Source organism: Sorghum bicolor, chromosome 10, assembly GCF_000003195.3.
Source record: "Sorghum bicolor cultivar BTx623 chromosome 10, Sorghum_bicolor_NCBIv3, whole genome shotgun sequence".
Classification (NCBI taxonomy): domain Eukaryota; kingdom Viridiplantae; phylum Streptophyta; class Magnoliopsida; order Poales; family Poaceae; genus Sorghum; species Sorghum bicolor.
This window is the reverse complement of record NC_012879.2, coordinates 12956275-13028071: the sequence shown is the minus strand read 5'-3', so window position 1 is coordinate 13028071 and position 71797 is coordinate 12956275. Positions and strand designations below refer to the sequence as shown.

The following is a 71797-nucleotide window of genomic DNA, read 5'->3' as shown; positions in this document are numbered from 1 at the left end:
TTCGTAAAGGAGGATAACTTACGCAAATGCAATTCACATGGCAGTAAAATGTGTTGCTTTTACTAAAAAAAAAAGATAATTAAGCACCTTTTCTTCATATCGTTTTGTCCATGCGATATTGGGGCTGCATAAACATTTCATTAAGTCTTTCACAACCTCATAGTATTTCTCATATGTTGGGAGATGGGAGGAGGGGGTGAGTTTAAACGTTTAGTTCTTCTGGAGCGACGACTACTTGGTCGTTTTAATTATGTAGAAATAATTTTTTTTGAAAAAAAATTCTTATTCTCTTTTGCAGGTGATATCTTCATTATCCATCGCCTCCATACCCAGGCTATCCTCGAGAACCATACTTCACATGTTATGATTGTTGTTGCATTGCAATTATTGATGCAAATGGTCACAGTGTTTTTCTTGCGAGCACATGGATAAATCATTAGCAGTGTTAGACAAATTCTTTATTTTTATGGTTTAGGTTATGTGTGTTTTTTTGCAGAGGTCTAAAGTGGATAATTATTATATCAACTCGATGTAATGACTATAAACTAATAAAATTCTTTCTTTATTTTTTAAACAGTTATTTAGTATTCTCAAAAGGAAAGTAACTCGATCTGTTCATCAGTCTCCGGCCGATTACTAGCATTTGACCGTCCCCTCCATACTAGAAATACATGACGTTTAGGACATGATTGTACTTACTAAGGAGTCATTAATTAGAGGGTAATCTTTCGGTTTTACCTTTATTAAATAGAGGCGCGGGTGTGTCCTATAGACATAAAAGATTCTCTGCTCTACTGGTTACCAGGGTTGGTTTCAAGGCGCTCGTGGACGAGGGCGGGTGTTTGATTCCCATGACCTGCGCTTTTTATACTTGGAAGTGATTTTTACATGGGCTTTTTATACTTGGAAGTGATTTTTACATGGGCTGGTTTCAAGACGTCCGTTAGTGTGCCGTTCGCGTCCGTTAGCATGAGAGACGAGCAGAAGACGCCTGGCCGTTAGCGTGATTGATGTGGGCGGAAGACCAAAAGGCAAAGATAGTCCGGTCCATCGGACCCCTTTGGAGACTACGGCGTTATTCTTTGCGAAAGCACGGAGAAAGCCCAGAACGTCATCTAATCTAGGTACGAAGAGAGTACAAATCATTAATAATCAAGTATTCATGTTAACTATTACCAGTGTATGTACTTAATTTGTCTGTGCGCGTAGCGTCGCTGGCTCTACATGGAAGAAGCATATACAGGAGTACGTACCTACCTGGTAGAGCCGTGTAGAGCAAAGCAAGGATGGCAATGGCACGAAACCGATAGATGGACCACCGATCGATGGTCGTCAGTCTGATGGAGCTGGAAGCGACGGATCGGACACTCATCCGGCCGGCCAGCCCGAGGTTTTTCCGTTCCATGCTTCTTCCGACACCGTTGCGCGCGTAGCCGGCCGTGCACGTCGCCGTCGACGATGGGATCCCCGGCCGCAACTCGATCGGCCACGGGCCACGTCGTTTTCTGGCGTGCGCTTTTGCATCTTTATTTTCCTCGATGGTCGCCGTCGATCTTTAGCCGTTATTCCAGTGTAGCGCTGTCGCTAAAAGGTGCAGGCACTGCACATATATTGTACTGTGTACTGTAGAGTGAACAAGCGAGAACAAATAAAGAAGCTTTGGAAAAGAGTACTGTAGTAAGGGCACCTCCAGTGTTTGATATGCTCACGCCTAGGGATAGCGTGAGACAAGTCGTTGTGGCCCGATCTTCTCGTAGGATTCGCGAACTTGATAACTTGTCGCTGCGTGACCTGGTGAAGAGGCAGTGCACCGCGAGGCTGTCCACGCGACGAACTACCGAGACAATCACCCTTCCACGTACCGACGAACAGCCCACGCAATCACGCCGTATAGACGTGAAGGCACAAACTGGATGAACCGCAGTTCGGCGTTCTACAACTCCCTCAGGAATCGAAAGAACAAGTTTTGCAAGCCTCTCAAGACTCACGCATAAACAAAACTCCACGAGTTTGTGTATTCTGAATTTTAACCAAGCAAGATGTGTCCTTTCATTGTCTAGTACAAGAGATATATATAGATAGGGGCGTTCAGCTTTGAATACATGACAGCATGCACATCCACTAGTGGATTTCGTGGCTGGTTCGCGCGTCTTCTCAGCTTCTGGCAGCAGTTACTAAAATGAGCATAACTCTTTATTGGGAAGTCTAAATAATGAACCGTTTGATGGGCTGCAACATAGACTTAAAGATGCTTTCATCCATCTGTAGAATGCCACGTAACTCCTTGTATTCTGTCCGTGGTGATGCTTGGAATTTATACCATGGGTCAGCCATCTAGCTTCTGGTTGCCTTCTCATGCAGAAGTAATGAACCACCATTTTATTTATGCACACGATAGGCTTCTTGGTTCAGATGTCCAAAGGCTTGAATCCATCTTCATCCCATGCTGGTTCATACCCTCCATCATTCCTAAGGACATTGAAACAAGAACTCAAAAGTATAGGATCATTCAACATAAACTGATTATTAAACATAAGGTTAGCGTTCACCTGAGAATGAATTTCCTTCTCCAATTGTTTAGCTCTACTTCTTGTAATTGGACCACTTATATCAAGTGGAGTTTCATTTGAAGATGAATGAATGCTAGGGATGTCCTCATCAGCCTCCCCCTCTTGAGAAGGAGTCGTCCTCGACTCAGGCTCACCAACAAATGGATGCAAGTCTTTGACATTGAATGTTGGACTAACATTGGAATATTCAGGTGGCAGCTCAATTTTGTATGCATTATCATTTATCTTTTTTAGAACCTTGAATGGACCATCACCTCTAGGTGATAACTTACTCTTACGTTGTTGGGGAAATCGATCCTTGCGTAGATGCAACCACACGAGGTCACCGGGCTGAAATGTAACCTTCTTCTTACCTTTGTTCGCTTGCTTTGCATATTGTGCTGATTTCTTCTCAATATTTCTTCTTGTCTCATCATGTAGCTTCTTGATAAAGTTGGATCTCTTCGCTGCATCCAAGTTAACTTGTTCCTGTAATGGTAAAGGCAAAAGATCCATGGGAGTATGTGGCTTAAAACCATAAACAATTTCAAATGGACAAAGTGGAATGTAGTGCCCTATTATAAGCAAATTCGACATGTGGAAGACATTCTTCCCACTGCTTCAAATTCTTTTTTAGCACGGCACGCAGCATGGTGGACAGGGTACGGTTGACAACTTCAGTTTGCCCATCCGTTTGTGGGTGACAAGTGGTGGAAAATAACAACTTCGTGCCAAGTTTAGCCCATAATGTCTTCCAAAAATAGCTCAGGAATTTTGTATCTCGGTCTGAAACAATAGTCTTTGGCACTCCATGTAAACGAACAATCTCTCTGAAAAACAAATCAGCAACGTGTGAAGCATCATCGCTCTTGTGACATGGAATAAAATGTGCCATTTTTTAGAAGCGATCAACAATAACGAAGATAGAGTCCCTCCCCCTCTGAGACCTTGGTAATCCCAGAATAAAATCCATGGATATATCTTCCCAAGGTACAGTTGGGATTGGTAATGGAGTATAGAGACCATGGGGATTAAGGCGGGACTTAGCTTTCAAGCAGATTATGCAGCGCTCGACATGTCGTTGAACATCACGTCGCATATGTGGCCAAAAGAAATGATCAGAGAGCATGTCCAATGTCTTTTTGATGCCAAAATGACCAGCTAAGCCACCAGCATGTGCTTCCTGTAAAAGAACTTGACGAATCGAGCAGGCTGGAATGCATAGTTTGTTAGTTCGAAATAAAAAATCATCATGTACATAATACTTGTCCCAGCCTTTTCCAGCAATGCAATGAGAGAAAGGTTCTTTAAAATCAGAATCAGTTGCATAGAGTGTTTTAATGGATTCCAAACCAAGCACTTTTGTATCTAATTGTGTAACCAAACCACACCTTCTTGACAAAGCATCTGCAACAATGTTATCTTTACCACGCTTATGTTTAACAACATACGGAAATGTTTCTATGAACTCGATCCATTTAGCATGTCTACGATTCAGTTTGCCTTGACTTTTTAAATATTTCAAAGCTTCATGATCAGAATGGATGACAAATTCTTTAGGTAACAAATAATGTTGCCAAACTTCCAAAACTCGAACTAAGGCATAAAGCTCTTTATCATAGACAGAATAATTCAGATGTGGACCATTTAACTTTTCAGAAAAGTAGGCAATAGGTTTACCTTCTTGAAGTAGCACACCTCCAATGCCAATACCACTTGCATCACATTCAATCTCAAAAGTCTTACCGAAGTTAGGTAGCTGCAGCAGTGGTGCTTCACAAAGCTTTCTTTTTAACTCTACAAAGGCTTGCTCTTGGTCATCTCCCCATTTGAATGGAACATCCTTCTTTGTCAAGTTGTTAAGTGGTGCAGCGATCGTGCTGAAATCTTTAACAAATCGTCGATAGAAACCTGCAAGACCATGGAAACTTCGAATTTGGCTCACATTTGTAGGAGTAGGCCAATCCTTTATTGCCTTAACCTTCTCTTCATCAACCTGGATGCCATCTGCAGTCACAACAAAACCAAGAAAAACAACACGATCTGTGCAAAATGTGCACTTAGCAATGTTGGCATACAATTTCTCTTCCCTCAAAACAGCAAGTACTTGATGGATATGATCAAGATGTTCATCAAATGATTTGCTATAGATCAGAATATCATCAAAATAAACAACTACAAACTTGCCAATGAAAGCTCGTAAAACATGATTCATTAAGCGCATAAAAGTTGAAGGAGCATTTGTCAAGCCAAAGGGCATCACAAGCCATTCATACAAGCCAAATTTGGTTGTAAATGCTGTCTTCCATTCATCACCAATTTTCATGCGAATTTGGTGATAGCCACTGCGTAAATCAATCTTGGTGAAAATAGTTGAGCCGCTCAATTCATCTAACATGTCATCAAGCCTAGGAATGGGATGGCGATATCGTACAGTTATAGCATTAATGGCACGACAATCGACACACATGCGCCAAGATCCATCTTTCTTAGGGACCAAAAGTACTGGAACAGCACAAGGTGATAGAGATTCACGAACATACCCTTTGTCCAAAAGCTCTTTTACCTGTCGCTGAATTTCTTTGGTTTCTCCAGGATTAGCACGGTAGGCTGGACGATTGGGAGGAGAAGCTCCAGGTACCAAATCGATTTGATGCTCAATACCACGGAGTGGAGGAAGGCCAGCTGGTACCTCATCAGGAAAAACATCTTCAAAGTCCTGTAAGAGATCAAGAACAGCACTAGGCAGCGATGAAGGTAAATCGTTAGTTGAAAGTAGGACCTCCTTGTGCAAGAGCACAAAGAATGGGGCTGTGGTGTTCCTCACTTCTCTCAAATCACTCCTGCTCACAAATAAGCACTCATTTTGGTGGTGTTGTTTTGTAGTGGAAAGAGGCTTTATGTGGCTAGATTGGTTAGAAGTCTCTCCCTTACTAGTGTTGGCAGCCTCACTCAATTTTCTTTTGTCAGATTCTTCTTTTTTCATGCGAGCCACATCTGAAGCATAGATCTCTTCTGGAGATAATGGAACAAGAACCACCTTCTTGTCGTTGTGGATGAAAGTATACTTGTTAGACCGCCCAAAGTGCACCGAATCCACATCAAACTGCCATGGACGACCCAACAGCAAATGGCATGCTTGCATGGGTACAATATCACAATCAACCTCACCATGATAGTCACCAATGGAGAAAGACAAACGAACCATGGATGAGACCTTCACTGTCCCTGAATTATTCAGCCACTGCATATGGTAAGGGTGTGGATGGCGGCGTGTTGGTAGGCCAAGCTTCTCAACAAGCAAGGCACTAACAATATTATTGCAGCTCCCACCATCTATGATGAAACGACACACTTGACCTTTCACTTTGCATCGGGACTGAAACAAATTATGACGTTGTCCTTGTTCAGCAGCAACAAACTGAGTGGAAAGAACTCTTCTAACCACCAAATAAGGAGATGATCTATTCATTTTAGAAGGCTCCAAATCAGGAAAATCAGCAAGCAACTCATCAAAATCAGCACTAGTAATCTCATTAGAATATGGAGAAATAACATCTTCTATCATGTCACTGGGAGCAAAAGTTAGAATAGGTTGAATAGCTAAACAATTCAGACCTAGCTCAAAAGTACCATCCTCAGCTGAATACTCACAAGTGTCAAGAGTATGATCTGCAAAGACATTGTGAAACTCGTCCTCCTCTTCACTTTGTGAATCATATGAACCATCAGCAAGGGCAATAATCGTACGACGATTGGGACATTCAGCTTGCTTATGCCCATGACCACCACACTTAAAACACTCAATCTTGCTTGTATGCCTTGGGGCTGCAGTAGCAGAGGAGCTGGACTGAGTAGAGCTTACAGCTTTGCCTTTGGAATCAAAATGTTTGGAAGAAGTTGCACGAGATGTAGGTGTGTGCACCCCTGACCCGTGCTGCTGTGACTGGCGCCATGAAGTAGCACTATTATGAGCTGAAAATGAAGCACGATCTTTATAAGATCCAGCAAGTTGTCGTTCTGCCCTTTTTGCAAAATGTACCAACTCAGTGAGACATGTGTAGTTTGTCATATCCACTTTATCAGCAATGGGCTTATTGAGGCCAACCAGAAATCGAGCCATTGTGGATTCCTCATCTTCAGTTATCCCTGTACGAAGTAAACACATTTCTAATTCTTGAAAATATTCATCAACAGTACGAGTACCTTGCACAAGACGTTTTAGCTTCAAATGTAGATCACGAGAGTAATATGCAGGAACAAAACGACGTCGCATTTCCCTCTTCATGTCTTCCCAAGTAATACGATCATGTCCAGCGCGTCGGAGTTCAGTACACACTTGATTCCACCAAGTGATTGCATAGCCTGAAAACTCAATTGCAGCAAGCTTTGCTTTCTTGACAGGAGGATAAGGATACAAATCAAAGATCTGTTCAACCTTAGTCTCCCACTCAAAATAATCATCAGCACTTTCTTTTCCATTAAATTTTGGAATAGACACTTTCACTTTGCTTAAACCATCATCATCAAGGCGACGATGGCGGTCACGATAACCACGATGGCCACCATGGCGATGATCATCCATGTCAGACAACATATCATCATCACCATCATAATCTCGTCCACCTCGAACAGGAATGAGCTGAGCACGACCAAAATTAAGAAGACCATGACCACGCCCGCCACGTCCACGACCAGCGGGACGACGCGGTGGCTCATCCTCCTCGTCAATATCATCATCCTCATTTGGTGGCGGTTCTCGACGTGGTATGTTCAATTGGAGAGTTTGGAGCTGCTGCACCAAATCATTCATTTGTGTACGCAACTCCTGAAATTCCTCCACCGAAACAGCGGCACCATCTCCACGTCCTGCCATGTTAGTAGAGGAAAAAAAAGGACAATATATATGTGGAATCACTCCCTCACCACTTACAAAACAAGTTCTTTCTCTCCCTGAAAAGAGCAAGAACCGGGGCTGCGATCTGTAGGGAAGAGTGATTGTAACAGCGACGACGGTGCAACAACTCACGGTGCTTTAAGTGGAGCTTGGTGGGGTAATATGTTAGTGGAATGCACTGAAATGTAGTGATGCAAAACCAAATAATAATCCAAGAACAGAAGTCTAAGTTGCTGAATATAAAGGAAAGGATGCACAAAGAAAGGAATGAGATGTAGTAAGTGGATAGATGATCACCAATTTGCACCAACCGAAAACTTGTTGCTGCCCAAACCCCTTTTTGGTGTGCTGCACACAGTTCTCTTTTTGTTTTTCTTTTTTTTTTCTTGCTTTTCTTTTTTTTTCTCTTTTTTTTTGGAACAAAAACTCGTTTTCAGTCCTTCTTTTGACCCATAGACATCTTTTCTTTTAACCTCTGTGTCAAACGCAGCATAACTTTCAACTAAAGGGGATCACTAAGATGGATGGTGCAGCACAAAAACAAGAAACTGCGGTGGAGAATATGTGGCGGTTAGAAAACAAAGGTGGGATGGGTGGGTATTTTTTTTGTTTATATATACGCAGCAAGCAATGATGATCAGATCAAGGGTGGGATGGATGGGTACATGCAGCAAGCAATTTGATGATTAGAACAAAGATAATAACTAGAACAATGTGGAAAAGAAAAATTCAGCAACTAGACAAATATTAAAGGATTAAAACTCGATAAAGCAAACTACAAAATCAGTAGCACATATGAATTTGGGCTGTAGGTTTTCTTTTTGGCTCTCAGTGGACAGTAGGTATTTAAACTCTATCCTACCAAAATCAAGAACAATCCTACCGAGGAAACGAAGGCTTTGGTACCAGATGATATGCTCACGCCTAGGGATAGCGTGAGACAAGTCGTTGTGGCCCGATCTTCTCGTAGGATTCGCGAACTTGATAACTTGTCGCTGCGTGACCTGGTGAAGAGGCAGTGCACCGCGAGGCTGTCCACGCGACGAACTACCGAGACAATCACCCTTCCACGTACCGACGAACAGCCCACGCAATCACGCCGTATAGACGTGAAGGCACAAACTGGATGAACCGCAGTTCGGCGTTCTACAACTCCCTCAGGAATCGAAAGAACAAGTTTTGCAAGCCTCTCAAGACTCACGCATAAACAAAACTCCACGAGTTTGTGTATTCTGAATTTTAACCAAGCAAGATGTGTCCTTTCATTGTCTAGTACAAGAGATATATATAGATAGGAGCGTTCAGCTTTGAATACATGACAGCATGCACATCCACTAGTGGATTTCGTGGCTGGTTCGCGCGTCTTCTCAGCTTCTGGCAGCAGTTACTAAAATGAGCATAACTCTTTATTGGGAAGTCTAAATAATGAACCGTTTGATGGGCTGCAACATAGACTTAAAGATGCTTTCATCCATCTGTAGAATGCCACGTAACTCCTTGTATTCTGTCCGTGGTGATGCTTGGAATTTGTACCATGGGTCAGCCATCTAGCTTCTGGTTGCCTTCTCATGCAGAAGTAATGAACCACCATTTTATTTATGCACACGATAGGCTTCTTGGTTCAGATGTCCAAAGGCTTGAATCCATCTTCATCCCATGCTGGTTCATACCCTCCATCATTCCTAAGGACATTGAAACAAGAACTCAAAAGTATAGGATCATTCAACATAAACTGATTATTAAACATAAGGTTAGCGTTCACCTGAGAATGAATTTCCTTCTCCAATTGTTTAGCTCTACTTCTTGTAATTGGACCACTTATATCAAGTGGAGTTTCATTTGAAGATGAATGAATGCTAGGGATGTCCTCATCAGTGTTCAGGTAGAATCGAACAGAGGGTCGTGGCAAGCGAACCGAGACACTGGAGACGTCGAACCTAGGCTGTCACAACTCGAAAACGAACCTTGCCCAGAATGCGAACCGAGGCGATTAAAATATTCGATACGTCCGCTGCGTTTACAGAGAACCGAGCCCTACAGAGAACCGAGCCCAACATATGTTCATCTATGCCACCTGCTCATTCATACATTTTTTATTGTTCTATGTGGGCCCGCAAATCATGTTGTAATACCCGATTTTAAGAACAAAACCAGATATGTACCATATGTGAGTCTTAGAAGTCAAATCTCACATATAGCTACAAATAAGGGGTAATATCAAAAGACAATGCATAAATATATAACGTACTTAGTATAAAAGAGATAACCTTATGCAGCAAACAGCGGATAGATAACTCCAACTTCGGGTATTAACTTCACTCTACAGGATCCAACTGACTGGTTGATCACAAGCCTAAACTTCTCCTGAGATTTGGGGAAATAGCAAGAGTGAGTCCATGTCGAACTCCACAAGTATAGCAACTAGATCGTATAGCTCCCACAATCTCATGATCAATGTGACATAAATAATGTAAAGCATTAAATAATAAATAATGAGCAGATTTAACACACAGGAATCATCATCGTCGCACCAAGAATCCCCAAGGCCGCTCCTGACCGTGAGCTCGGCTAGTATACTAGTTTTTAACCCTCTGCAGAGGTTGTACATCTTTACCCATGAATCATGATTTACCCTTTCGCCCGAGGTAGCTAGTCTCTTAACCCCCTTCCTAGGGAGGTCGGCAGGGATCACTATGAAGTCTTTCAAAGGTTCGTCTAACAAGTTAGGGCCGCTTGGTTTCATTAGTCAGTCCATGTGATTCACCCGCAGGAATCCACGGTCTGCTATTCCCCAATTGCGCCACAACGGGTAACCGCTAACGAGCTAGAAAAGTTACTCATACTTAACTAAAGCCAGAGCCATTATAGCCCTCATGGTTGCACTGTTGTCCCGGTTATCACGTACAGATAAATCATCAAGTGGCTAAAAAGTCATTTTTATCATTTATTACTTAACATTAATCTAGTCACAGGATCATGGTCACAGAAATAAAATCCAAATGTTATACTTGCCTTAATCCAAATGCTCTTGCTTATGCTTTTGGTCCTGCTGGTCTCACTTGTCCAAGGCTCTGATCTTGATCACCAAAAACTGCTTTCCGACTAAACTCGATCATCGATCATCAACACACAAACAATCGGACACAACATACACGAAGCAAACAAGGCTATAATTAGAACAGTACACCAATCATATAAAAACAGTATGAAAAGTTTATAAAATGATTCTGCGTAGCGCTACGATTTCACAGAGGTAAAGATCGCGAAAATCGGAGCTAAAACGGAGAAGATATGAATTTTCTAAAATTTTCTATAGCAAAGAAATTAATTAATTAAGGTCACGAAATTAAAAGTTTCAAACTGAGTAAATAATTTTACTAACATGTAGAGATCATGATTATGAACCTAACGCAATTTGAATGGGTCAAAACGGAATTAAAATAAATATTTTATGGACAAAACTGTTTCAGTGGCAAACTTGTAATTTATGAAAACATACTTGTAAACTGAACCGAGCTGCTTACGTTTTCGGAAAAAGAAAACGTATTTTGGAAATACGCTTTAGGACCGCGGGTTAGTACTCAAAATTTACAGGGTCTCTTTAGCAAATGTGCCAGGCGAAGGGGTATGGGCTAATCTTAGCCGTTGGATCAAGTTTCAAAGGCTATGATTAGATCCAGGGGAAGAAAGTGGGTTCCCTGGCCGGAACAGCGCCTCCGGCGCGGCGGCTCCATGGCGACGTTGAGCACCTCGTCGGAGCTCATAGAAAAGGCGCCACAGACCACTATCCGCTAAGCCAATAGCATGGGGAGACAGAGGGGGAGTTGGCGATCTCACCTGGGTCGAGAACGAAAGCAGAGAGGACGCGGGGGCGGTGCGGTGCTCGGTATGGCGGCTCGGGTGTTCCGCCCCAACTTCGGCGGCGATTTGGGCTCCACAAAAACCGATAGGGAGCAAAGCAAAGGGCTCAGCGTCTTCGTAGGATCGATGCGAAACTCGGCCAAGTCTCGAATTCGCCAGAACGGTTGTGAGTTGTAGCTTCCACGGCAGCGGTTGAGCAGAGCTCGACGGCGAGATCTAAATCGGCTCCAGAGGCGGCTTTCGGTGATGGAAAGATGAGAAAAGCACGCTGGGTGGTTATAAGCTTCTATATGATTCGGTAGAGCGCGTTAGGAAGGAAAAATCCCGGAGAAAACGGGATCGGGGCGCCGATTTTTGGCCTGGACAGGAGTCCGGCTCGCTCACGCCCAAGGAAGAAGAAAAGGGAGGTGATTGACGGGTGGGGTCACGGTGTCAGCCAAAGAGGAGAGAAAACAGAGGGAGAGGGAGGTGCGCCCGATAAGGCCAGGATTTGGGCCGGCCTGCTTGCTCTGCTGGGCCACCAGGCCGAGAGAGGGGAAAAGGAAAGGGAGTGACGCGCTGGGTTGGGCCGAGGCCGAGGGAAGGGAGGGGCCAGGCCTTCGGGCCAAAGATGGAGAGGGGGAAGGTTTTTTTCCTTTTTCTTTTGTTTGTTTCCTTTTTTTATTTCAAAGTCTTTTCAAAGCAGTTTCAAAACAATTCAAAAATATTTTGACTTTGCTCAAAATCACACAATAAAATGAAAATAAATGCTCCAACATGAATGCTCAAACAAGTTGCTAAATCCTATAATAAATTTTATTTTAATGAAAAATATATTTTTTCCTATGTTTCATGAGCACAAAATTCATAAATAAATCATTTTAACTCTATTTTACAAGGTAACAATTTTTAGGGTGTTACACATGTACACACTATAGCTATCGAACTTTAAGCTGTGTTCGTTTTATAACTGCTTGCATGGTTCGCCTGCACCCTGGAGGTGCCCTAAGGAGTACTATTTATTTGGTTTAGTATTAAGGCCTTGTTTAGATTCAAATTTTTTTGGGTCTAGATATCGTAGCACTTTTGTTTATATTTGATAATTATTGTCCAATCATAGACTAACTAGGCTCAAAAGATTCGTTTTTCAAATTACAGACAAACTGTGTAATTAATTATTTTTTTTAAACTATATTTATTGCTCTATGCATGTGCTGTAAGATTTGATGTGTAATAAAAAATCTTAAAAAGTTTTTGGATTTTACCGTGAACGCCTACTTTGCATGCAAGCCTGTGTGCGAAAGTGCAGGAAGTGTATCACGCCAGCCGGCTTTGCTCTCCAACGTGTGCTGCCTACCATTTGGCATGCGTGCAGACAAAAACGGCATCCTGAACATCATTGCTAGCTCATGCGTCCTGACCTGAGTGAATCACACACATAGGTACGCGCACTAGTAGCATATATATAAGCCGGAAAAGAAAAGGTAATCAGACAGAAGGTCGACATCACAAACAAAACCGAAGCTAACATGCAGCGATTCACGGCAAGAAAAGGAGCATATTAAAGACGAAACAAACCAACAGAAAAGAAGCTAACTTTGTCACAAACTTACAACAAAAATTCGCAAGGTACGTGTATATATATATATATATATATATATATATATATGTCACACCAGGAGCGTTGCACGCACGTTTTCACTCGCACTAATTTGCTGCCGTGAACGTACCAAATTGAAGGATGGAGAAACTAGCCCAGACCACATCATGAGCCATATTAGTTTACTTTCAAAAAAGTTTACAAAATAGGAACAGTAGCATTTTCGTTTGTATTCAACAAATATTATCCAATCATGGACTAACTAGGCTCAAAAGATTTATCTCACAAATTACACTGTATAATTAATTATTTTTTTTTATCTATATTTAGTGCTCCATACATGTGCCGTAAAGATTCGATGCGATAAAAAATATAAAAAAAATTTACAAAATATTTTGGGAACTAAACAAGGCCCTCTTGTTGTTATCCCTTGATCAGGAGGAAACCGCCCGGCATGGGTTGGACACGCTTGACGTGGAGCTAGCACCAAATGCATGCTGAAACGCCGCCGGGACACCGGCCGGTACACGGTTCCCCTGACGACTTCCTGTGTGCAGGGAACCTGGTTTTTGCTTGGGAGAGCCAAGAGCCAAACGCTACTGCGTGCTGCATGGATGATGCTAGCTCCGCTAGCCTGTCACGATGAGTACACAACAAAACCAGTCCATGCTATGGCAGCATGCATATGTCTAGAGCAGGGCTGCAGGGGTGTGAAGCTTCACGCTCTTTCCCGGCCAGTGTCACGAGTATGACATGTGCTTCCGTGTTCGGCGAAGAGAAGTATATAGCAGCCATATAACTGATTGAGTTGTGCATATATATCGTCTAGCGAAACTGTACGTATCTTTACACGTAATGTTTAGATAGATATAGACAGATGATCATGACACGCTGTACTAAATAAAGACAAATAAACTAACTATACTACGTATTTACACGTCGTCACAAACTGTGCCTCTTTTTCCCTTGGGTTATGCAAAGCTCCAACACACCAAAACAACCTCGCTTAAAGCCGAAGAAAAACCAGGTTTAGATTCTTACTCAAACAACCCTGGGGCCTAATTTTAGATGGACCCAAAATAAATGGTAAATTAGAGTATCTCCAATAGTTTTAAAAAAACAACTTATAAATCAATGAGTTTTCTTAAAGTGGCTAAAAATGTTATAAGCATTTTTGTGTGGGTAACTGTTTCCAAAATCTCACAACAAATGCAATTTGCACCGGGAGTCCTAGGCTATATTCAAATCATATTAACTACATCTATACTTTCTTTCTCTTATACATTTACATTGAAAACCCTATCCTTAATCCTTATTATTCCCTACGTCCTTCAACCTCTAGATTGATCGTGCGCACATATATTTCTGCGCAATTGGATCGGTTTCTCCAAGTGCACTAAGATTAGGATTTGTTGGAGTGCGTGTTCTTAATCTTGTCAAAAAGTCAAGATTGGAACTGTGTTTTGGAAACTCTTAGAGATGTTGTTAGCACATTGAGCCTACCTTTCATGAAGAACCTTATAAGTTATATGCTTATAATAAGGTCCTTGCAACTTTATGAAATATCAACACATCACATCAATTTTGTGTTGACAATATGAGACAACGATAGAATTGGACCATGAGTGAAACAATAATCTAGTGTGGGCCAATGTGTTTAACATTCAGAAAATATGCACCTCCATCTTTTTTTCAATTAGGCTAGCAACCTTGGCCGATCCGCTAGTAGATTCATCTCAAGGTACAATAATAGAAAATCAAGCTTCTTCCCTTCTAGTTTATCGAATCTATCCTTAAGTTTACTAAATTCATGTTGGAACTCCATGACTTTCTTCTTATGTTCAAGCAACTTAGCATAAGCACCATGCGTAAGAGGGGGATAAGAAGGGTTTATGTTAGCTTTTACCTCAGATGTAAATGTAGGAGTGGTTAAAACAATATCTTTGAAATGCTTGATGGTACCCCCACATATATATATATATATATATATATATATATATATAGAGTAGCTAAAAAGAATACAATTCAAATCAACATTGTACCTCTCATCTGATAGTTTGCAAAGATCCTATTGGTGTTGGTCAATCTTCGAAGACATGACGTTGTTGTCAAGATTATTTGGATCAGTTTAGTCATCATTCTTTTGTTCGGCCATCATAGTAGATTTCTTTGATTATGTCCCTAGTGGAGTCCTCAAAAAGTATGTTTATGTAGCATGGGTCACATAACGAGAGAACTTGAATGCTCAGGACATGTAATGCAGCAACCAACATCAAACTTTGTGAAAATAGCTTAGTCAGTTTCAGCATTAGCCGGTTTCAGCAAGAAGCACTATGAAGTTCCTCGAAAGCCTCTAGGAAAGACCCATCACACAGGTGCACTTAGAGTTGACTTTGGGCAAGGCCACCTAAATTGACCAAAATCTCATCGAGAGATGCATAGAACATCAAGTAATTGGGGTCAAAAGAGATTAGGGTTTGAAGGAGTAAAAAGTAGGATAGATTGGTTTTCTAGTCGATGGGATATCTTAGTCGGCCATGATCTCCTTGTATTTATGAGGAGAGGTTAGTATTGTCCATCAAGGGAAAGAAGATATTTTGCAAATCATATCAAAATACAACTCAATCTCTGATTGGGCTGCCCTTCGTAGGGTGAATCCTTCCATGAGCATAATTTCTTAATCCAGACTCCAAATTGGTCGTTCTATATATTTTTTTTCAATCATCTCAACAAGAACGAAATGGTGAAGTCTATTATCCAATTTGGAGAAATTTACAAAAACCAGTTCGAGCCAAATTATGCTCTATGGATCTTCCCAAAGTTGTATTTTCTTCATATGGACTCCAAATTAGATGTTCCATGTATGTTTCTCGATTGTATTGATGAGATGAACACAACGGTGGAGTCCATTATGAATTTCTACTAAGTCACTAAAACTAGCTAATAAGCCAGTTTCTGCCAGGAGATATAGGATAGCCTCTTTTTGACAATTTGGTTTTCAACAGTAGTGTAAATTAATTGCTCTCAGTTGAGTACCTAACAGTGGGGTCAACTAAGCACTTAGATTAGCATCATTATAGCGCATTTAACTGCCTAGCTGATTCCCTTAATCACTCAAGGGCCACACCCTGTTGTGCGCTTGCATGCCCACACCAGAATGCAAGGATAGCCCATTGGGCCTAAGACAACCCACTTCCTATGTGACAGCGATGCCTCGGAGAATGCCTTGAGGCAGGCCTATAATCAAGCCGTACACCTAGGGCTTGGAAGTTCCCCAGCGTCCTTGGCCTCGAACGGTCGTGGCTGACCAAGGAAGGTTAGGAATCGTGGGCTCCCATGATGCCATAGCGAATCTTCAAACATGCTCCGACAAAGGCTTAGAGCTCGATAGAGCCATGGGCTTTAGGCCTTACTAGTAGGCCTAAGCAAAAAAGCCCGAGATCAAAGTCTAAACACAATTGAGATCGAACAAACCAAAAAATCAATCATTGGTCCTTTGTTCAGTTGTGAGCTGCTGATAATTGATCAGTATATCAGTGTATTTGGTCTTGTAGTTTGGATAACCAATATACCCAAAGAGGCACCAGTCTAGTAGAATTAGCCGCCCAACCAAAGCCCATAAGCCAAATGCTAGCTCTTATATTTAAGCACACATTGGTTCACTTGAGAGTCAAATATTGTTTTTTTGGTAAAGGCAACACTGACAAAAAAGGAATGGCTACATGGCACGAAACGGAAAGAGAATCAATAATTTACTATTTTGTTTGGTTCAGGTGTGGCAATTGAAAAGCAACTTTCTTTCAATGTTCACGCAAGCATGGGTGGTTACCGTCCACGATCGGGGCATGATCAACATGCTAAAGGTCTATATCTACTCTCATGTGATCTAACTACAACACACGTGAAGCAAACAATAACTAATGTAATCAAGTAGCAGTGGGATTGGATCACGCTACAAAATAAGCCAACCAAATATGAGACACACGCCTCGTGCTAGTAGAGCTATCAGACAAGCGGTCAAGCGTTATCATTGGTCAACAGGGGATCACAGTTGTCAACCCCAAAACTCTATCTGGGTGGCATGATGGTGTTGCGTGCTGCATACTTGTGAATGGAGGCAGACATCGATGATGACAGTAACCATATGAGCCTTCAACCACCACCTACCATGCATGCATCCTAACTGCTGGATCTAGAAAAAGGTATAGGGAAAAGTACGACTAGAAGGAGTTTCATTTCTGGGTACTCTCGATAGGGTCTAGGGTGTGACACAATGTAACAAAGGGAGGAACATGCCTTTGTATGAGGAAGAAGATGGGCATGCAAGTCCCTCTATTAGTCACTCCTACACCCACCCAACTCTTTTGGCGTACGACGGATGCCATGGAAGAGGATGAACTCAGGTGAGACACAATGGCTTCTTTCGGCTCTGACAATTGACTCTAGGCTCCTGTAGGTAGTGTTAGGGACGGGGATGGAGACAGTGTTAGGTACCTCCAACAACCCAAAGGGATGCAAAACCCTAGCGCTCCCTTGCTAACCAAAGGGAGCTTTCTAGAACCCATGCTCCTTGTATTCCTCTCGCCTTCCGAAATATAAGGCATGACACTGGCTCTCATAGAGGAGGACGAATCCTAGAAAACCCTAGATCAGGACTAGCTAGCGTTCTGCTATCGCCTTTCTTCCATTGCAATACCTCGTTTGAGTATTTTAACATAAAGAACTCACTGATGGACTTAGGGCTTAGATGCTAGAACTAGAGTAGATCCTTTTGTGTCTTGAGTGCTAAACCTCCGAAGTCTCACGCATGGACCCATCGACCGATCTATTAATCACTTACCTTGTTACAAATCCACGGCACTCTCCGAATCAAGGAAGCAAACAACACCTAAGGAAAACATTTCTAATGTTTACACATTTGACAAATTTCATGTAACTATAGTAACCAACTTAAGGTCCTCTAAGCAAATATATGGTTCCTCCTTAGATAGTTATTAGACCTTGTTTACTTCCACCCAAAATCCAAAAACTTTTTAAGATTCTCCGTCACGTCGAATCTTTAGACGCATGCATGGAGTATTAAATAAAAACTAATTGCACAGTTTGGTCGAAATTTACGAGACGAATCTTTTGAGTCTAGTTAGTCTATGATTGGACAATAATTACCACAAACAAACGAAAGTGCTACAGTGTCGCGAAAAAATTTCGGGAAGGAACTCAACAAGGCCTTAGGTGATCTAACTTTTTTTTATTTCCAGGACTAGAAAATGCTGCAGCACTACGGAGACCTGAATGAAAATATAGGGAATTTAGATGGTGGCAAGTGCAAAAGGAGAAAGTAGAGACGGCCGTTACCTCGACCAATCCCCTCACGCCGAACTCACCTCTCTCCTTAACCATGGTTATTTGTTAACCCGCCTCTCTTAACCCCTCTCTAACCCATCCTTCACCCCTACTTGAGGCGCATCATCCCTGCGCACGAACACACAGACACTGCCCAGACGCCAGCAACGATTGAAGAAGTGTGGGTGGGAGCTGGGAAGCAGAGGCGGCCAGTGGGGGCGCCGGGAGGTGGGGCTGTGCTGCCAGCAACCGAAAGTTGGTGGCGCGGCGCCCGGCCGTCGGACAGGGACTGGTGGTGCTGCCTTCTCGGAGTGCGGCAGCGGCGGCGCCGGAGCAGTGCCAGATCTGCGACTCCGGCGGCGCAATCCACCAATCCCTGGGCTCAGCATTGGATCAGGTACGGCTGGGGATCCCCTTCTCGACTTTCCTGGGGTTGTCCGTTTTTGCTGGTGTTCATTTCACCAATTCTGCCGAGTCTATGTATTTTTCTTCCCATTTTTGGTTTGTTTTTAATAGCCGGGAGAGCAAAAGGTTGCATTTTTTTTTGAAAGGAAAAGGTGGTATATTTAGCAGGAAATAAATAAATATTCTTTCTTGCACATAGATGCAGCACTGCTCCATTTCTAGTAGTTTCCGCAACAATTCCACTAAGTTCTCTCAACTTGGATGCCCGATTGCACAGCATGGTGAATCAATGGTAGCTTAGTCATTCTGGTGCTAGTCTTCTACCTCTTGACGCTATACCATTAGGCGTTTGCTTCTTCATCTGCTTTTTACAGAAGCGGATCTGTGTCGATCGAGCTCTGGAGCAGAATTTGTGCCTGTGCAGAGCTGCCGCCGTAGTGAGATTTAGCTCGTTCCTGTAGTAAAAGGACCACCTTTGACAATTGCTTACTAACCCTTCTGGATGAGATGCGATGAGGTGGCTGATGCATTCATCTACCAGGAAGAACTGAGATGTGGGGTTTCCAGATTGCTTGGTTTTGGTTGCCTTGTGGAATTTAGTGGCATGCCCGGATCTCAGCAGTTGACAGAGGTTCGGGGTAGTAAGCCAACATAGGTGCTACACTGCTTTTGGTGGAAGAGTGAAGAGGGGACAGCTCGAATCTGAAATGATACACCTGTAGAAGATGCATCTTTCTTCCATATTATAGCTTCAACATGTACATTTAAAAAACCACCTAATGGTCAACAATTATATGGAAAGTGGTAGTCCACTCCTTGTGTGTGTCAACTTTTCCTTAACAAATGTGGATGCTTACTTTAACCATGTGAAGTGTTGGGGTTTATTGATTGCATGACTGCTTGAGTGTATCACGAGGAAGCTTCCTTATCTTTCACAGTCCATGTAGAACAGGAATGGTGCTAGAGTGGATTGTGTGTCATGGGGAGAATCATTGTTGTCTTGTTTTGATGCTTGTTAGTTGTTAGTTTCTTCTCTCTTTGGATTATGATGATAACCTCCTCTAATTCTTTCTGTTCTTGCAGGATCTAACAATCCACAAGCAAGCTTGCCCAGTCTCATAAGTAACAGCTACCTGCTGTAGGAGGGTTGCTGCTATCTGCCCGTCTTCACCTTGTGGTGCTGTCTAGCAAGTTGTACAAGATGTCTGTCATCGCCTGATGATCTCTGCTGTGACATCTCTCTCTCACTCCTGCTGAATTCGGCGGGTGTAGAAGGAAACAAGAGAGGAGCAAGAAAGGCCGGATTCTGGCAGTTTCCTCTACTACATCAGCCTCAACTCCTCTTTCACTTTCCACCATGCCTCGCAACTTGGAGAGCCCAGTGCAGACCCAGATGGCAGTCTCAGCCTTGGATCGAGCTCTTAGCAGTGAGTACCCTACCAAAAGCAGAAGCGAGACCAAGGTTGGCGGATGGAAACGTGTTTTTGTTCAAACTGACACTGGTTGTGTCCTGGCTATTCAATTGGATCGTGGTGACAATGCACACACGGTCAAAAGAAGGCTGCAGGTAGCCCTAAACTTTCCCACTGATGAGAGGTCACTGACATTAGGCGATCGTGTTCTGAAAAATGATCTCAGCACCATTAGAAATGATTCCCCGTTGCTTCTCACCAAGACTTTCATGCATCGAAGTTCCTCCACACCATGCTTGTCTCCTAGAGGCAAGGATCTCCAACAGCAAAAAGATAAGGGTTGTCCAATTGAGCTGTTAGTATGCCCGAGCCGCTGTTCTCGAACAAGGCAGCTCGTGAAGGATGTTGCTAGGGCAATCAGGAAAGGTGTGGATCCAGTACCTATCAAAAGTGGGCTTGGTGGTGCCTACTATTTCAAGAACAGCAAAGGTGAGAATGCAGCAATTGTGAAGCCAAATGATGAGGAGCCTTTTGCACCCAACAACCCAAAAGGTTTTATAGGGAAATCCCTTGGACAGCCAGGCCTCAAAAGATCGGTTCGAATTGGTGAGACTGGTTTCAGAGAGGTTGCTGCTTACCTTCTGGACCATGATAACTCTGCTAATGTCCCTCCGACGCTACTTGTTAAGATTTCTCATCCTGTGTTTCATATGAATGAAGGCGCCAACTGTGCTAACAAAAATATTGCTGATGGTAGCACTCAAGCTGTTAGCAAGATTGCATCATTTCAGCAGTTCATTCCTCATGATTTTGATGCCAGTGATCATGGCACCTCAAGCTTTCCTGTTTCTGCTGTCCATAGGATTGGTATTCTTGACATCAGGATCTTCAACACTGATAGACATGCTGGAAATCTTCTGGTAAGGAAGCAAACTGGAGCAGGAAAATTTGGGAATCAGACTGAACTTATTCCTATTGATCATGGTCTCTGCCTTCCAGAGTGTTTGGAGGATCCTTATTTTGAATGGATCCACTGGCCTCAGGCATCAGTCCCATTCTCTGAGGATGAGCTCGAGTACATAGCAAATCTTGATCCAGTAAAAGATGCTGACATGCTGCGGATGGAGTTGCCTATGATCCGTGAAGCATGCCTCAGAGTACTAATACTCTCAACCATATTTCTGAAAGAAGCCACAGCATTTGGTCTGTGCCTTGCAGAGATTGGGGAGATGATGAGCAGGGAATTTACTGGGATGGAAGATCAGCCAAGTGAGTTAGAGTTTGTCTGCATGGAGGCAAGGAGGCTAGCAGCAGAGCAAGAAGACAGTTCCACAGAACATGACTCTGGTGAGGAGGATTTAACTCAGTTTGAACTTGACAGCGAAGATCATGAAATGCTAAAAGAACCATCAGCCCACCAGTTTGAATTTAAGACAAGAAACTCCAGAAACCAACTGTCCAAATTGGATGAAGCCGATGAAGAAGAGGAGGAAGAAGAGGAAGATGATACTGAGGAGGTAGAAAGCAATGCCGGAAAGTTAGCTCGCCCTAAGCCTGTCAATAAGTGGCTTGCTAACATTTCAAAGCTGTCGACCTCACTGAAGGGTGTCAATCTAACAGACAAAACCCAGCGTCAACTGTCTGCTGGTCCTAAGTTTGTGGATCCTGCGAATACTTCTAAGAGCAACAGCAACGATACGGGCTCTCAACTTTGTAACTGGGGAAGTGCAAATGATATGCTCCCTACAAGTGTGAGCTTCGTCAAGCTGGCTGACATGAAACCTGAGACATGGGGCCTGTTCCTCGAGAAGTTCCAGGAGCTCCTGCCTGAGACATTCCGCTCCCGAAAGTGCAGTGTCACAGCACAAAGGGCAAAGCAGAGGCTTGGCACTTCTTGCCAGTTTTGAGTTAGCACAGGACAGGAGTAGAGAGGTGAGCACCTGTTCGGCTGTTGCTGTTTGATGTGGCTTTCATGCAGGTTTTGAGGTCTGCAGTTCTCGAATAAAGCCATCCTTCACAGGATTGCAGTTTGCAACAGGATTTGAGTGATTGAGCGCCTGAACCTGAGGTCCATGCTGATATGATGGCCTCGCTCTGTAAATATTTTTTCCCTTTTTTCTTCCCCTTTTCTAGCTAGGCTGCTAGACATGAGTTGCTTGAAAGAAGTTGGGATGCAATGTCTGCCTGTTTCTGGCCACCCGACTCTTCCACTCATGATATGCATTCAAAAGTTTCATTCAAATAAACATTTAGCAGAAGTTTCTAATGTCGTAATTAAACATTGTGGCAGATGAACGATAAAGGTCAACTTACAATCATTTTGTTGTGTTGCGATTGGCATGTTCAGTATAAATCTTCCTTTGTGGAGGCATTTAACCTTTCGACCTGTTGTGACTGAGCATTCATTTTTTTTTGTTCACATGGCCATGGTTAAAATTCAGTGTCTGCATCTCAAATTAAAGCCATCCTGCAGTTTAATGTGCTCAGTCTATCTTGCAGTCTTTAGGTGTGAAATCAATTCTCATACCCCCTCCATACCTAAAGGCGTTTTGCAAGATTTGAGTCAAATATTGAGAATATAAATCATGGAAACTTTTAATTTGTTGAATTTGAAAATGTGAAAACCATATGAATAGATTTATCTTAAAAACCATATAACTTTTTGATAAATATTTTATAGAAATAAGAGTTAAGTTAGACTTTAAAGACCATATCGTTGTCCTAAACGACTTTCTTTACGGGTATAGAGAAAGTACTGCTATATATACTAGGACCAGAATAAATCCGACAGAAGTCCAGAAAATTGTTGGTAAAACATGGTAGTATGTACTGATATATTCCAGCGGTAACTTATGGTAGTATTCCGAGGTAACTTGCTATCGCACAACTGACTGAAATGTAAGAAAGAACAGCCCAAGAATAACAGCGACTGATGGAATGGTAACGAAATTGACAGTAGATTCTTTCAGTGGTTTAAAGCATTCCTTTCTTTCGGTGTTTTTTTTTGGAAACACCTGAACTACAGTTGTTCTATAAACAATTTTTTTTCTTGTTGATTTACTGTGAATCTGCAATGTATCCATGGATGCCATTGTCTTGTCAAATGCTACTATTACTGTTGATTTTTTACAACGATTTCAAACCTCAGGTCAGTACAGAACTCTTGGTAACGAGATCTCTCATGGCAACCAAGACAAGAGATCTTTAACGATCTAGTAACTACCTGATGCTTTCATCAAACAGCTACAGCAAGGTCGAACCAAGATCAACCCTCTTTACATTTTCATACGGGTTTCTTTATCAAGTTAAAATCTAACTCTATCAAGCAACCTACATACTAGAACAAGCTCATCATAAGTTCATGATGCCCTTATCGGCGTAAGTTCTCTCATGCTGGTGAGGTCAGCAAGCTCCACATGCTGGTATTCTATCCTCCTAAGTACGGTCCTGGTCTCACTCCTCGGCAGTGTTAGCGCATCATGCTTTCTCAGCTGGCGCTGCCTGAGTCTTGAGATGGCCTGCGTGACCTCTGATATCAAGGGGCGCTTCCTCGGACTCTTGTTAACGCATCGGTAGGCAACATCAGCAAGTGTCCGGACCTCTTCAGGGATGTTCCCTACTAGGAGGTCCTTATCCAGTATCTCGTCCCAATCAACCCTTCCCTCCCCTCCAATTGCTGCCTGAAAGGAGTCATGCATAGTATAAGTATGCCACAGCACTATCGATGACACTTTTGCTCACAGACTGGTTCTATGAGGCATCTTTATCTCACAGCTATATGATAATAACAACGTTGTGACCTAACATCATGCTTCACACTGCAGTAGAGCGCTAATTGGATTGTAGTAGTGTGCATAGCTCGTGCGTGTGTTCCAGTACAGAGCTCATGTGAGACTGATGTGTGATGTCTCAGCTGGTGCACTGGTCTGATGTGCATGACTCAAAAGTGGAGCTCTAACTTGTGAGCAAGCAAAACAGGTAGTCAAATATACAATATAAGTGACCAACCTGCTAGCATTGAATAATAATGCCTATTGAATAAGTGGGAAAAAGGGCTTTTTTCCCCTTCTAATTCTGTATGGAGTTTCAATAAAGTTAAAATAACTTACCAGATTAATGTACTCCATTAGACCTTGTTGCGGATTTATGGCAGTTATCAGTTCAAAAAGTATTATGCCGAAACTATACACATCACTCTTCTTTGTTAACTTATTTGTGGACATGTAATCAGGATCCATATATCCATAGGTACCCTTGAGGCCAGACTTCCTTCCATCATACACTTCCTCCTTTGATAGACCAAAGTCTGCAACCTGCACCCACCAAGAAAAAAGATGGATTACAATTTACTAGTGGATTAGTCTCAGGCTAAGTATTTTGTCGCATCAACAAAATACTGCTTTTAGTTGCATATATCCAGACTGAGTTGATCAATGAACTTTACACTCATCATGAGCTAGTATTGGTTTAGTTGAAACAACTGACAGCTGCACAATAATACCTAAAAAGTGCATATGGAGCAGTTACAATGATCAATACGAAGTATGTCATGTCTAACCTTGGCCCTCATTGAATGGTCCAAAAGTATATTATCAGACTTTAGGTCCCTGTGAATAACAGATGGAACAGCCTGCACTCATGAAACATAACCATAGCTTTCATCAATTCCCATTATTTGCAAAATACACACCTTAATAATTATCAGCTGATAGCGTACCCCTTCATGCAGATACTCAATTCCATGAGAGATGTCGTGAGCAATTTGCAGCCTTTCTTGCCAGCTCAAATTTCGTTTATTGTCACCTGATTTGACATGATATGAAAGTAATTAAGGGCATGCCTTCCAAATGATGAAACAATTTGTTTAGAACCTTTGAAGTGCACTGACACACTATGTGCTCTGTGCATAACTAATATGCAAATCATTTTCCCTCAAAAAAAATGCAAATCACTTCATCATGTTCCTTTATTTTATGCTTCGCCTCGGAAAAAAAGAGAAATGGTCTCTCGTACCATATAAAAGTCTTGCCAAACTCCCATTGCTCATGTACTCATAAATCAGAATACGCTGCCCTTTTTCCACACAATACCCAACCAAATTAACAAGATTCCTATGATGCAGCCTGCTAAGCAATGCTACCTGCAAACAAGATGTAGCCATGATTGAACTTTGATCAGTTTATTAGAGTCAAATGTCCATAGCAAACTACTTCACATAGGCTAAAGGTATTGCAGGTTGAGCTTACTTTACCCACAGCAATTTTTTTTCTTCCTTTCTTTCTTTTTCCTTTTGATGTTTCATACTTTTTCCAGGCAAAGTGTGCCCCATCATTGAATAACTCTTTTTTTTGTTAGGCCATCATTCAAGAACATAATTACTTTGTGTCTAAGAAAAAAGTAACAGTCAAAACAAACACCAGGATACCCGTCTTCTTGTATTTCTGCTTCTCTCTAGACTCACAAAACTTAATTTTTTGTAACTAACATGAATGTGCTCATTTCTCATCTGCCATTTTGCACCATACTATGTGACTAGAGTGCAGTAGCAGCAATATGCAGACATGATCACAGGGGCTACTACCTCCATCCCGAAAAGAGTGCAATTCTAGATGCATTCTCAGTTATAGTGCCTAGAGTTTAACCAAATATATGGCTTAAAATATTAATGTTTAAGACGCCAAATAAGTATATTATTATGAAAGTATATTTCGTGAAAAATCTAATGGTGCCTATTTAGTTCCCACAAATGTTAGTAATTTTTTATATAAATTTAGTCAAACTTAACATAGTTTAACATACTATTGTTCTAGAATTGCATTTTTTAGGACAGACGGAGTAATTTCCAGGAATAGTTGTTCCCTAAGGTGCAAATAATATATAGGATCGCTGAATAAAGTGCAGGTGTCCCAGCAAATCATCACATCAACCAATACAGATAAGTTGCTTAGAACAAAACCCGAAGAATGGTGCACCCAAAAAAGATTGCAATACCTCAGTCTGGAACTCTCGTTCCCCTTGCCTTGAATCACTCGCGAGCACCTTTACAGCTACCACTTCACCGGTGGCCATTACAGCTTTGTACACAGGACCGAACGATCCTTGCCCCAGAATTGTGGTAAAGTTGCTGGTAGCCTTCTGCAGATCCCTGAGCAGGAACCACCAACAGCAACATGATGGAACAATTCAGAAAATGATATTTACACTGCACCTGATGATATTCCACAAAATCACATCCATGGACCCAATCGAAGGCAGTAATTGCACAGCTCACACAGAACAGTTGAAGATTGAGGAAAAGTTTCCGTATTCCAGATAATATATGGAGTTGAAGAAGTGTAGAACGTACTTGTAATGGTATTTTGGGATCCCGGAGACGGACAGCGGCGGCGGCTCCCTGCCGTTGTGGCCGGCGCCACCGCCTCCTCTCCAGGCCCAGAACGCGGCGCGTTTGGCCGGTGGCGGGTGGCCCCAGTCGGCGACGCTCTCGGAGACCACGGAGACGGAGACGCTGGAGTCGAGGCTGGCGCATCCGTTGCCGTTGTCCCGCAGCGTCGCCGAGGGCGACTCGAGGGAGCGCGTCCGTGCGGTGGCGACGCTGGCCCGCCGGCGGTAGAGCCAGATGGCGAGGAGCACGCACGCCGACGCGAGCAGCGCGGCCCCGACGCCGGCGGTGACCCCGATGAGCACGGCCCTGCTGCTCCTATCGACCATCCCCCCCGCTGCCGCGCGCCTCCTCCCGGTGCGTCGTCCCCGGCGAAGCAACGACCATTCCGTGTGAGGTCACGCCCGGGCGGGAGCAGGAACCAACTTTCTAGCCGCCTTCTTCTCCTGCTCCTGCCATGCCCATGGGAGCAGCCAGTAGAATGCGTCAGGAAAGCAGCAACCTTTGCGCTGGAACGCGCTTGTGATGCGAGCGAGCCTTCGCGGCGTTCGTCACGCGGTAAGACGCGATCTTGCGCTGGAATGGAATTTCAGTAGCAGCATGCGCCAAGATCGAAGCAAACCCCGCACGGCAGGCAGCTCCGCGGTAAAACTGCGGAATTGCGCGTGAAAAAAAAAAAAAAGAGAAGCTTGGCAGCAAAGCGTGCGCCGTACCGTACCTCGGAAAATCCTGCTCGTCGATGCTGATTTCAGGAACCGACGAGGACAGATCGAAGAGGAGGGGAGAGCAAGACGAGATTGATTGAGCCTCGTTTCTTGGTGGCGGAGTAGGAAGAGGAGGAGGAGGAATGGGTTCACCGGTTCAGAGCGGACTGGCGCGTGGAAAAAAGAGGCGTCGGTCTTCGTTTGGGAGTAGACGCAGTCTCTCTCCCCGCGACGCAAGCACGCAGCTCAGCTCTAATATCTGGCTCGAAAGCTACTGGTGCGGGCATCCATGGCGAGGCTTGCTCCCGAGACCTGGAAAAGGGAAAATTGATTTCTGTCCACCTCTCTCTGTCTGTTCGTTCCTCCTTTTTTTGACAACCCTGTTCGTTCCTCCTTGGCGTCTGTATCTTTGCTGGCCTCGTTTGGTTTGTATTATTAAATTTTAAATTCGTCACATTAAATATTTGATATATATATATATAATAAATATTATTTATAAAACTAAAAATATAATTATTTTTAAATCAAATTAATTTATAATTAGACACTAATTATTAAATTAAATGAAAAATACTACACCTATTAAATTTTAATATCCCTGACTAAACACCTCTGACGGAGGAAGGCTCATGGATGGGTCCTGATTGTGAGACTGGGGGTGACCGTGTTGTTGTGACGAGACCCTGTCAATTGCCATGTGCACATGAATCGTGCTCGTCCATGTACAGATACATCTCCTCGTGATCATGCTGTTGATGTGCGGTGCGCGGCTGTGCCTGGGCCCTCTCCCAGATGAAAAAAAGCACAGCCCTTTGTAAGGCCTTGTTTACTTCCACCCAAAAACGCAAAATTTTTCAAGATTCCCCGTCACATCGAATCTTTAGACACATGCATAGAGTATTAAATATAAATGAAAATAAAAACTAATTACACAGTTTGGTCGAAATTGACGAGACGAATCTTTTGAGCCTAGTTAGTCTATGGTTGGACAATAATTACCACAAACAAACGAAAGTGCTACAGTGTCACGAAAATTTTCATTTCGGGAAGTAAACAAGGCGGCCTGTTTAGATTGTGAACGAAAATTTTTTGGGTGTCACATCGAATGTGTCGGAAGGATGTCGGGAGGGGTTTTTAGAAACTAATAAAAAAACAAATTACATAGCTCGTCAGGAAGCTGCAAGACAAATTTATTAAGCATAATTAATCTATCATTAGCATATGTGGGTTACTGTAGCACTTAAGGCTAATCATGGAGTAACTAGGCTTAAAAGATTCGTCTCGCGATTCTCAACTAAACTGTGTAATTAGTTTATTTTTTTATCTACATTTAATGTTCCATACATGTGTCCAAAGATTCGATGGGATGGATGAAAAATTTTTGGGTGGTGAACTAAACAGGGCCTAAATAAAATGGATTGAAAAACAGTTGTTCACTTACAGTTACACTATTTGGCTTGTTTTAACAGCGAGAATATTTCCACATTCATGCATGTATTTTTCATGTAAAATTGAACTGATTCCTATAGAATTCATGTGTTCAAACGTGTATAATCTTGGTACGCTAAGCAATTTTTCGTGGTACACTGATGTTTGTCGTTTTTTTTTCTTTTTCTTTTTGCTGCGTCCATTAGTGTGTTCAGTGTGCTTGATCCACTAGCCAATTATTTACCCCGTTTTTTTTTACAACAATTCCATTTGGTGTTTGATGCTTCTACAGCTGTACTAGTTCCCGTCATTATAATCGCTAACTAGTCCAGTACGAAATGTACTGTATTGTGCAAGTATTATCTGTATTCCATGCCCCTCTCAGCAGTGGCGGCAGATCAAAAGGCCTCTCGAGGAGTAAAGGCACGCGGTTACAGTGTTAATTAGACCACACCAAACAGGCGGTCGTAGTGTGCAGTGCAGTGGCGCCTCATCCGCTGGTAATTGATACTCCCTCTCCCATATTATTAGTCGTCTTTGGTTTTTTTTACTATAAATTTGACTTAATTTATAAAACAAATGTACAATATTTATATTTCTAGATAAATTTAGTAAAAAACTAAATTGAAAAATATTTTCAATAATACTAATTGTGTACCATAAATATTAATATTTTTTAATATATATTTTATTAAAAAATTCTGGGAGGGAGGGAGGGAGGGAGTATTGTGTATGCTGCTTTGCTAATACTGTCGAAATATGGATTTGGATCAGCTGATTAATTTGGCATTTGGCAGCTGTTAAATACTCCTAGTACATTATATATTTCTGTGTGCAGTGGCCATCCATCCGGACGGACGGCGTTCGTCATCGCGTTGCGTCGAGCGTACCGCCCGCTATTTGGCGACTGGGCACAACGTTTTCTGCTAAAATCTGGCGTTTTCAGGCGTCGTATTTTGCTTCGTCTTTTCTTCTCTCTCTCCTGCCGCCGGCCGCCGTAGTTTACCTGAATCCTTTTAGGAAACTATACGGTGCAGGAGTATTTAGGAAGCCTTGATACGAATGTTATTAGGGCATCCCACTATAAAAATAACTGACCAAAGCAGCGATCTCATACGTTTGATTTTTGAACGTTTAAGAGACGATGACAACACTATTATACGAATAACTTTTATAGACGCCTTCCTTTTAACAGAGTCCGATTTCTTAACACGTCACCTCTTACCTTGGCGAGAGGTACTCTACTTTATAACCGCCGTTAGAGATCCATATTTAGAAACGGATTCATTTCTAGAGGCGATTTTTTTTTAAGACAACCGTCCTCTAAAAATACGATTTTTAGGGATAATAGTCTCTACAGAACCACCTCTAGTTGAAGATGATTATCAGAAGCGCATCCCATATCCAATATCAGGTAGTTCTTAGTCAATTACCCCTAAAAATAACGTCATAAATATCCTTCTTCCTCTTTGCGACAATGTTGCTGAGCGTGTTCAATTCACTTGGAGGGTGAGAAATAGCAAAAATAGAGGAGGTTTTGCCCTTCGAACCTTTGAAGGAGTTGGATTTGAGATGTCATCTTGTGGCATTCCAAAACACTTATCAAACTTTATCTATACATTTCTTTCACTAATGGAGATCTAGAGAGAAACATGCATGATGTTTGTTTTTTCCTAGCAATTTAGAGTGATTTTATGCCCAACTTACTTGGTTCACATGAACTCTAGTTAATTTATATATTTACTTTTTCTTTTTTGGTTCATATCGTGTTTATATCATTTTTAAGCTCTAGGTCTAGAATAATAATATTTGTATAAAAACAATTAGACAATTCCTTCAACATTTATATATGAATAATATCTTGATGCAAATATACCTTTTCTTTTTGAAGGCCACATATGGACAAATCATGGATGTACACAAAACAAAGACATGATGCTTCCTATATACAAGATGTGAATGGTTTTATTGAAGCCGCTAAAAGACACACTTTGATTAAGTAGATGAAGGATATATATTGTCCTTGTTGTGGCTGTCGGAACCGTATAGTATGCCAAGATCCAAATACGATAATATCAAACTTAAGCCAAATATATGTTAGAGGCAAAACGGTCTTTTTACCCTCCACTTATACCTCTGTAAATTTTTACGCCAAATATGTCCTACTATTATATATGAATTTATTTGCAAAATATTACTCCAAATGTACAACAAACAAACAAAAACTCCGCACTTTTTTCCACTAGAGGCAAAACGGTCTTTTTACCCTCCACTTAACATCGTAACCGCTGAAAATGGATGAAAGATCATAAAAGTAATGAAAATTCATTTTAGGGCCAGAGGTAAGTTAAAAAAAAAGCCATATATGGAAAAGTCATTTTTTGTAGGGCCATACAAGTAAATCTCTCTTAACTTTGTTGGTTGTTGTGCTTCCTAAACCAAACTTTGTGCCTACCAACACCTATCAAGCAAAGAAGCTTCTCAATCTAGTAACAATGGGTGTGGAACGAATACATGCATGTCCAAACCATCATATCCTTTATCGTGGGGTGTTCAAAGAACAACCTGTGGTGCTAGTCGATACAAAAGGAACAACAATTGTAGTGAAGAAGACGCACACTCAGTAACACTGAGAAAAGAGAAAGAAGAGTAGAAAGAAAAATGACGCTTCTCAGAACATTATAGAGAAAACAGTACCTTAGCAGTAGACGATACTAATCATCCTCAGCTTGTTTAAACATTTTAGGTAATGCTTGGATTCAGAAAGGCTACAATATCTCTACAATAGCTGTCTGCTTTCCTCAGCAATTGAAGGCTTCAGTTGAACCACCAAAGACAGCATCAACAATTCAAGACAGTTGAAATCAGCAATATGCAAGTTTCATCGAGTTTTTCTCCTTCGGGAGACTTATCCACCCACTAATAGAGTAATGGCTAACATTTACAACCCAACCATACACTGATGTGAGACCGATTCCGTGATCCAGTTGCACCAACCACACCTCAGGAGCCGGGAAATGTTCGGTTCCAGTACTGCAACTATGGTCATGGCATATTAAAGAGAATGTTTTGTTAGTTGTCACAGTACTGATTACACCTAGCAACTACACTGTAGGACAGCATTAACATCCCATAAAATGTACAACTTGTCCCTAGTTTGTGCTGAGGTATTCACAATGACCAGACAAAAAATAATCCCAAACTTGTCTACAATCTAATAGGAGGTACCAGTTTGATCCATCTGCTTGCCAGACAACGCCAAACTGACGGCTTCTTTAACAAAGTTACGCAAGCATTCTTTGCAAAAATCCGTAATTGCTGACGACTTCAGTTGTTTGACTTTGGGGCTGTGCTTGCAGACAGGTCTTGAGAGTGCAAGGGATTGCGATGGCGAATGCTCAAATCTGCAGGCAGCCAAGATGGAATGTGTTGCGGTCCGAGCAACTTCCTTGAATCTGTCAGAACCTGAATCCCAAACAGTGGTTTATGAAATTGAGAATGTGACAGCAAAAAAGATGTTATGTTAGTGAACATAAGAATTGGAAAGGAATTTCGTACCATGTGTTTTGTCTATCTTGAGTAGTTTCAATTCGCGAATGGCCAAAGAAGAAATCTCACTTTTTGCGATTTTACAGGTTGACCTGGACCTTTTGGATCCTTGATCATGGCATCTTTCTGAACTGTGTTTTCTCTTACGCTCAAGCCGGTCTGGACTAGAACTTTTCGTAACTTCAATGGTTGCATCTATACCTTCACCACAAACAGCTGAAGAATCCTCAAGGTTTACCATCATAGTGGATTGGCTCCCAGATCCAACACCAGGTCTTAACTGTAGGGATGGACTAGAACTTTTCGTACCTTCAATGGTTGCAGCAATACCTTCAACGCAAACAGCTGAAGATTCCTCAGGGTTTACCATCATAGTGCATTGGCTCCCAGATTCAACACTAGGTCCTAACTGTAGGGATGAAGTCACAGCTGACTGGCCAGATGATGAACTGTACTTTTGTGGATGCAGCATGTCTGATTTGAGTTTTTCTGATCTGCGTGTGCTACAGGAAGATACTAATGATTGATCAACATGCCGATTGTGGGTTGATGAAGCAACTTTGCCATCAAGGCTTTCCTGATTTATTCGATTCTGAAAAGAAATCATCCTCTCATGAACTGAGGCACGATTGTTCTCAGGCAAGCTATGGCATCCTCTAGAGTTATTCGCGGGTGGCGTATGTTCCGCTTTTGTACCATGACCACAGATTGAATTACTTTTTTGACAAAACTTATTAGGCAGGTTCTGGTTCTTGTGTCCCACAATTGTATCAATCGGACTGTAAGAAGTTGATCTGTTCCCCATGGAAAATGGGGAGCTGCAGTTAAGGGAGGCAGGTGTGTTAGATATCTTCCTCCCACCAGATGATTTTGCCATCTCCAACCTTTTCCATGCCTTACGGGCATCACGAGTGTCCTTGTGCAAGACTTTTTTACTATGGCCCAGTGAGGTACTAGTTTCCTCAGATAAGGGTGTTCGCAGCGGAACAGAAGCTGCAGTGGTGCCATTTCGAGAACTGATAGTTTCAGGCTCTGCATAACGCTGATGCTCGGTAGGAACAGAAGCAGAACCAGCCATATCCTTCCTTCTTCTGCCAGGCATATGCGGAGCAAACCCCACAGAACCATCACGCAGAGCCGCCCAGTTCTCCCGCAGCTCCCTTATGCGCTTATCAAGATTGCGAGAATTGCGCAATGTTCTAGCTCTCTCAACTTCAAGGCGAATGCGAGCATGATAGGCTGCAAGACCATTGTCTCGTCCCTGGGTCGACCTTGGACACTGAGATCCAGCTGAAGTACCCTGAGGTCGATTATCCTCAGGAATCCTCCTCCTAAAGATCCCAGCAATGGTAGCGAAATCATCATCCACAATGTCATAAATGGAAGGAACCGGGTCACTCATCGAACCGCCGCCACCGCTCCGCGCATCTGTCCTTTCCAGATCATGCTCCTCATCCACAACACCAGAAACCAAGGGGTCTGGAACTGGCTCAGCATCCGGAACATTGACCCCGATCTCAAATTCAGCCTGATTCTCAGCCTGCCATCTCAACTGATCATCTCTGATCGTCCCGCAGTCCTTGCAGAACCAGTCCCCCTCCGGCACGGCGTTCCCCAGCCCGACACAGTAAGTGTGCGCAGCTGAGTCGCAGAGCTCGCAGAGCAGCAGCAGCTCGTCGTCGCTGGAGCTGCTGCAGACGGTGCATATGGTGTTCACGTAAGGATCTCCGCCCACTGTGCTGCTCCCGTTGCCCTGAGGATTGTATACCTGCACAGCCAACACACAGCACGTCAGTGTTGTGTTGTCCAGCGGGAGAATTCATGACATATTGGCAGCGGAGGGAGCGAAATAGCATGCAGTACGGACTAATCGATGGCAAATTTGCTAGAAATTCGCAGTGATGGACATGAGGGTTTCTACACTGGTACGGAGATCCGATAGGTCCCGGGAGATGAGATTAGATTAGATTAGATTGGTTTAAGGGTACCGACCAAGCTGCATACCTGGTTGCGCTCGGGGACGGAGACGATTCGCTCGTCGGGGAACCGGCCGGCGACGGGCGGGCGGCGGATGGTGCGGAAGCGGGCCTTGCAGAAGGGGCAGCGGGACTCGACGCGGCCCCAGGCCATGATGCAGACGAAGCAGAAGAAGTGGGCGCAGCAGTCGAGCTCGCCGCGGATGGCCCGCCGGCCGTCGACGTAGCAGATGCCGCACATCTTCTCCGCGCCCTCCGCCTCCACGTCGTCGTCCATCTTGCCCTTGCCTTTGGATGACTCGGACGGCGGCGGAGGTGCCGAGGAGTCGACGGCGGCGAGCGCAGCCATGCTTGGGATGTGGTGGTGGGTCGGAGGCGATGGCCTTGGAGACTTTGGAGTGTTGGACCATAAGTAGTCGGGGCCAGAAACGGACTTGTGTTGGGCTCGGATTTTGGAACGTGGTTTCTCGGCCTTCCTGAGGTTCGTTGTTCAGACGCAGATTTGTTTGAGTTTTCCCTAAGCTCATGTCACCTTTTTTTTTAAAAAAAAATAAGATTCCCTCAAAAAACCTTTTTTATTATTTAGGTGACATTTAAATATAAATATAAATCAAAGAACCAATAATACAGTAAACTAAAAGTTTATGTTCAAAAAACACCACTTTCATTGTGGCTAACTAATTTTGGCAAATCTTAATTTGAGGCTCATCTAGACTTTCATAACAATTTGGCATGTTCCACTACCTTGTATTTGGATGAGTGCCAGACGCGTGCTCAACCAAGCCTTATGCAACCCAGCATGACGTGTCTTTCTCGACAATTATGAGGTGGTGGCCATTTTCCTGCACGAAATAGTATATACTTTTCAGTGCAAATTATATTGTATATTAGCAAAGTAAACCTAATAGTGACCAAACATTTATAGGAAAATGGCCAAGAAATGCCAGGTATCTCTAGACAATAAAAAATAATTTGAGACCCTTAAAGGCTTCCAATCAAATGTTTAGTACAAACGGTCAGAAATGTAACAGCAAAATTCAGTGAACACAACTTGCTAAAAACTGAAAGGAGAGGAAACCCCTAGTCCTTCACTGATGTAGGCTATGGTACAACCAACACAGAACCTATTAGGATGAGTTTAAGAGCATTTCATCGAATGGCTTACCTATAGACTGTGTGTTGAGCAGTCTAGTCCATATATATAATCCATCTGTAATCAACTCCATTCCAGCAAATACAAATTCATGTAAAATCCAACACACCTAGCTGGCTACTCGAACAATTAATCAAGAAACAAGCACCACCATCCTCTCTCGAAGCAGCAACCTGTCTGCGAGCAATTTCTTAGTGCAAGTTTCTTATTGCAGTCCCACATAAATACAAGCAACACTGCATCTCAACGGTTTGCTTACACATTTCATTAGAGCAAACATTTTGTTACACCAGCTATTCAGTTTGCTACCAAACAATAAAGTGGTAAAGCAATTATTTCTTAAGTGCTAGATTTAGTATAATATATCGATGATAATGTGATGCACCGGACAAGTGTTACTACTGAAGACCTCTATTTCTCATGAAAAAAAACAAGTGAAGCCTACTTCTCAATCGGGGCTAGCAGCAATCACATACATGGGACTGCAATAGAGCAGTTTCTTCTTTTGCTACCTGAAACTCATTTCATGAAAACAAGTAAAGCCTACTTCTCTCAATAGGATAGCTGATGCATTGATATTGAAATACTACATGGTAATTGGTAACTGTATTTCAGTTCTTTCTTTGGCTACCTGAAACTCGTTTTATGAAAACCTGAAAATACATTCCAACTCACCTTGGTTATGTCGGCAAAAAGAGAGGAGCAACAGCAGCGTGGCAACAGGCAGAGAGCAGCACCACGCCACTACCCTTGAGTCTCGTCTTGTTTTCATGTATGATCATATCCATGCAATTGAAACTATATCCATAAAAAATGTTTCTTCTTAACTTCAAAAACCAACAATGCATTATTAAAATAATGTGAATCCCATAAAAAGCTGGTCTAATAACAAGTATTGAACACAAAAGGTACAGTCAACTAACAGAGAACAATTGCCAAATCAAGAAAAAAAATAAGCCATGTTTCAACTAAAAAACAATGGATCGATGACCATTTCCATTATAAGCAACATGAAAAAGACTACATTCTAGTAAGCACAATTTTCTTCGCAAAATTCACATCTAGCTGTACACTTCAGGTTAGAAATTTTCTTCCCAATAAGTAAAATAGTCATGTGCCATAATCAATATTTATTAGGAAGCTAGTGTGCTGGAGACATAGGTTGTAATTAGCTAGATATTTTTAAGCATTGTGGTTATTTTAATTTGCAACCACTACACATAAAATTGGACACCTAGGGATAGTTTCCTAGTTGTTCATCCGAAAGAAAAAAAATAAAAATAAAGCATTGCATAGGAAATTGTTTACCTGGAAATGAGATGTACACTGATCAGTATCGCTACACGGATGAACGGATCTGAACAACTCAAATCGGATCGCGCATTCGCGCGAGCAGCAGCAGTGTAGCACGCTAGCAGCAGGGTGGGTGCTCAGCCTCGGTGAGGAAAGTGGTGGGACGGGTCGGCGCGTCGTCGTCGGAGGGGTCGTCATCGGCGAGGAGCGACATCGTCACGCTGGGACCGGCACAACGCGGATGCACCGAGGGACGTGGCCGAGCCGGTTCAGGATCGCGGCATGCCCTATAAGTTGCGGCGGCAGCGGTGGCGAGATCGATCAACGGGTGCTCGTGCCCTGATGGTGCGTCACCGACCATGATGCTCACAGAGGCGGGAGAGCACCTCGCGGCGCTGCGGAGGCACGACGTTGGGTGCCACAGCCGGACCCTTGGTGCCGTCGACTTACCTCTCGGCGTCGGGTGGTTTATTTCCTTTTTTTCCTGCGATCGGCGGCGGCGGGTGGCGGGCGATGGTCGGGCAGCGCGCTGCGAGGACGGGCGGGCGAGCGGACTGGTGCAGCTCCAGCGGGCGGCGCAGCACCGGGGCGGGCAGCGGCGGCCACGCTCGCGGCGGGCGACGAGTCGCACGCGTGGTGGAGGTTTTCTGCGATACGGAGTTGTCACGGAGAGTAGAGATGACGCGAGGCTGAGGGTGTGTAAGGTCGTGATCATACTTCTAATCTAGCCCGTCTAATCTATAGAATATGTGCTGTGAGTCGTTGATCTTGTAGGTGAAATTTGCCTGGAGAAGATTTCAATTATAGTAGAGATTTAGAAAAAAAGGGAGAGTAAGTTACTGGAGAGAAAACACCTCAATTGCAGTTTTGCTAAGCCATCTTAGTCTATTGCTAATTTTATGAGTTTGTCCTCTGCCTAATCTTGGACATTGAATAATTTCGGCCGATATGCAATTGCCTTGCACATCACTATAGTCATAAAGTGATAGTGACTCAAGTTGCACACAAGTCAGATATGAAATCAGAAATATTCCATATACAATGTGTAGCATTATATAAAAAAAATAAAAAGTACATATAACCATGAAGCAATGTTTTATGTTCACCATATCAAATTAAAAAAAATAAAAATTACATATAACCATGAATCAATGTGTTCACCATATCAAATTTTAAAAAAATAAGAAATACAAATAACCATGAATCAATGTTTATGTTCACCATATTAATGGCTGTGAGTTGCACATTATTCCATGCCGAGTTAATTTAGATCATGGAGGCAAGATAAACCTCTCTAGCAAAAATGAATTGCCAACTACTTTTCGTTAACAAGGGTACATTCGGCCTTTTTTATGATACGCTTCATGCGGCTTCCTATTAGTTTCACCCCACTAGTGTTTAGCTATCATCACACGTCGCTCCCTACTATTTATTTCATTCGTTGCTCTTCAGTCATTGACATACATGTCATGCTATGTCCTAGTAACTTCGGGTTGCTTTCTTATACATATTAAAGATTAGTTTGTCAAGTTATGATAACTATACATTTTTAACAGGTTCCATATAGTAGAGAAGAATAACTAAAAACATGAGAAGACAATTCAGGGCTGAACCTCATACGACAAGGCCTGAATTAATTATTTCCAATTATATTTAGTACTATTTTTGGTTGATTCTAATTAGTATTCGGTACTAAAATTATTGGATGATTGAAACCAGAAGTACAAATTGGTAAAAAAAAATGGCATTGAAAAGTTAGAGATGAATTGGTAATTGGATTTGCTTGCATGTCTAGCTCTTCATCATGCCAGCCAGATACTTGCAAAAGCAAGCTTCGTCACTTACAAGCTGCAGTTACCTGTGCTAGCTACTTCGTCTGTACATCTAACTTTTCATGTATAATCTCAGCTCAAGCAAGCTCGAGGTAAGCAGGAGTTAGTGTTAACTAATATGCTTGATGACTTGTTTCTGTGGCGCATTCCAGAGAGAATTCTACTACATCGTCGTTCATGACAGAGGAGTTCGCAGAGAGAATTCGGTGCTCCATTTGGGACAACATCCATGACTCTCTCACCTTGCCTATTATCAACCCTCCTTTGCCTGCCAAAGTTTCTGATCTCTGAAACCCGAATACCCAAATCTGGAACCACCAACTCCTTACCAATACCTTCAAATGACCAGGCTGTCCATGCTATTGAATCTACCCCATTTGTTCATCACAACTACAATGATACCCTCAGATGGGCACCAATTAAAGATGGCATTTGCACCACTAAAGTTGCCTACTCCCATCTTTCATCTCAAGAGGTTCACCAGTTACCCACTCAAGGACCCAGAAACATTACTGATGATGCCAACAGCATACTTCATAAGGTTTCGAAATGTAAGTTAATCCCTCCAATTCTTAAAACCTTTGCATGGAGACTAATAAGAAGAGCCCTTGCCACTGGGGCAAGAGTTGGTACTTTCTCTGTCCGTATTGATAACAATTGTGATTATTGTGGACACGTTGAAACAGACCAACATCTGTCTCTTACATGCAATCTTCCCACGCAAGTTTGGTTTATAGCTAACCCATCTCTAGTTACTAATCAATTTCCAGTGGAAGACGATGGTGTTCAACTCTCACTGTCACTCCTTCTTCAGCATGACACAACAAAGAAGGCCTTATGTAACAACATGTTTCTTCTCTGGTACATTTGGAAGGCTCACAATGACAAGAGGTTCCAAAGAAGAACCTGGACAGCAAACCAGGTCCAACAAGCAACAACTGCCCACATGCACGCCCATCTGGATGCCCTGAAAAATCCAACCGATTGGATAGTCCTCACTTCTCTACTAATAACCCTTCTGCAAGAATTGGACGAAGGAGTCATCAAACACACTCTACAACAGATCGTTGTTGATATTTGGTAACGCAATAAGGAAATGATCCGCAAGCGCACGGATATCGATGAGCATTTCACCCGGGAGGTTATCCAGAGTTATCGTATTTATATTTTTACCACTGGGAGAAAGGGTGCATCTGACTAACCAAATCTATTGCTACTACCCTTTAGGCTACAAAAAATATTTTTCGATGTGAGCGATGTATAGAGAAGACTGCAACCGTAGTCTCGTTCTAACCTTGGTAAGGATGATCTACTGTTCTATTGGGGAAGCTTACGAAATCTAGACACCACAAAGGATGTTCGACCCACACCTATAAACCCTACCCTTCCTGCTAACGAGATATGGTCTGCAAAGGTAACTCGGAAATGTCACGTTCCTCGCTACTACCACGGTCCAGCTAGTCAGGGGATATCTATGAGTACCCTAGCCCAAACACCACGTTTACGCTAGCAATGATTACTCTAAACTCAACCGGAAGAGATTAAAGTAAACCCATAAACCAAAGAACAATAAAACAAGAACTTACTAGAATTAGAAGTTGAATTACTGAAGAATCCTAGGAGCAACCCTCGGGATAGAAGACTTGATCCCGCAGGTACAACCTCGGAGTAGACACCGACAGGCCGGGCTTCCTCCGATCTACACCTCCACTCTATCTCTCTCAATCTAGTAGAAACTAGAAGATCTAATTCTACTCACATTGGATGCTAAGCCTAAAAAGTCTATTTAGAGGAGAGGTATTCCTTCGAGGGCTCCTCTCAACTCTATGATGAACTTGTTCTCCTCCAGGGGCCATGGGGTCTGGTTATATAGTCCTTCCAAGTGAATCTAGGCCGTCGGATCAAACCGACATTGATTGAACGGTTATCCTTGATCCTTTAGGTCGGTGGAGCGTAATCCCCGAAGAGAGTCCTGATTGGACTCCAGGTCAGGACGGGCGCCCAAGGGGGGAGGGCGGGCGCCCTGCCCCCGGGCCCGTTCGCCTTCCAGTTCGTTCCCGTGGCTTATGGAGTCTTCTAGATGACATAAAATTGCGCGGCACGTTAATATCTCTATGTAAACCCGATGTGTGGGCCTTTCCTCCATATTTCCTGATAACCCCCTGCAGAAATAGACAAACACCAAAACTCATGGAATTCTGTCAGATAAAACCCTAAGTCTAGGTGTTGGTTGCATTTGGATCCTTTTCTTTATTTATTTGATGATTATATTTGGTACTTAAGGACCGTAAACAACTCCCCCAAGCTTACCTCTTGCTCGTCCCTGAGCAAGGATGAACTCAAGAGTTTCTGCAGTGGTTTCATGCCTTAAAAGTAAGATCTCATCTCTGAGTTAGAGTAAACTGTTAAGACTTAAAACTTACTCATTTTACCTTTCACCATGGGGCTTGTAACCGTCACTTGTGTCTTGAGTTGTTAAAAGATAGAACGGTCTATTCAAGTGCCATGTCTCTTATTCTTTGATGAGCTATAGTTCTGGAGTTTTTGCAGTTTTTCAAATAAAATTCAGAGATTCCTTGTATGACTCTCTCAAATCTCTCTTTTGTGGTATTTCTGGATCCTTACCAAGGCAGTAATGGTATATGTCTTCTCTCAAAGTATGTGGTATTTTTGGTATAAGGCATAGTGATATTGCCTTCTCTCTCACCCTACTCTAATAAGGTTTTGATATCTGGAGCTCATAGGTGGGAGACAGATAATACATATTTACAAGACATTTATTGCATAGTCAAACCATGGATCCAGAAGAACAAGTCAATAAGTCAAATCAAGATGTGCATGTGTGGCGAGTGATTGCTGTATGGTGATGATGGTGATAACAATGGTGAAAGTCTAATTCTACTTTTGCTCTTTTTAGGGGATACATACCTTTCTTGCACTTTGAAGCTTTTTTGAGGAGAATGAGATGCTCTACATTTTCTTTTTCTTCCCTCTCAGGTGGGTATCTTGTACCCCTAATTCTACTGTCGGACACTTGTCCATTTTTACCTCTCGTCTCACTTTTTCTTTTATTTCGAGGTTTCGGGCACTTGCCCCTTTTTATTTTCTCGTTTTCTTTCTCTCTTTCTTTCTCTTCTTTTTTTAGAGCACTCATCTCCTAAAATAATATAGCAAGTGGTAGTAACCAAGATAACTCGAGCATTTATTTCACAGGAAATAATAGGGATAGGAAAATATTTTTTTTGGCTATTCTCTCCCGGATTAGGAGTAGAATACTTTTGGGTGGCTCTGGAGATGGAAATGAGTGGATATATGTGGATGCATACTTCCAGGGTAGAAGCAGCATGTGTGAGTGAACGTGCAAGTGAATCTTGATTTTAACCGCATGACAAGCTCCTACGGGTCTACACTGCTTGACCACACTCAATGCTCATAAGCAGTAAAAAAGTAAATGTATGGCTCAAAGTCTAGCAAGCATGTATATATATGGCCGTGGTAGGAATTTAAACTCTCATCATACGGGAACTCATCATGTGTTATTTTAAAGGTTTTCAAAGATAAAATTCTCCAGAATTATAGCATCTCTAGGAACAGATAAACAACAGCTCAACCTTCCCATATCATATCCGTTAACAACTTAGACTTTAGATCAAGTACTCTTCCCACAAGTTCAGGTTTAGAGTAGGTTTAAATTATAACAGTTATGCCTAAACTTGAGAGAGATTTTAATTTTAAGAACTAGTCATGGCAGAGCAACTATTCATCATTTCCATGTGAGAGCTTATCATTAGGGTTCATAGCAAACTTTATTTATTTATTTATTTAGCAAACTAAGCAAAGATATATATATATATATATAAGCACAAAATTTTTATTTGGGTTTTCATGATTATGCATCTTTTTATTATTTGAGTAGAGTATAAACGCGAGTAGAAACACTTAGCTGGATAGATGGGGGTGCTCTCCCCCAAGCTGGATTTTGACGTAATTTCTTCTGATGTAGCTAGCAGGTGGTGGAGGTGTATTTGAAAGTCGGCAGCACCCTGACAGCGATTAGGATGTCCTCCGTCTGCTAGTCTTCTTTGATCCTTGAATTCTGTGGAGTTCAAATAGACGACAAAGCTTTGTGGAACTAGTTAAGTGTTAGCATAAATATCTAGACTTTATCATGTTGAGCCTCCTCAATAAATGTTATTTATTTAGCAGGATCATGCACTTATTATTTTTATATTTTTATTGTAAGATGAAAACATATTTATTTTATGCCACCACAGTGAATGTACCTGTGGTTTTATGCCATGAGCATACTCACATGGGGCTTACTATTTTTAACATTTTTATTTCCTTTTCAAGATGATATGAACCTGATTAACTAAGCAAAATAATTGAAAGGAAAAAGATAACTACCAAGATTACCTCTTGGCAAGGCGTTCGGTGTTTTTAAGTCCTCTGAACGGGACTCTCCATTTTCTCAGTCGTCCTGGGATTCGCTGGATGGCGTAGTCGGTGGTTCCGACGGCGCCTCCTCTTCGTGTATAACTATCTTCTTTCTCCACACCTGACTCGGTGCTACGGTCTCCTCGGGACAGTTCTGTTCAAGCTGTATGTCTTCAGACCTTACCACTTCTCCTTCATAGTCTACTCATCCATCCTTGATGATTTGCCTCCTCTGGTTTCGGTTGCGTCGCCTTCTTCAGAGGGAAGTGCATGTGGACTTCTCCGGTTCCAATATAGATGATGGCTTTGATAGTGTTGAGGAACGGTCTTCTAAGGATGGTGGGTGGATCATACTCGTCTTCTCCCATGTCAATGACCTGAAAATCATCTGGAGCTGAATATATATTGGTTGTAGGGGCATGGTTCCATGCAGGAGCTGATAAGTGACTGCGGCCATTATGTTGTCGTCAGATCCAGTGTCGTAGAGTGTCTTCTGAAAAGAGTATCAATTGATTGTGCACTGGATGCTTGGAACACCGGTCGTCCTTCTTGATCAGGAAATGCGACTTGAGTCGACGATCTTGACCTCCTCCGACAAGGATCCAATGTTTTAAGTCTTCTGGACAAGACTTCTCACCGTCTTCATCCTTTAGGTGCATCATTTGATTAGGTGTGGACCTTGACGTCTGCACCTCTTGATACGGAGTCACCCATGTTTTTTTTGCTCAGTAGTTCGAAGTGCGGTGTTGGCAATATCCTGCTCAGTGTGTTTGTGCTCGTAGAACCAGGTCCTTCACTTGGTGGAATCTGGGAGTTGTAAAACTCCTTCAAGTTTTGCTCGAAGTGTACCTGCTCATAGAGACAAGGCAGAGATCAAGTGCATGGGCTCTGTTGATGGAAAACACCAACAGAACCAAAAGTCACTACAAAAAGACACCCCCTTTAGCAACGCATATAAACGTTGCTAGAAGTCAAACTAAGCGTTGGAGGGGTCTATACCAACGCATCTAGTATGCGTTGCTAGAAGTGGCGTTGCTAACAGATACATATGCGTTGGTAACAAGTACCATAAAGTGTTGCAAGCTAGCAACGGAAATCTCCTAATGCTTCCAACGCTTGTGTGTGTTGCTGCCTACAATTAGGAACGTATGCTCTATTCATTATTTAATTTGTTAATATTTATTATTTTTTACAGAGGCAAAGCAAATTCGATCGTCACATATAAGCAATACAGTACAAATCTCAATAAGAACACATCATAAACAGCTCTTACATGGCTATTTTGTTAATATAAATAATTATATCACGGCCATATATACATGTTTTGCTACTACAATCAACTAAGCTGGAATCTAGAACCATCGAAATATACTGTAGAATACATAATGATTGTCAAATAAATATGTTTGATTTCACAATCTTCTCCAGGCTCACATTCAACATAATTTGTCAATTCCTTCTTCACTTTTCATCTGCATCCTTTCGGCCATGCAAGAATTGATCATTCCAAGAGCCTAGATATAGTATATATGTTTTACCTATAATTAAAAAGATAATTAGAACAAGTCATTAAAACATTATGCAATTGGATGCATATATACACATAATTCTCACCTAACATTTGCACGCCCAGTATGAAGAATTCTCTGGAAATAAGAATGTACAATTGGGAGATCCTTTGAGAAACTGGTAGCAACCACAAAAAAATTATAAATTTTGAGCAAGAATCTTAGTCCAAGTAGTACACATATTTAACACATCTGAGCATTTCAGTAATTTTAAGGTATTTCAGTGAGCATTTCTAATGAACAAATGGAATACTCAGACATGTCAATGCGCACGTTAAACAACACAAGTACACAACTAAATAATAAAAAAAATGAGAAATGGTTAGTATACTAAGCTTTGCCTTGCAGAGTTGGATAGTAAGTAGTCACACTGCAATCTGTAAAGATGTACAGAAGGAAGCCCATTAATTACATTTCAAGATAGCGCTGAACAAATTCAGCTTACCATTTATGCATCAGTGAATATACTCACATTAACCAGATACTCCCTCCGTCCCTGAAAGAATCAATTTCTAGAGTTGTTCTAAGTCAAACTTTTTAAACTTTGACCAAATTTCTAGAAAAAAATGCTAAGATTTATAGTATCAAATTAGTATTATTAGATTCATCATAAAATATATTTTCATATAATGTGTATTTTATATTATAGATGTTGTTACTCTTTTCTATAAAGTTAGTCAAACTTTAAAAAGTTTGACTGGCACGGATCTTAGGAATTGATTCTTTCAGGGACTGAGGGAGTAGTTGAATCCTTATATAGCTCGTGCAAAGAAGTGCCAAATTGCCAATGAAACATCAAAGTTATATCTCTATGAAAGAAAATAGTTTACTGACAAGTCTGGTAAAATATTAGTGAGACTATAATTATCTGTATCATAAAGGGGAGATCAGTATTAAAAAAGAACTGCACATACCATTTTAGGTTAGTGCCTGATTGTGAAACGGTAAGTGCAAATGTTATAGCAGCAGTTGGTCTTCAGAGTTCAGACTAAATCGTCCAGCAATCCTGTAACGAATGGAGTGAGTTCTCTTTTGACAAAAGAATGGAGTGAGTTGAAATGTCAAGTATTTTCACTAACAGAAAAAGTATATATTAATGATGCAACAGAATCATGCATTTTGATAGGTTCTTATAATTTCTGACATAAATCCAAAAACATCATTTGAATATCACCATCCGATGAATTGATACAATAAATATTTAAGTGGAGTAATCTATTGACTAGAGAAGAATGACACCACAATTGTTGCTGTCATATAAACTTTCCATATTGGCATTTTACCAAACACATTCCAGCCGAGGTGATCCGCTCTCTTACATCAATCCATCAGATATGTAAGATCAATTTCACTAATCAGAACTCAAAAATTTCACGAAGAACACAATATGTCCCAAATAATCCATGGAAAAAGTGTGGGATCACCGAAATTATTCCAGTGATCTGCATCTATATGACAAAAATTAAAATTATTTGGATGAGGGGTGGAATACCTTACGGCCGGAATCACAGGACAGGGAACAAAATCTACAGCAGGAGATTTTAGGCTAGAATGCCTTCCTCAACCTTGTTGCCGCTGGATCGTATGGACCTTGCAGGTGGAGAGGACATCGCAGAGTAAGATGGTGCTGACAGGAAGATCCTTTCACGTCCTGCATCAGGATATGGGGCTGGATTGGGCGCATCAAGATGTCACCATGACGTGCCTCCCACAACCTTGTTGCTGGATCCTAAGGCCGCAGGTGGAAAGGGATTCGTAGAGCAGGATGGGGCCGATGGGAAGAATCAGTCAAGGATCAAGGAGGCGAGATCTCAGGAGAGGGAGAGGTTGGCCGCCGCCCCTTGAGGGTTTTCTTTTCGCTAGCAAATAGCTGGGATAAGCATGCTCCTCCATACGACGTGGAGTGGCGGTTTGTTGACTCTCGAGGGCCGGGACGAATAGGTTGCAACACATGGGTCCACCGTTGTAGGGTATGTGTTGCTAGACGGGGGTTGGTGCTGCAGTGAGTGTATTTGTTCTTCTCTAACCTTAAGCATAGTGAGCAAGACAAAGTTGATAAGATCATGAGTGTAGCATTTGTCAGATCAGATGGCTCAACCTAATGGAAAGATAATCTATCTATTTTTATGTTTTGGTTATATCTTCCAAAGATTGAATGTGCAACATATTAGCTTATATGATTAGGAGTGTGGGATCTAAGAACAAAGATTAAAGGACTAAACATGCTGAATTAATTGGGTTGGTTAATTTTGGAGCTACAATTCATACATGTCTGTCTCTTTATTTTATGTGAACGCCAGAACCAAGGAGAAACTTATAAAAGCGATAGTCAAGTACCTTAAGATGTTACTTTAATTGAAGAGTGATGGTATAGTATCACCTTGTGGAAGCTTTCCCTTCTTAGCGGTTGTGCATCGTGTTTGTGGGATTCTTTGTCTCGTTCCATGGATCATCTCTCTATGATGAATGAGCTATGTCCTTCTTGTGTAAATTGTTAAACTTCATGTGTCTCCTTTATCCCCAATGTGAGTTTTTATCTCAGGACTTTCCAGGTTGATATTGAAAGTTTTCCTTGTGCTTGTCATTCTTCCGATCTTCTTGCTTCCATCCTGGAAAGGTTAGTGACAAGAATACCCGAAGGAATATTCCTACAATTATCTTTATATGCTCAATACATAAGGTAATGTTGCAAATAATTAGAAGTTCATGTTACGATCTGATAAGTGCTTGTTTTAGGACACTAAGCTTGTCCTTGGGAAACCATCAATTAACTCAACAAGATCTGCAATATTTATTATAGACATATGCATCGACAACCGCTCTTTTAAAGTTTTTATAAATAGAAAGGAAGAGGGGGTTGGAGATCTTAAATGTGGTGATGTTGGAGAGACCAATAGATTGGAAAGATGTTTTATATGAGCAAGGACTGGGTGAGGTATTTATGAAATAACTTCCATGCTCACTGTTGTTTCTCTCATTCTCAAACTCCAAGGATGATTCTTCATGAACGCTTAAAATTCCTCTAGGATTGTCTCTCAAGTTTGTTTTATCTATCCATTCAATGGTGATAGCACATGGATTTTTAATGCCCTCTAGCCATTGATGTTGCTCTTCTCGATCCTCCTTGTGGTCTTGGTGACTCTTATGCATGGGATGTCTAGAGAGATTCATAGGATCATTGGGAGGTTCAAGAGAAAGAGAAGAGTAGAAATTATTAAGCTCAAGGATGGGTTGGATAGCCGGATCATGGGATTGAAATGTTAGAAAATTGGCTATAGAAACTTCCTTTCCTAGTCTGGGAGATGATTCCTTCTCTATCTCTAGGAATTTTTTATGAAGACTAGTGCAAGAAGGATGTCCACAAATGAAGACATACCTTCCTTTACTAATAGATAAAGAAAGAAAGACTCTACCAAAAGTTATATGATTAAGACCAATGTAAAAATATCGAGAAAAAACATGGTCTTGTAGGGCTAGGTTTAAACCAGAATTTATAGAAAGGTTAAAAGATTCCCTAGGTGTAGCTAAAAGTTCATTATCTTTTTGATTAAAAGATAGGACCTCAGCTATAGAAAAGGGTTGGTTTTGACCTATTGCATTCAACTCCGGACACAGATCATAATTAGGGGCAGGACTTGTTGACTCCCATGGTCTATGGCTGGTCTCCGAAGGTGCAAGAAATTCAAGAATAGGTGTGGAATTTGAGTTATCCACAAAGATGGAAAAAATAAAAAGATAAAAGAATAAAAGTATAAAAGTATAATACAAGATAATAGCAAGACTTAAAGTTATCTCAGCAAACTGTCTTTCTCCCCGGCAACGGCGCCAGAAATGCTTGTTGATATTTGGTAACGCAATAAGGAAATGATCCGCAAGCGCACGGATATCGGTGAGCATTTCACCCGGGAGGTTATCCAGAGTTATCGTATTTATATTTTTACCACTAGGAGAAAGGGTGCATCTGACTAACCAAATCTATTGCTACTACCCTTTAGGCTACAAAGAATGTTTATCGATGTGAGCGATGTATAGAGAAGACTGCAACCGTAGTCTCGTTCTAACCTTGGTAAGGATGATCTACTATTCTATTGGGGAAGCTTACGGAATCTAGACACCACAAAGGACGTTCGACCCGCACCTATAAACCCTACTCTTCCTGCTAACGAGATATGGTCTGCAAAGGTAACTCAGAAATGTCACGTTCCTCGCTACTACCACGGTCCAACTAGTCAGGGAATATCTATGAGTACCCTAGCCCAAACACCACATTTACGCTAGCAATGATTACTTTAAACTCAACCAGAAGAGATTAAAGTAAACCCATAACCAAAGAACAATAAAACAAGAACTTACTGGAATTAGAAGTCGAATTACTGAAGAATCCTAGGAGCAAGCCTCATATTAGAAGACTTGATCCCGCAGGTACAACCTAGGAGTAGACACCGACAGGCCGGGCTTCCTCCGATCTACACCTCCACTCTATCTCTCTCAATCTAGTAGAAACTAGAAGATCTAATTCTACTCACATTGGATGCTAAGCATAAAAAGTCTATTTAGAGGAGAGGTATTCCTTCGAGGGCTCCTCTCAACTCTATGATGAACTTGTTCTCCTCCAGGGGCCAGGGAGTCTGGTTATATAGTCCTTCCAAGTGAATCTGGGCCGTCGGATCAAACCGACACTTGATCCTTTAGGTCGGTGGAGCGTAATCCCCGAAGAGAGTCCTGATTGGACTCCAGGTCAGGGCGGGCGCCCAGGGGGTGAGGGCGGGCGCCCTGCCCCCGGGCCCGTTCGCCTTCCCGTTCGTTCCCGTGGCTTCTGGAGTCTTCTAGATGTCAGAAAATTGCGCGACACATTAATATCTCTATGTAAACCCGACGTGTGGGCCTTTCCTCCATATTTCCTGATAACCCCCTGCGAAAATAGACAAACACCAAAACTCGTGGAATTCTGTCAGATAAAACCCTAAGTCTAGGTGTTAGTTGCATTTGGATCCTTTTTTATTTATTTGATGATTATATTTGGTACTTAAGGACCGTCAACAATCGTTACCTAGTACCTTTCCCTACTTCTATTGCAGGAAACAGATGCTACACCGAGACTTCCACAATGCCAGACACGACCACATCAAATACTAGACAGGCGGGTCTAGGTGTTTTCATAATCAACACAGATGTACATCCACCAATTAGTATATTCATCAAAGCCACTATGCAGAACTCCTTTTCTGTAATAATGGCGGAGTCTGCTGCTTTGGCTTTTGCAGCAAACCTACTCAATCAACTTCAATGTAGGGTGAACACAATATTATCTGATAATCAACAACTGATGCACTTTCTCAATGGATCCAACCACTCCAACCCACTGGATTGGAGAATCGAGCCTTACACTCAGATTGCAGCCAACCTTCTTTCTACAACCAACTTACAAGTACGCATGATAAAAAGAAATCAGAATTAGATGGCTGATTCTCTAGCAAGGCAGGCACTTCAGGCCCTTCGGTCCAATCAACTAGTATATTCAAGCAGGTGTACTAATCCTAGTCATGAAAATGATTGCCCTGTCCTACGGGCAATCAACGCTGTATCCATTAACTTTGTAATGGTTCTTTCAACCTTATGGTGTTAATACATTTCTTTCTCGTCAAAAAAAAAGGACTGACACACCTCTTGGTGAAATAGTCCCATATGCTGGACTGGAGTAGTTCGCCCGAACTTGGTTCTATTATCTAAAATATGCTGAAGTGGTTGGCTATTTGGGAGGATGTGGACGCTCTTCACCAGCGATTTTCCAAGAACTACTGTTTGAAGAACTAACATCGCAAGGAATGTTAGGGCCACTGGTTTCATGCCATTCTCATGTTTTAAGCAGTCAAACAATTTAGAGTAAAAGTTATATAAAAAATAGATAATATTAAATTAACTATAAATATATTTTCATAGTAAACTGAGCTAGATATATGAACGTTAATATTATTCATTATAGATTTGATCAAAGTTAAATTAGTTTAACTTACATAAATTTTATAGTTGGGATACTGAAGATCGACCAAGGAAACAACAACGCGATAAAGGCACAGGATTTGGTATGCTTGTTCTCACTGGGTGGCCTTTATTAAGGTCTTGTTTAGTTTACCCCAAAAACAAAAAACTTTTCAAGATTTCCCGTCACATCGAATCTTGCGGCATATGTATGGAGCATTAAATATAGATAAAAAATAAAATCTAATTCACAGTTTGTTTGTAAATCACGAGACAAATCTTTTAATCCTAGTTACTCCATAATTGGACAATGTTTGTCAAATAAAAACGAAAGTGCTACAGTAATAAAATCCAAAAAAAAATTTAAATCTAAACATGGCCTAAGTCTGGTTTATTACCGTGGCTAAGTCCAAACTTGACGAGACTTGTTTTGTTGTCATCTCTTCACATAGTATTCAAACTCGTATTAAGTTATCAAATTGAGTTGGTATACAAATATGGAAGATAAAATATCACAAACATGTCAATTCACGGCTGGCGATCTAGGACTTGGAAAGATTTAAAGAGGCAAAAATAATACTGTATTCAAAATTGTGGTCCCTATTTGGCCATGTTAAAGACTGATTTAGGTTTAGGTCCAAAAGCAATGTTTATTGTACTCAACTCAAACTACAACTTCTATTAAAGGTCAAACTTCATATCTAGAAAAGAAACTATAGTTTTACCCTGGTCAAAACAGCATCATGAAAAAAGGAGTCAACTATTGATCCAACACTTAGAAGCATTTTTAGGCAAGTTCATGAACATAAACCCAACATTGGACCGAAAACGGCGACCAAAGTAGGAGGTAGGTGAATGGGAGCCTCAAATTTCTTTTCGAAATATTTGACCACTGTCCCAAAATCACTGCCAACAAAAGCGAATTCCCAAAGCGAAAATACCTCAGCCAACTTGCGATAGAGTGTAGGAAGAAACCCAAACGTAACAAAAAGAACACGAATCGGAGCTCAAACATGCAAACCGTAGATAGAACAAGAAGCTCGGGAATATGATTCAAGCATAGTTATATATTCCAATAATTAGCCAATGATTGCTTCTTGTATTTCACGGATGCAAGACTAAAGCTCTTGCCCAATCAAAATTCGATAACACAAAAGCATGAAAGCCTGGTGCTTCCACTGGTGCTACTCTGGATCACTGCATGCAAAAATGCAAGCTCAAGAGACAAGAAAGCACAGCACAGGCAACAAGAGACAAGAAAGCACAGCACAGGCAGGAGAGCTGCGCACTCCTGAACAATGGGTCACCTGGGCAGAGCAGATGCTCGCTGGCCCAAGATGAAACCTGGGAACGAACTGTAGGACCTGGTGTCTGAGGCCCTGTTTAGTCCTGAAGTTTTTTTTTTTTTGCAAAAGACCATAAACCAAAAATCTTGAGCAGCTCATCAAAATTCTAACACCAAAATATTTTGGTTTTGGTGTTTATTTCCTAAAAAAATTTGCAATATTTTTTTAATTCACTGTCACATCGAATCTTGCGGCACATGTATAGATAAAAATAACTAATTGCACAATTTACATGTAATTTGTGAAACGAATCTTTTGAACCTAATAATTCTATTATTGGACAATATTTGTCAAATATAAACGAAAGTGTTACGGTGTCTATTTTGTAAAAAAAATTAGAACTAAACAAGGTCTTAATGTCCCTATTTAATTTTGCAAAAATATTTTGGACATATTTACTTTTAAAATGCAAAATAGTAAAAAAAATTATATTTGACCCAAAATATTTTGGAACTAAATACGCTTCAGGAGCGGACGATGTGCTACTATGAAACAACACCGATGACTCCTAGGAATTAGGAAACCAGCGGGAGCTGCTCCACTGGCAACCCGACCTGAGACTACTCACACACGGATGCGTTTGCTCACCACCGTGACGAGCAAACAGGAAGAGGGGCGAGCCTGCCCTGCTTCCTAGGAGTAGGATAAAAACCGATTGGATACGAATAGATATCGTTGATATCATATTTGTTTTATATTTCTGTTCGAATTTGAATTCAAATACGGATAGTGTCAATCATGTTGTCGGATAAGATACAATTGAATATCGACGTCATAAATATAAGATTTTAGTATTTAGATACGGATACGGTATCGGATGTCAAATATTCGGATTTGGATATAGACAGATATAAACTCATCTAAACGAATTCATTCTCGAATACGATCAGAAAATATCCGTATCGTTTTTATCCCTACCTAGAAGCGGACGGGCACTTGAGCCCCTGGCGGACTCCGCTCTGGCTCAGGGAGTGCATGGCGGTGAAGTCCTCGCTGCTATGCCATCCTGCATCGTGAGCATGCCTGGGAGCGATGAACTCGAGCAGAGCAGAAACAGAGGCAACACAGAAAAAGGAGCGGTTCTGATGAAATATTACTTAAAACTCCAAGAAACGATCTCAAACTTGGCAGACATCAAATTCGACCTAGTACAAACTCATACTCAAAAAATCATTGTTTGGGATTAACTCTAACTTCGAAAACATCAGATCGTGGCCAAGCACAAAAAAGAAAAAAAAATCAAAGAACAGAGTAAACGAAAATAAAAGCTTGTCGGAGGATTTGCAGGGCCATCATGGGCCCACCATGCCCTTCACACAATTCTAGTTTTGCCCTTAGATAAGTTGAGTTAAACCGCATAACCTGAGGGCATTATTGTCCAACCTAGGTAATTTATCCGATGGCCACCGTACTCTTCATGAGATTGCTTTACCTCAGTAGCATACACCATATGTGTCCTCCATCACTCGACGCGTGTCACAGCCATCCTCAACCGGCCGGCCCATCAAGTCCTTCTGAGTCTCGGTCGACTCGTATGTCCGTCGTCTTTACTTGATCAACACAGTCACTCTCATGTACACTTGCACTTATCGATGTCCCAGATGTCAGCCACCGCGACCGATCATCCGGCCTTCTGGTCGCTCGGTCCAAGCCTCACGTTTGTCCTTCATCGCTCTCGGTTCATCGACACGGCACGTCCTTGCTTGACCTTCTCCTCGCTGTCGACCACCGCCTCTGAGCTCCACACCTGCACACCACAAGCCAAAAGACATGTTGCACGACCCAACTCACGCTAAGGTTAGTCACTAACTCAACTTAGGTCGTGGATCACGTTGACAATCACTCTTCACAAAACGAATCACAAGGGCACATGTCAACCTTCTGTTCACATTTTTTATCTTAAGTTTTTCTAGATTGTTTTGAAGTGATCAAACAATAAGTCACTATAAAAACTATAGAGTTAGCCACATTTCTCAATATAAAGTCATGGTAAAAATTCAAATTTGTCAATTTCTAGAGCTCGATGCATAACAATTGGCATCGAGCTCGGCACTAGGATTCATGGAGCCAAGCTCATGCCATGCAGGCAGCTACATCAATGACACGTAGAAAATGATCTTAGACCTAGGCGCAATGACCATGGTACTGAGATGTACAACTTCGACGCCAAGCCCAGAGTCTATATTTTGAAAGCATATCTACAGGAGCATATTTATGAATATCTTTAAAAAAATAAGTCTAAAAAAGTTAGCTACAAGCCTATATGAGGGCATATGTAGCAGCACACATCCTGCCGCTTGGTTTTGTGGGCCTATGCAGTGGCTTGCATGAGCGGTTAGCTTGGTTGTTGCACGTGATGCATGAACCACAACCACCATTGTGCAGGCAGCCAGGCACTAACTTGTTTGTTGCAGAGCAGAATATGCATATTATAAAGAACTAGATATTATTAGTTTGTGTTGTATTCATAATCAAGAGGTATGTATGCAGTCTATGTACGTGCTGCTGGTTGTAGTAATATTTCGCTCTTTCATATATTAGTGGTACACATGTGTATGTGTAAGTTCTTCTTTAGAAATCATCCATCCAATGCATGATGTCTCGATCTGTGGTCACTACACAGAGACATGATTGTTTTCAACCTATGCATGTGTTTTAATTTGATCCATATAAGTACATATCAGATCAGCTAAAGGTCATCACTGAGAAGTCAAGGAATCAACCCACATCAAAAAATTCATCAAAAGGGTTGGCATTTCTCTAATTTTTCCCCCAAGTGGTGGATCTATGTGCTCACGAGGAATATGTCCAAACCACTTGGCATATATGTTTCTTTGAGGTCCTATAACGAATCCATCCATTGAAATCAATCTCAAACCCACAGGAAATTAAAATCTATCAAAACGCTGAAGAGGGGGAGAAAGAGTAGGGACAAAACAAAACTTGAATCATCTGTGAATCAAGACTTAAGTTTGGAAGAATGAGATCAACCAAGTATGATCCTTTACAGAGGATAGGATTACATAAAACTAAACTCGAACAGTGTTTCAGCCACCCCCATTGAGGATCTCAACATCAGAAACTTAAGCAAACTATAGAGTGGTAAAACCTAAATATGATAACTAGATAGGTACCTGGTTGGGGCAATCTCTATCTTATTTATAGAGCTATTGCATAATTCCAAAACATCCTTAAATATTTTAGCCGAACCACTAACCCTAGGGGCATAATGGTCTAACTTGAGATTCAAGCATCCGATGGCCACGGGCTCTTCACGACTTCGCTCCGCCTTGATGCAAACATCACAAAGACCCCATGTGCCTCCTCTCGTTACCACTGCAACTCCAATCGGGTTTTGAGGCCTAAACCTGAGAAATCGTCCATCAGTGCCTAGAGAGGTGTATCTGCTACGCCTCCTCCATAATTTCAACATGTGTTACCGTTGTCCTCAACTTTCTGATCACCAAGTCCTCTAGCGTCTTCGCTTGACTTGATTAACTGCCATCTTAACTTGGTTAACATAGTCAGGTATTACTTTTGTTTATTGATGCCCCCAAGTGTCAATCACCACGATTAGTCTTCTGACCATCTTGGTCCCTTGGTCCAAACATTACGTCCGTCGATCACCGCTCCTAGTCTATCAGCATGATATGTCTCTACCTGACCTTCACCGTGTTCGTCGATCATCATGTGCTCCACACCGACACACCAACACAACCAAGAGACATGTCACTCATCATTATTAACTCGACAGACAAGGGCACATATCAACCTTGTGTTTGCAAATATCTAGATTAAAACTACAAGAGTTTGGGTTTTACAACTAAATGAATCAAAGAGAGATAACAACCTTGTGCCATACATAATCTACTTTCTATTTAAGGCACAACGCACGGTTGCAACAACCTACTATACTGCTATACAACAACTATGCATTCATACTGAGACACACGGAGCCTACAACCTTCTCATGCACTATCCTTTAACATCCCCGTGGCTCAGCCCCGTGAATCATCACAACTCAGTTGTGAGGTTGGGATTGCCTCTCCATATGCTCAGCTGTCGTGCAGGAAGCATCTTTGCGAATCAATTTGCAATCTGATCATCTGAACTTATGGAGCTATTTGTAGACCACCTCTTCTCGCCTAATGATAGCTGATCTCAATATGTTCACTATGTTCTTGTGTGAACACATTATTAAAAGGCAAATATTGTAGCTCCTATATTCTCAGGAGCACCAAAGTCATGCCTCCATAGGATGTGCATTGCCTAGTTCATCTAGTAAAATGTGTATCCACATGACTTCTCTGTTGTTGCATTTGTCATGCCTTATACTCGACTTCCATGATAGATCTGGATACCACACGGCACAAGCATTTTGACAAATTTTAACATAGCAATTCCATTTGGGCTGATTTTAGGGAGCACGTATTTGGGGGTGTCCATCCAATTTTTTGTTTTGGGTAACTTTTGTGCACATGTAACTCAGGCATAGCCCATTTTGGATTCACTTTTACTCTTTTGCAGGTGACTGATAACTTGCATAATCATCAGTCACCCACACCCGCGCCCACATCAACAACTAACACACCTCACCGCAATGCCGCACCCACCCCACCCCCTTTTTCCCCAACTCTGGCAGGCTTAGAAGAGAGAATGAGCTTAGTGGGAGGAAGGCTGCCCAGGCTGTGGGGATTGCGGTAGGACGGTTTAGGGGCCTTGGCGGCGGTTGAGCTAGGTTGGGGCGGGGGAGCTCCATGGTAAGCGCTCGCTACAGAAGGGGGGAGGGGAAGAAGGTGGTCACAGTAGGCATGCTAGGGTTTCGCTATAGCTCCGATGCCGCGGTGGGCAGCGGCGAGGGTGAGGATGAGGTGGAGGGGGGGTGCCAAAGAGCTGCGCGCGATGACGAGAAGACGACCAGGGGGAGGGGAGGTGAGACGAGGAAGCAGGAGGGTGGAAGAAGAGGGACGAGAAAGCTGGAGGGAGGAAGAAGAGGGACGAGAGATTGAAGATGACTGGTCGACTTTGTGGAGACAAACCCTTTTAGATTGGACCAAACTGAATTTATGATTATTTTTGGTCTAGGCCGTTTGCCACATGAAAGTTAGGCCAAGCAGTTCAGCATGGCGCCCTTGCTCATTGGATCAATCATCAGAGTCAAAACAATTCGACAAGGCGCAGCAATTACACAACTTGATTTACACAAGCAATGAAGTTGAGGTAGGGCTCGCCCGCCGCCTCTGGGAACATGTTTTTCCTGTGTCTCGTAAATGCGTTACGTGGTAGTGTTTGTGCGTCAAAGAATATCAACATACATCAAAAACCTTAGGTCCCGTTCGTTTCCCTGAGCCCCATGAAAAATTTCTGGCTTGAATTGTTACCTAATTTATATAAGCATTCACTAGTCGGATTGATTGCGGGCCTCGTAATGCCGTAACGATCCCTTAAGGGTTTTTATGTATACTGTTTTGATGTGTCTACTACCTCCGTCCACGAAAGAGTCAATTCATAGAATCCGTGTCAGTCAAAATTTTTAAAGTTTGACTAACTTTATAGAAAAGAGTAACAACATTTATGATATAAAATACACATCATATAGAAATATATTCTACGATGAATCTAATGATACTAATTTGATACGATAAATCTTATTAGTATTTTTTTCTAGAAATTTGGTCAAAGGTTAAAAAGTTTGACTTAGGACAACTCTAGAAATTGATTTTTTCGTGGACAGAGGGAGTAGCTAATTAATTAATCCACTCTTACGATGTCGCTATGGTAATTAATCATGATCTATCACAAAACTAACTACACCCCCATGTCTCTTTAAATGGTTAAAATGACCATGTTAAAAAACAGAAAATAAACCAAAGATTGGTCGAAATAATATCAGTAGCTTTGACTACCATGTGTCAATGGTCAAATATCTACTAAGGGAGCAAGCACTCGATACTTTTATTATTACAATATTTATTTGGATATATGGCACTGATAACCTCTACTTGCTAGCTAGTCTGAAAACAGAAATCTAGTTGCCTTTCCAAGACGACAGTGGAGGCGTCTCTGAATCTCTCCAGGTGTTGAGAAAGGTGCTGTGGTAGCGGTCACCTTGGACACCATCGTCCATTGCAGCATAGGACTCGAGCTCGGCCATCTCCTCTGGTGTGAGCTTCACCGACAGTGCTCCTAGGTTCTGGTTGAAGTTGGCGATCTTGGTGGTTCCAGGTATGGGGCAGACATCGCTCCCCTGGTGGTGAACCCAGGCCAACGCGAGCTGCGATGATGTGCAGCCTTTCCTTGCAGCCATCTGGCTCACGCGCTCGAATATCAGCGCGTTCTTCTCCATGTTCTCTGGCTGGAATCTTGGTAGATTCTGAAAGAAGATCATATATATCGAGAAGGGCATTACATTCAGCACAATATGAATATATATATATATATATATATAGTCTCTTGGAGTTCTGGATGGATCATGGATAGGAATAGGAATAGGATAGGTCACCGTACCTTGCGGAAATCGTCATCGGGCAGGTCACTGATAAGTTTGGCTCCACTGGAGAAGAACCCTCTGCCTAACGGGCTATATGCCACAATTCCAATTCCAAGCTCTCTGAAAATTGTCGGAACAGAAAAGAACAGCATTATGTGTATGTACCTTGGTTTCTGATCCATCCCCAACAAAGAGTACGTCTTCTATTCCTAGGTAATTATATATAGAGTAAAATACACTGGCGGCCCTTTAACTTGTCAGCCTGTGCCACTTTGGTCCATGAACTTGCAAACCCGAAAAAGTGCCACTTTGGTCCATGAACTTGCAAACCCGAAAAAGTGACCCCTGAACTTGTCCGTCTGTGTCACTTTGGTCCATGAACTTGCAAACGCGAAAAAGTGCCCCCTAAACTTGTCGACCTGTGCCACATTGGTCCATGAACATGCAAATACGAAAATAACACCAGCTGCATGACACTGTTCTGCCACGTGGCCGCCTCTGGTAGGCCATGCATGGCACCCAGCTGATGTCAACACTATAAACAGTGTCATGCATGGCCTACCAGAGGCGGCCACGTGGCAGAACAGTGTCATGCAGCTGGTGTTATTTTCATATTTGTATGTTCATGGACCAATGTGGCACAGGTCGACAAGTTTAGGGGGCACTTTTTTGCGTTTGCAAGTTCATGGACCAAAGTGGTACAGACGGACAAGTTCAGGGATCACTTTTTCGGGTTTGCAAGTTCATGGACCAAAGTGGCACAGGCTGACAAGTTAAAGGGCCGCCAGTGTATTTTACTCTTATATATATGTACCTGCAGGTTGGGACAATATCTTGTTCAGCATCTCTTGTCCAGAGAGACCACTCAAGCTGGACGGCAGTGATTGGATGAACAGCGTGCGCTCTTCTAATCGTTGACGCCGACGCTTCCGACAGTCCAATGTATTTTATCTTGCCTTCTTCAACCAACTTCTTGAGCTCGCCAATCTTCATATATATGCATATCAAAGTTCAGTACGTAGTACGTACTTCTTGTTGTTTTGCATATATATCGAAGTTAAGTAGTATGATGCAACTAATTAACAACAACTTACCGTGACCTCGACAGGCACGGTGGTGTCGATGCGATGCTGGTAGTAGAGGTCGATGCAGTCGACGCCGAGCCGCCGGAGGCTGGCCTCGCACGCCGCCCGCACGTACGCCGGGTCGCCGCGGACCGTCCTGAGCTCCGGCGTGATGCCGAACTTGGTGGCCAGCTGCACCTCCTCCCGCGCGCCATGCCGCAGCGCCTCGCCGATGAGCACCTCGTTGGTGTGCGGGCCGTAGACGTCGGAGGTGTCGAGGAAGGTGACCCCAGCCGCGATGGCGTGGCGGAGGAGCGCCACCATTTCGGCGTCGGGCTTGCGCTCGCCGTACGCCGCCGACATGCCCATGCAGCCCAGGCCCTGCGCCGAGACCTCCAGCCCCTGTGAGCCCAGCTTCATCGTGCGCCGCCGCGGCGGCAGAAGAACACACGCCGCCGGATCAGCTGCTGCGGCCATTGCTGATTTGCTGGACTGGGGGAACTCTGCCGAGATGCTAGCTGGTGGAAAGTGCGGTTGCTGTCGCCTTCCCGTGCTGGGCTATTTGTACTTGCAACTTGAACCTTGCAGCTGGCGTCACGGAGTGTGTCAGAGGTTATTGACAAAGGCAGCTGGCGTCATCGCGTAGGTCATGCTGGCAAATTCCACTCATCACTGCAACTGCAAAACTTCTCCACGAGTCCACTGCACGGTTATGAAAAGCTACTACGACACCAATGAAGGACTTTTCCACACGGTCAGAGTTGATTGGTAGAGGTGTGAGAATATTTTCAGGCGCGGTACAACAGCTCTAGAAACTCCTAATTTTTTTTATATTTTTACATTTGAAATACAAAAAACGAAAACGGTAAATTTTGAGAATTCCGAAAACAAACCAATTTGAGCATATTTATGTCGAACACGGTCGATATACGAAAATTCAATACGGAAAGACCAAGTGCATGACTAAATACATGGACACGATCAAGTTCAAGTACATATAATAATTAAAAGTACATGATCATGGTCTTAGGTTTTTAACATAATAGCTGATACATAAATACAAGTCTGGAACAAGCAATTAATAGTTAGCAAGATAATAGAAATTAAAATTAGATGTAGCAACTAGCATATCATTTTAGAATCTAAACTAAAAGTAAATGTTATAGAAACATAGACTTGAATTGAGTGAGAATATTGATCTTTCTTGAATGATCTTGTAGTATTTTATTTTAAAAATTTATTCAACCTTTTCTTTTGAGTAACAAAGATTTATTCAGGTGAGGCAAAACTATCGAACGATTGATTTGGTAGGTGGGGGTTAAACTGATGAGCTTGATGATGCTGGCTTCCTACCATTTAGCAACACCTCGTGAGATTAAGGAAGTTAAGACTAGGTGTCATCCATATAAGAGAGTGTAGCTGGGCACCAGTAGAAAGAACTCAGCTACGTGGTGAGTAGTCTATAATTAGACTGTGTGACCTGTGCAGTTGGTTAAATTTGATTTAAACTAAATTTTAAATTCAGAATATTTCAAATTAAAAGTAGAAAACAGCCGAAAAATGTCTAAACCGTTCTACTTTCACATTTGAAATATGAAAGAGCTGAAATACGAAAGCGAAAACAGTAATCAGACACAAAAATATGAACTTGATCAGATTAAATATAGAAAATGATGCGGTTCGGTTCGGGATATTTTCGTTCCGTTTTCATCTTTACTGAAACCATTTCTATAGAATTCAAAAGGAATAACAATTTTTCATGATAGGTGTACCTTTGTGATCATAACTTTTCTGACCCTCCCCCCCAAAAAAAAGAATCACAATATTTTTCTCATGTACAAAAAACAAAACATAATTAAAGGCCATAACTTAAATTACATCAGTTTGCCTATTTGAAATTGGATCATGGGAGTACATCATTAAAGAAATAATCCCAAGGATACATTGTCTAGAGATTGGCTCGTCTTAAATGTGTGCCTATTACGTGTGCACCTGTTATGAGGTTTAGACATCTCCAAAAGTTTGCTATCTTTTGCCAAGTAAAAAAAGAGGTCCTCTCTAAAAGTTTGCTATTTTTAACTTGCCAAAACTAAAAAAAGGGACTCACAAGCAATCTTTTACTGGTCGCAACAGTTTCATTGCAACACCTCTCCACTCGCGTGCGATTGATGCCGCCGCCGCGTCCTCCTACCTCTGTCGCACATATCCTTCTCCCTCTGCTGCCCATCTCCTCCACCAGCCAGACGAGGCCATCTCCTCCACTAGCCGTTCCCAGTTCCCAGGAGTCATGCCTTTCAAGAGATCCCTTGTTCAAAGAGAATAGGACAATTCATCATCCGATGACGAGGACTACATAATATTCTCGGTGGCTCGAATTGTGTAAACTTTTTCCAATGCCAAAAGAAGTCACTATATCCTTGGCCAAAGAGTTATCTATCGTGACAGAGAAGGCGGCCATGACAAGATATTTCAAGATTATTTGGCAATTAATGCAACACACGACCCTCAAATATTCTATCGAAGGTTGTTGTTCTTTCACTTCAGATTGGTTTGCAGTATGTGCTTAAGTATTATACGAGTTTTTAAACTTTAGTTTGTTTTTGTTTAGGTACAGGATGTCTTGGGAGCTTTTTCTACGCATAATGAATGCTATTAAAGCACACGATGATTACTTCGTGCAAAAAAGAATGCGGCCAATGTACTTGGATTGAGTTGCTTCCAAAAAGTAATTGCCGCATTTCGTGTGCTCACTTATGGGGTTCCAGTTGATGCTATCGCATTGGCGAAAGTACTACACTTGAGAGTCTTTATAGGTTTGTTGCTATAACTGTTGATATTTTTGAAGTTGACTAGGTTAATGCCCGTATGTTGTTACGGGTTTTAAAATCCAAATACTCTATGTTTTCTTCATTGTTATTGTATTTTTCTGTCTATATTGTTTCTTTTTTATTTCTTTTCAGTTTTCGTTTTTCGTTTTTATTTTATTTCCTGTCATGTCCTTATTCTTTTCTTGTTTTAATTTTACCTTTTATTTTTCTTTTTCTTTTGGTTTTAGTTTTATTGTTCTTCCTTGCTTCTATTTATTTTTCTTTTTTCTTTTTAGGTTTTCTATGTTTCTTCATTCTTATTTTATATTTTAATTCCTTTTAATCTTATTTTTATCCTTATTTAAATTATTCATTTATTTTATTTGCTCTATGCACTTTTTATCATTTGTTAATCATGTTCGTTTTTATAGTTTTCTTCTTAGTAATTTTATTTTTATTTTCGTTTTCTATATATATGCAATGTTTATGTAGTATATATTTAGCGTTCTATGTTGTGTTATGTCATGTTTACGTAGTATACATGTGATGTTCTATGATATTTCTTATGGTGTTCACTTAGTATACATGTAATCTATAATAGATGTGATGTTCTATAATATATTTAATGATGTTCTATGATGTATTTAGTGATTTTAATGTTCTATAAATATATTTATGATATTTGAAAAGTAACCCTTTGACATTATTTGAAATTTTTCTCCATTTTGTGTTTTATTTTTTTCTTATGTTTTTTACTCTAGATTTTATTATTATTTTTATCTATGTCATGTATTTATGTATTTTTATATATATTGTAATATTAGTTTTATAAACCTAAAACCAAAATACTATTCTTCTAAATCGATAACACTTTTTTTACAAAGACAGAACATTGTCTGTTCAACCTAGAATATTGTCTCTACTTAATAAAAGAAAATATTTTATCTTCATAAGATAAATATTCATTAATAAAATTTTATCTAAATATATCCATGTGTGATCTTGTTTTGAAGGATTTGTTATAAGAAAATTTAATGGTGCAATCAGAATTTAATTTATATCTTTGGTTTATGAGTTAAGATTTTTTTTAATTCGCTAAAACAATTTTGCATGCACAGGTGAGTGGGCCTAGGTTGATGGGATAGCGTGACCACCAAAGGAATGGGAGTTGTGGACGGGTCCTCTCTATAATTTTTAGTTGTAGAGATAAATATTTATTAATAAAATTTTATCTAAATATATCCATGTGTGATCTTGTTTTAAAGGATTTGTTATAAGAAATTTAATGGTGCAATCGAAATTTAATTTATATCTTCGGTTTAAGAGTTATGACTTTTTTTAATTCGCTAAAACATTTTTGCATGCATGGGTGAGTGGAGCCTGATTTGATGGATAACCTATCATGTATAGTAAAAAGGGGAGTTATGGCTTCACCATGGATGTGGTAGATGTGTTCTCTCCATAATTTTTAGTTGTAGAGAATACCTGAGGTGTCGCAATGAGGCAGACACAACACTCTTACCGACACTCTGTGAGCAAAGAGGCTTTTGAGGAATGTTAGGGTTCATCGATTGTATGCATTGGGCGTGGAAGAACTGTATAGTACAATCACAGGGTTAGTACAAGGGGCATGTGAAGAAGCCCTCATTTTGGAGGCTGCTGCTTCAAACGACCTTTGGATATGGCATGCCTTTGGAATGCCCGGGTTTTATAATGACATCAATGTTCTTCACAGGTCTCCTTTCGAGGACTTGTATGGCAAGAAATATAGAACACCACCCAACTGTGTTTAAAGTGGGAGACCATGGATATTTTGGGCCTGATTTTATTAAGGAAGCAAGAGACCAAGTCGGTGTTATTCAGAGTCACTTGAAGGCAGCTCAAAATCGCTAGAAAACTTATGCGGATAAGAGAAGAAGGCCCTTGCAATTTGAAATTGGTGCTCATGTGTACCTCAAAGTATCTCCCACGAAGGGTGTGCATCGGTTTGGAGTTTGAGGCAAGTTAGCTCTGCGTTACATTACACCTTACAAGTCAAGATGGCAATGGGCCCCGATCTCCGATTCTCCGTGGGGAATTTCCCTATTAGGGGACAGGGATGGGATCAATTTACTCCCCACGGGGATCTATTTGGTAGAAAATTAATCCCCGTCGGGTCTGGCGGGGACAGAGATGGGATCAGTCACCCGTACCCGATCCCCGCAAACCCGACCCGCTTAGAATATGCAGCATCGCACCACATCAATTTGGCCCACCAAGGCCCATGAGTGACTTGAGTATATATATAAACTTGTAACCCTAATCTCAATTCTTGAATCCTCATCCCCACTGCCCCAGCCACTCCCGCAGCCGCTAAGCGCAGACGCCGCCCGCGGCTTGTGGGCGTGACTCTTGCCGTCACGCGTGCAGTGCGCTGCTATGTGTCCTCATTGGTCAACGCCGGAAGCTCCTACCTCCCTTGGCAAGTTGGCATGCAGCATCTCAAAGCCCGGTGTCCGGTACCTCGATCTGCAGGAAGCCATGAAGGATGATTGCTGCTGTGATGTCTGATGTGTCTCCTTTTTTTGATCTTGATAGTGGACAACGGAGCCGCTGTGGAGACATGTCTTGCCTTTTTGCATCTACGTTCTCTTCCTGCACTTGTGTATTTGTGAGATTTTCTTATTGATTTGTGCAATTTTGGCTACATACGACTTGTGATTTGTAAAATTGAACGATCTTCTTTCATGTTGGGGCAAGATGCATTTCTGATGAATATTTCTTGGTTGATCTGAGTATTTCTTTCCAAACTTACCTCGCGGGGACGGGGACCCCGTCGGGGATGCATCCCCGCTCGGGTTCGGGGATAGGGAGAACATGTTCCCCGCGACCTTTTACGGGGACGGGACGGATTTTTTTTCGTGGGGACGACGATGGGAAGACGATACCCGACGGGGAATTTTCCGTTGCCATCTTTACTTACAAGGTTCTAGGACAGTGCAATCGTATTGCTTACCGTATCCAGCTTCCAAAAATCTTGTCGAAGGTCCATAATGTCTTCCATGTCTCTTAGTTGAAAAAGTGTTTGTGAGTTCCGGGTGAAGCGTGCGAAGCTGACCGCAGCCCTGCGCTGGCCACCTCACTTGTCGCGTGCGCAGCTCTGGCTCGCAACGGACACTGCTCACGTGTTTTGCCGCGGCCCCATGCTGGCCATCACACTCGCCGCCTTTTCGGCCGGAACATGCGGCATCGTGCCGCGCCCACATGGGGTCAACTGCAACGAAGAAGACGACGACATCGGACTGCCTGTTGTTCGCCTGAGATGGGGCTGTCTGGCATTCACCTGTGCTTGTTCGACATGGAGTAGCGCCACGGTTAGATGAAAAATGGATGGTACAGATCGTGACTGAAGAAGGCAGTCACCTTAAACTTGTCAGCCTGTACCACTTTGGTCCATGAACCTGTAAACCCAAAAAAATGACCCCTAAACTTGTCCACCTGTGCCACTTTGGTCCATGAACTTGCAAACGTAAAATAGTGGCCCCTGAACTTGTCGGCCTGTGCCACTTTAGTCCATGCGTGTAAAGGCTCTTTCAACGCGTCAAGAAATATTTGTTTATTCCATAACTAATTATTAGTAAAATGCTAAATTCATGAAATGTTTTGTGTAGCCTCTTCATGATGTACTCTGCCTAGGAAAAATATGAAACCTAGAAAATGAATAATTTTTGCTTGTTTTAAAATTATCTCTTTTAATTAATAAATGTAACGAATTGATATATTATTTGATATATTTGACGCTACAAATAAAAATATATCAATTTCGTAAATTAAAAAAGAAGTGCTGACATCATCGCTGATGTCAACACCATAAACGGTGCCATACATGGCCGACCAGAGGCGGCCACGTGGGAGAACAGTGCTATGCAGCTGGTGTTATTTTTGTATTTGCATGTTCATAGACCAAGGTGGCACAGGTCGACAAGTTCAGGGGCACTTTTTCATGTTTGCAAGTTCATGGACCAAAGTGGCACAGGCAGACAAGTTCAGGGGTCACTTTTTCGGATTTGCAAGTTTATGGACCAAAGTGGCACAGGCTGACAAGTTAAAGGGCCGCCAGTGTATTTTACTGACTATATATAGAGGATCTCGTTCTGGACCGCATTCGGTGCTGTGCAGACAGGACCCCGCTGTTTATGTGTGCACAAAGGACGAACCTACGTGGTACTTAAAGATGGCAACGAGTAATTACCCACTGGGTTATGGCCGCCCATACCTTTACCCACGAGGAAATATTTTATCCACTAAAAGCAACTCTAACAGTTTTGCAACTGAGTTAGGCATTCTTATTTTTTGGAAAAAGCCCAAAAGTTACTCTCCAATGGCAGTGGCGGATATAGGGGTATTCCCCAGTATTTCCAGGAATACCCAACTATTTTGGTACACTTTTTATGTAAATATGTGTATATACTTATATATACAAATGTATAATGCTATAATATATAGTATTTTGCACATTTGACCTCAAAACATGTAAAAAACTAGCATTTCAATTAGAAGTCTATATTCTAGAAAGCAAATATTAGTTTAGAGTTGCTAACTTGTAGTACAATTGACTATATTTTCAACCTATAGATTAATTTTGTGGAAGTAGGAATACCCAAATTTAAAATTCTGGCTCCGCCACTGTCCAATGGTTTGACAATTGGCTTTGGCAAATTTGGCAACTTGGCAAATAGAGAGTCAAATTATGCATATATGTAAAAGTCCGCAAGGCTTGACATGGGTGTTTTTGGACGACGGAGAGACTCCTCCTGCACGCGTATCCTTCTCCCGCCGTTGCTGTCAGAGTTCCCGCACCATTGCTTCGTGGTGTCGCTGTCGCCCACCATTCAGTGGCTGGCTAGATGCAATTGCCGGCGACCAAGGACTCTTCGTTGACGTCTTGGCGACCAACAATATCGCGCGGATGGCGGCGATGGGGAATAGCCATGACCTAGCAACGAAGGAATAGAAAAACCGTGCAAGCTGGTAGCGGCGCGTGTGGGAAAAAAGCGCGGCAAAGAGTGGGTCCATAATTCTATTTTTTGGAAAAGAATTATGAGAAATGGTTAGAGATGGACTCGTTTTGGTTTTGCCATATTTATTTGTGAGTTAGCAAACTCCATGTTTTGCTAAATAAAAAATGCAAAACTGTTGGAGTTGCTCTAATTTACCCATATCCATGTGCAGATAAGAGTTCTTTTCCATACCCTTACCCATGCGGGTAACGAGTACCCGTGGGTTATCCTTACCCATTGATTTTAGAATGTTTGCAATATCAAAATTACATGTATCAATATATCAGACTCCCAATTCTAGCCAAAGAATCACAAATCAATAATAAATTAATCAAACAAAGTAGCCATACAAACACATGATCAAATAGCCTAATATAAAATATGTCATTACTACCAACTGATCAATTTCATGAGTTCATAAATATTACAGCATAGCAGTTAGGAATTATAAGTCCCCACCACATGACAGCTCACAACTATCACATATTACATATTCCTAAGTCATGACTCAATCTCAAGTTTTCAACCTACAGTTACAATACTAAGGAGTAGCAGTTTTAAGTATTATAACCAATAAGAAATACATAAATAGATAATTAAGCTTGCATTGTTGACATGGAGTTGATGTAGTTTGATAAATCTTGGACTTGGGGTAGCATAGCACCAACAAGCTACCATGGTCGAAGAACCCTAATCCAAGCTCTACCAGTGCTGAGCAGTGGAGGGGACTAGGTGCGGTGGGGTGTCTGATGGAGTGGTGTACCGCTAGTGGAGGAAGGAGGAGTTCGACGCAAGTAATGGGGGCAACAGTGTCCGGAGTCGCGGCAACTTGTGGTCGCGGTCTCCGCGTGCGTGACTGCGTGACATGCGGTGCCGCAGGGGGGAGGTGGGAGGAAGTGGGATGGGGAGGTGAAAAGCTAGGGTTGCGTTATATACATTACCTGGCTTGGGCTGTGTGGTGGTAATTTTGACACATGATTCATAGAGTTGGGTCGAGTTTAATTTACCTATGGGTTAAAGGGTATGGGCAATGCAGTCCCACACCTTTATACGCTTTATCCACTGGGTAAGACTTTTGTCCCATTTACTTACCCATGGGTGAAAAAATTAGCCATACCTTTGTCCTAATAGGATTTTTACCCATCATGTTTCGGGTAGAAATGGCTGACTTTAGTGGTACTCATCGTTTTTCCATTGCTATATCTGGTAAGAAACTTGGGGAAGACACAACTGTTTGCTTATTTTGGTGGGCTGGGTAGCTACATGTTATTTTAGATTGTTTGTGCAGCTGTGGGCCTTGAATGATGTCCAAATAAATATTGGACTACATGGAATTCACCACCTGGCAAGATCAAAGAACTTGTGACATAAAAGCAAAGGTCATAAAAGGTTATGACATTCAAAATCAATGTCATAATGATATGACATCAACATATAAATGTCACAAGTTGTCGTTAGAGACGCTCATCTTTTGACATTTGATATTTTGTCAACTTAGTGTCATAAATGATGACCTATGACATATTTTACATGTATTATGACATATATCAAATGTCAAAAGTTGGTACATTTTTTGGAGTGTTACAAGCATTTAATAATACTACCAAATATGTTTGTATGTAGCAACAAAATATTGGGCTTTTTTGTAGGTTACCTTAGCTACTGTCGACGAAAGCTGATCGACAGTCTACCTAGGGTATGTCCAAGGTAGTAGATTGCCGGCAGATAGGTACGCAAACTACGAACTAGATGGTGACACAAGACACAGAAAAGAATTTTATCCAGGTTCGACCACCGTGAAGGTGTAATACCTACGTCCTGCGTCTGATTGTATTGATATGAGGTGTAATGAATTATATATGACCTGTCCTCTAGGGGACCCTTGCACCTCCTTATATCTATGAACGGACAGAGTTACAAGCAAAGTATTCTATTTGGTACAATATCTTGTAGCCTTGCGGTGCACGCCGACTAGCGTCGTACGCCGTACGTCTTCATCTTATGGGTCAGGCCACCTCTGATGGTGCGGCCCATGTCGACCCATGAGGGTGGGGTTTATACCCTCACAGCTAGTCCCTGAGCTCCATGTAATGTGATGCGACACGCCATCTTCAGCTTCTTCAACCAGTGAGGCTTGACATCTCTGACCAGCAGGAAAGTTGTCCGAGCAGTTGTGATGGTATTTTAGCCAACTCGGAAGACAGTCGATCACCATTGACACCGAAGAAGTAGGTTGTCCGAATAATGCATGGTGCTCTTGAGAAAAAAGGTTTCTTTCCTGATGAAGTGTGCCCACTTTACTTTTCTAAAAAGTATATGCTTTCAAAAAGCAAGTATATTCACCATAAGATGAAATGTGGCCACTTAGTCCCCGAGCCTGGTAGTAGGTGATGTAGACACATGGTGCCAGTGTCTAAAAAGAAAAAATCCATGTAAAAATTCTGATACTGAGATGCATCGCCAGGTGCATCGTACCGATGTAGTCCCTAAGCTTGCTGGAAGGCGAAGTGAGCCTTGTAGTAAGGTTTAAAAAATTAAAAATCACCCCTTAGTTGTGTATGAGTCTAATTCATATGTAGCCGAGAAGAGCAGTCCCCAAGCTATGATCGGAGAGTGATCGGAGCAGTCCGCGAGCACAGTATAAGGAGTGATCGACGAGTCCCCGAGCACGGCTGGGAACGTAAATGTGCTTGGTGGTCAGCATAGTCCCCGAACACAACGTAGGGACTAGTCAACGAGTCCTCGAGCGTGGTTGGGAACGTAAACGTGCTCGGTGGTCGGCACAGTCCTCGAGCACAGCGTAGAGACTAGTTGACAAATCTCTGAGAGTGGTTGGGATCGTAAACGTGCTCGGAGCAGTCCCCGAGCACATTGTAAGGGATGCTCGAGCATAGCTTGTTGACTAGGCCAAACTCCTAAAAATAAATATGGAGAATAGATAGTACATGATATATAAATAAACTCTAGATAAAAAATCAGTACTGAGATAAGTTTTGAGATTTTGTTGTTATATTAAAATTAGCATGAGTAGTTAATTTATCCTAGAGCTTGCACCAGCTCTGATCTGACCAACAATGTGAAGCATGAGGCGCTGAGCCTAGGCACACGTAGGATTGCCAGCCTCGCTAGAGAGCTACTACCGACCACCGGAAACGCAGAGGGTGGATCTCGTGCACGTGTGAGGAGAAGTCGGAGACAGTGCCGGCTCTAGAAACTCGTGTACTAGAAAAAACTAGTCGACTAACCAAAAAATTGTTTGAAGAATAATCATGTCAAGGACAATATGGAGAATATTATGCCAAAAATAAATAAAATATTAGAAGTGTACTTATCTTTGGACGAAAATCTGGTCGGTGGTGACAAAATAGTCTGTCCTTCGAGCTTTCCGACGTGTTGTCATGACAGTGGTCGCAGTTGTCGTAGCGCCGCTCTTTGCGGCGATTATTATTGCGATGCGACAGGTGGTCAAAGCAAGTAGGCCAAACAACTTGGTCAATAGCCTGAGCAAGTCGGTGTCGTCGATCTGCCTCCCTTTGTAGCAAGGAAGCGGATGACGCATTGTCGGCGTGGTCGGAGACGTTGCTAGAGTGGTCGGAGCCGTAGCCAGCGTGGTTGGAGCCACGGCCGATGTCGGCATCAATGGAGACGTCACAAGCAAAGTATCCTATTTGGTACAATATCTTGTAGCCTTGCGGTGCATGCCGACTAGCGTCGTGCGCTGCACGTCTTCATCTTATGGGCCAGGCCACCTCTGATGGTGCGGTCCATATCGACCCATAAGAGTATAAAGATTTATACTCCCACAGCTACTTTTTTAGGGTTGGCCTAACATGATTTCAATTAAATCAAACAAATTTTAAGAGCCACAATATATGTTAGGTGTAATAAAGAAATAATCTCATTCGACACATTATCTAGAGATTGACTCCCATTAAATATGTGGCAATTGTGTGTGCACCTGTTATAATAGGTTTAGAAAGGTGCAAAGCGAGCAACAAGTCTATGCGTGTACTGAGCCATGCTGAGTTGTAACACACAAGGGGTTGCACTACTACAAAAAAAAATCTTTTGCAAAGCGTTTTGAAATTATTTTTGGTGGCGGGCAGCACTTCGGACCGCCTCGGTAAATGCCTCAGATTAACCGAAGCGGTTAGTTTTTATTAACCGAGACGGTCAAAAAAACCACCTCACAAAAATATATTTACCGTGACGGTCATCTTAAGAAAACCGCCTCTAAAAATAGTTTATTTTCGGAGGCGGTCCCCTTATAACAACCGTCTCCGTAAATCTATTTTAGGAAGCGATTATGTATTAAAACCCGCCTCGCTAAATGAAGGCCCAACAGCAACCCATATCGGCACGATATGCGTCAACTGTATATATACACACGTCAAACCCCGAACTGTGGGGGTATAAACCCCTATACCCTTACGGCTAGACTTGGGCCAGGAGGCTTGGCCCATCACGAAGACAGCTCGAGGCTTGATCCGACTGCTCGGAGTTTCGCGCAAGGAAACAAGACGTAGAGATCAAGCAGGATTCTATTTGGTTAGAATACGAATTGGTATTGAACTATCTATGGCAATTGTAACCGACTAGGATTAGTTTCCAGATCTGTAACCCTGCCCTCCGGACTATATAAGGAGGGACAAGGGACCCCCCTTAGGACACATTATTATCTCAACACAATCCACAGCAATACAA

General features: G+C 42.0%; 5 protein-coding genes and 2 long non-coding RNA genes across 8 annotated transcripts; 2 read left to right on the top strand and 5 right to left on the bottom strand.

Annotated features, from left to right (window-relative positions):
• Positions 3448–7425, bottom strand: LOC110431096. Its single transcript, XM_021449792.1, has one exon. The coding sequence runs from the start codon at positions 7423–7425 to the stop codon at positions 3448–3450; it is 3978 nt and encodes a 1325-aa protein (XP_021305467.1).
• Positions 18344–22424, top strand: LOC8073740 (phosphatidylinositol 4-kinase gamma 5). The gene is made up of 2 exons (XM_002438197.2): positions 18344–18626; positions 19718–22424. Exon 2 carries the CDS (start codon positions 19992–19994, stop codon positions 21951–21953), a length of 1962 nt encoding a protein of 653 aa, XP_002438242.1. The 5' UTR covers positions 18344–18626; positions 19718–19991; the 3' UTR covers positions 21954–22424.
• LOC8073739 (calcium/calmodulin-regulated receptor-like kinase 2) lies at positions 23110–27513 on the bottom strand. The gene is made up of 8 exons (XM_002436832.2): positions 27147–27513; positions 26393–26880; positions 26038–26191; positions 25060–25186; positions 24764–24849; positions 24605–24676; positions 24156–24359; positions 23110–23726 (listed from the first exon to the last, which is right to left on the bottom strand). The coding sequence occupies exons 2-8, from the start codon at positions 26755–26757 to the stop codon at positions 23406–23408; spliced, it is 1329 nt and encodes a 442-aa protein (XP_002436877.1). The 5' UTR covers positions 26758–26880; positions 27147–27513; the 3' UTR covers positions 23110–23405.
• Positions 31279–34669, bottom strand: LOC8073738. The gene is made up of 3 exons (XM_002436831.2): positions 34114–34669; positions 32119–33877; positions 31279–32025 (listed from the first exon to the last, which is right to left on the bottom strand). The coding sequence occupies exons 1-3, from the start codon at positions 34432–34434 to the stop codon at positions 31775–31777; spliced, it is 2331 nt and encodes a 776-aa protein (XP_002436876.1). The 5' UTR covers positions 34435–34669; the 3' UTR covers positions 31279–31774.
• LOC110430934 lies at positions 44047–46270 on the bottom strand. Of its 2 annotated transcripts, XR_002448365.1 has the most exons (4): positions 45861–46270; positions 45283–45374; positions 44415–44745; positions 44047–44338 (listed from the first exon to the last, which is right to left on the bottom strand). It is a non-coding gene; the product is annotated as an uncharacterized LOC110430934 (long non-coding RNA). The 2 variants fall into 2 exon arrangements; XR_002448364.1 differs by having other exon boundaries at positions 45283–46270.
• Positions 57515–59795, bottom strand: LOC8073737 (probable aldo-keto reductase 3). The gene is made up of 4 exons (XM_002436830.2): positions 59278–59795; positions 58998–59170; positions 58201–58303; positions 57515–58066 (listed from the first exon to the last, which is right to left on the bottom strand). Exons 1-4 carry the CDS (start codon positions 59722–59724, stop codon positions 57722–57724), a joined length of 1068 nt encoding a protein of 355 aa, XP_002436875.1. The 5' UTR covers positions 59725–59795; the 3' UTR covers positions 57515–57721.
• LOC110430748 lies at positions 61495–63317 on the top strand. The gene is made up of 3 exons (XR_002448111.1): positions 61495–61770; positions 61856–62060; positions 63173–63317. It is a non-coding gene; the product is annotated as an uncharacterized LOC110430748 (long non-coding RNA).

Bases quoted from the DNA above. Each gene is read 5' to 3' on its own strand.
- LOC110431096 (XM_021449792.1), bottom strand. From the start codon at position 7,425: ATGGCAGGACGTGGAGATGGTGCCGCTGTTTCGGTGGAGGAATTTCAG.
- LOC8073740 (XM_002438197.2), top strand. From the start codon at position 19,992: ATGCCTCGCAACTTGGAGAGCCCAGTGCAGACCCAGATGGCAGTCTCA.
- LOC8073739 (XM_002436832.2), bottom strand. From the start codon at position 26,757: ATGGTCGATAGGAGCAGCAGGGCCGTGCTCATCGGGGTCACCGCCGGC. The intron at 24,850-25,059 runs GTACGAGAGACC...ATGTCAAATCAG, and splicing joins TTTGGCAAGACTTTTATATG to GTGACAATAAACGAAATTTG. The intron at 24,360-24,604 runs GTTAGACATGAC...TGGTGGGTGCAG, and splicing joins ACCATTCAATGAGGGCCAAG to GTTGCAGACTTTGGTCTATC.
- LOC8073738 (XM_002436831.2), bottom strand. From the start codon at position 34,434: ATGGCTGCGCTCGCCGCCGTCGACTCCTCGGCACCTCCGCCGCCGTCC. The intron at 33,878-34,113 runs GTATGCAGCTTG...TTGGCTGTGCAG, and splicing joins CCGTCCCCGAGCGCAACCAG to GTATACAATCCTCAGGGCAA. The intron at 32,026-32,118 runs GTACGAAATTCC...TTTGGGATTCAG, and splicing joins CAAGATAGACAAAACACATG to GTTCTGACAGATTCAAGGAA.
- LOC8073737 (XM_002436830.2), bottom strand. From the start codon at position 59,724: ATGGCCGCAGCAGCTGATCCGGCGGCGTGTGTTCTTCTGCCGCCGCGG. The intron at 59,171-59,277 runs GTAAGTTGTTGT...ATATATATGAAG, and splicing joins CCGTGCCTGTCGAGGTCACG to ATTGGCGAGCTCAAGAAGTT. The intron at 58,067-58,200 runs GTACGGTGACCT...ATCTTCTTTCAG, and splicing joins CCGATGACGATTTCCGCAAG to AATCTACCAAGATTCCAGCC.